At 43.3% G+C, this 65270-nt stretch overlaps 5 protein-coding genes and 1 pseudogene across 7 annotated transcripts; 1 reads left to right on the top strand and 5 right to left on the bottom strand.

Annotated features, from left to right (window-relative positions):
* Window positions 1-18622: 18622 nt before the first annotated feature.
* On the bottom strand, window positions 18623-25979 carry LOC124689707 (tetratricopeptide repeat protein 5-like). Its single transcript, XM_047223192.1, has 13 exons — window positions 25763-25979; window positions 24750-24859; window positions 24548-24658; window positions 24423-24480; window positions 23015-23104; window positions 22378-22472; window positions 22171-22224; window positions 21935-22072; window positions 21270-21327; window positions 21059-21173; window positions 19997-20066; window positions 19175-19246; window positions 18623-18743 (listed from the first exon to the last, which is right to left on the bottom strand). The coding sequence occupies exons 1-13, from the start codon at window positions 25977-25979 to the stop codon at window positions 18627-18629; spliced, it is 1305 nt and encodes a 434-aa protein (XP_047079148.1). The 3' UTR covers window positions 18623-18626.
* A 2431-nt stretch (window positions 25980-28410) lies between these two features.
* On the bottom strand, window positions 28411-30659 carry LOC124691730 (F-box/FBD/LRR-repeat protein At1g13570-like). Its single transcript, XM_047225005.1, has 3 exons — window positions 29574-30659; window positions 29343-29486; window positions 28411-29128 (listed from the first exon to the last, which is right to left on the bottom strand). The coding sequence occupies exons 1-3, from the start codon at window positions 30657-30659 to the stop codon at window positions 28688-28690; spliced, it is 1671 nt and encodes a 556-aa protein (XP_047080961.1). The 3' UTR covers window positions 28411-28687.
* Window positions 30660-31500: 841 nt separating this feature from the next.
* LOC124689706 lies at window positions 31501-32626 on the top strand (annotated as a pseudogene).
* A 1349-nt stretch (window positions 32627-33975) lies between these two features.
* LOC124691729 (cyclin-B1-1-like) lies at window positions 33976-35597 on the bottom strand. Its single transcript, XM_047225004.1, has 4 exons — window positions 35027-35597; window positions 34895-34940; window positions 34590-34738; window positions 33976-34490 (listed from the first exon to the last, which is right to left on the bottom strand). Exons 1-4 carry the CDS (start codon window positions 35084-35086, stop codon window positions 34461-34463), a joined length of 285 nt encoding a protein of 94 aa, XP_047080960.1. The 5' UTR covers window positions 35087-35597; the 3' UTR covers window positions 33976-34460.
* A 344-nt stretch (window positions 35598-35941) lies between these two features.
* On the bottom strand, window positions 35942-37501 carry LOC124691728 (CBL-interacting protein kinase 1-like). 3 transcript variants are annotated; one of them, XM_047225003.1, is made up of 3 exons: window positions 36759-36874; window positions 36445-36661; window positions 35942-36174 (listed from the first exon to the last, which is right to left on the bottom strand). In XM_047225003.1, the coding sequence occupies exons 1-3, from the start codon at window positions 36801-36803 to the stop codon at window positions 36152-36154; spliced, it is 285 nt and encodes a 94-aa protein (XP_047080959.1). In that variant the 5' UTR covers window positions 36804-36874; the 3' UTR covers window positions 35942-36151. The 3 variants fall into 3 exon arrangements, 2 of the variants coding, with proteins under 2 accessions (XP_047080959.1, XP_047080958.1); XM_047225002.1 differs by having other exon boundaries at window positions 36449-36661; XR_006999117.1 differs by lacking the exon at window positions 36759-36874 and adding an exon at window positions 37102-37501 and having other exon boundaries at window positions 35942-36661.
* A 16846-nt stretch (window positions 37502-54347) lies between these two features.
* On the bottom strand, window positions 54348-57372 carry LOC124691727 (putative FBD-associated F-box protein At5g56700). The gene is made up of 3 exons (XM_047225001.1): window positions 56258-57372; window positions 56016-56159; window positions 54348-55478 (listed from the first exon to the last, which is right to left on the bottom strand). Exons 1-3 carry the CDS (start codon window positions 57347-57349, stop codon window positions 54774-54776), a joined length of 1941 nt encoding a protein of 646 aa, XP_047080957.1. The 5' UTR covers window positions 57350-57372; the 3' UTR covers window positions 54348-54773.
* Window positions 57373-65270: the final 7898 nt, after the last annotated feature.

Below are 65270 nucleotides of genomic sequence, written 5' to 3'. Positions count from 1 at the left end.
AGCATATGCATCATGTAAATTATATCTTATAAGTTGCAAGCCTCATGCATAGTGTACCAATAGTGCCCGCACCTTGTCCTAATTAGCTTGGACTACCTGGATTATCACCGCAATACATATGCTTTAACCAAGTTTCACAAAGGGGTACCTCTATGCCGCCTGTACAAAGGTCTAAGGAGAAAGCTCGCATTTGGATTTCTCGCTTTTGATTATTCTCAACTTAGACATCCATACCGGGACAACATAGACAACGAGATAATGGACTCCTCTTTTAATGCTTTAAGCATTTGACAACAATTAATTCTTTTCTCATTAGAGATTTGAGGATGTTTGTCCAAAACTGAAACTTCCACCATGGATCATGGCTTTAGTTAGCGGCCCAATGTTCTTCTCTCACAATATGCATGCTCAAACCATTCAACTCGGTGTAGATCGCCCTTACTTCGGACAAGACGAACATGCATAGCAACTCACATGAAATTCAACAATGAGTTGATGGCGTTCCCCGATGAACATGGTTATCGCACAACAAGCAACTTAATAAGAGATAAAGTGCATAATTACATATTCAATACCACAATAGTTTTTAAGCTATTTGTCCCATGAGCTATATATTGCAAAGGTGAATGATGGAATTTTAAAGGTAGCACTCAAGCAATTTACTTTGGAATGGCGGGAAAATACCATGTAGTATAGGTAGGTATGGTGGACACAAATGGCATAGTGGTTGGCTCAAGTATTTTGGATGCATGAGAAGTATTCCCTCTCGATACAAGGTTTAGGCTAGCAAGGCTTATTTGAAACAAACACAAGGATGAACCGGTGCAGCAAAACTCACATAAAAGACATATTGAAAACATTATAAGACTCTACACCGTCTTCCTTGTTGTTCAAACTCAATACTAGAAATTATCTAGACCTTAGAGAAACCAAATATGCAAACCAAATTTTAGCATGCTCTATGTATTTCTTCATTAATGGGTGCAAAGCATATGATGAAAGAGCTTAAACATGAGCACAACAATTGCCAAGTATCACATTACCCAAGACATTTATAGCAATTACTACATGTATCATTTTCCAATTCCAACCATATAACAATTTAACGAAGGAGAAACTTCGCCATGAATACTATGAGTAGAAACCAAGGACATACTTGTCCATATGCTACAGCGGAGCGTGTATCTCTCCCATAAAGTGAATGCTAGGATCCATTTTATTCAAACAAAACAAAAACAAAAACAAACCGACGCTCCAAGAAAAAGCACATAAGATGTGGCCGAATAAAATTATAGTTTCAGGGGAGGAACCTGATAATGTGTCGATGAAGAAGGGGATGCCTTGGGCATCCCCAAGCTTAGACGCTTGAGTCTTCTTGATATATGCAGGGGTGAACCACCGGGTGCATCCCCAAGCTTAGAGCTTTCACTCTCCTTGATCATGTTGCATCATACTCCTCTCTTGATCCTTGAAAACTTCCTCCACACCAAACTCGAAACAACTCATTAGAGGGTTAGTGCACAATATAAATTGACATATTCAGAGGTGACACAATCATTCTTAACACTTCTGGATATTGCATAATGCTACTGGACATTAGTGGATCAAAGAAATTCATCCAACATAGCGAAAGAGGCAATGCGAAATAAAAGGCAGAATCTGTCAAAACAGAACAGTTCGTATTGACGAATTTTAAAATGGCACCAGACTTGCTCAAATGAAAATGCTCAAATTGAATGAAAGTTGCGTACATATCTGAGGATCACTCACGTAAATTGGCATAATTTTCTGAGTTACCTACAGAGAATTAGACCCAGATTCGTGACAGCAAAGAAATCTGGAACTGCGCGATAATCCAAATCTAGTACTTACTTTTCTATCAACGGCTTAACTTGGCACAACAAAACACAAAACTAAGATAAGGAGAGGTTGCTACAGTAGTGAACAACTTCCAAGACACAAAATAAAAACAAAGTACTGTAGGTAAAAACATGGGTTGTCTCCCATAAGCGCTTTTCTTTAACGCCTTTCGGCTAGGCGCGAGAAAGTGTATCTCAAGTGACATCGAGAGATGAAGCATCAACATCATAATTTGTTCTAATAATAGAATCATAAGGTACCTTTATTCTCTTTCTAGGGAAGTGTTCCATACCTTTCTTGAGAGGAAATTGATATTTTATATTACCTTCCCTCATATCAATAATAGCACCAACGAGTTCGAAGAAAAGGTCTTCCCAATATAATGGGACAAGATGCATTGCATTCAATATCCAAGACAACAAAATCAACGGAAACAAGATTATTGTTAACGGTAATGCGAACATTATCAACTTTACCCAAAGGTTTCTTTGTAGAATGATCAGCAAGATTAACATCCAAATAACAATTTTTCGGCGGTGGCAAGTCAAGCATATTATAAATTTTCTTAGGCATAACAGAAATACTTGCACCAAGATCACATAAAGCATTACAATCAAAATCTTTAACCTTCATCTTAATGATGGGCTCCCAACCATCCTCTAGCTTTTTAGGAATAGAGGCTTCGCGCTCTAGTTTCTCTTCTCTAGCTTTTATGAGAGCATTTGTAATATGATGCGTGAAAGCCAAATTTATAGCACTAGCATTACGACTTTTAGCAAGTTTTTGCAAGAACTTTATAACTTCAGAGATGTGGCAATCATCAAAATTCAAACCATTATAATCTAAAGCAATGGGATCATCATCCCCAATGTTGGAAAAAATTTCAGCGACTTTATCACGAGGCAGTTTTAGTAGTTTTCAGCAGTTTCGAGGCAGTTTTTCGCGCTTTGCATTAGAAGTGGAAACATTGCTAACACCAATTCTTTTATTAGTATGAGTAGGAGGTGCAGCAACATGTGTAGCATTAGCATTACTAGTGGTGGTAATAGTCCAAACTTTAGCTATATTCTTCTCTTTAGCTAGTTTTTCATTTTCTTCTCTATCCCACCTAGCACGCAGCTCAGCCATTAATCTTATATTCTCATTAATTCTAACTTGAATGGCATTTGCTGTAGTAGTAATTTTATTATGATAATTCTCATTAGGCAAAACTTTTGATTTCAAAAGATCAACATCGACGAGCAAGACTATCGACTTTAGAAGCAAGTATATCAATTTTACCAAGCTTTTCTTCAATAGATTTGTTAAAAGCGGTTTGTGTACTAATAAATTCTTTAAGCATGGCTTCAAGTCCAGGGGGTGAATTCCTATTATTGTTGTAAGAATTTCCATAAGAATTACCATAGCCGTTGCCATTATTATAAGGATATGGCCTATAGTTGTTACTAGAATTGTTCGGTAAGCATTGTTGTTGAAATTATTATTTTTAATGAAGTTTACATCAACATGTTCTTCTTGTGCAACCAATGAAGCTAATGGAACATTATTAGGATCAATATTAGTCCTATCATTCACAAGCATAGACATAATAGCATCAACCTTATCATTCAAGGAAGAGGATTCTTCAACAAAATTTACCTTCTTACCTTGTGGAGCTCTTTCCGTGTGCCATTCAGAGTAGTTGATCATCATATTATCAAGAAGCCTTGTTGCTTCACCAAGAGTGATGGACATAAAGGTACCTCCAGCAGCTGAATCCAATAAATTCCGCGAAGAAAAATTTAGTCCTGCATAGAAGGTTTGGATGATCATCCAAGTAGTCGATCCATGGGTTGGGCAATTTTTAACCAGAGATTTCATTCTTTCCCAAGCTTGAGCAACATGTTCAGTATATAATTGTTTAAAATTCATTATGCTACTCCTCAAAGATATAATTTTAGCAGGGGGATAATATCTACCAATAAAAGCATCCTTGCATTTAGTCCATGAATCAATACTATTCTTAGGCGAGAGATAGCAACCAATCTTTAGCTCTTCCTCTTAATGAGAAAGGGAACAATTTTAGTTTAATAATATCACCATCTACATCTTTATATTTTTGCATTTCACATAGTTCAACAAAATTATTAAGATGGGCAGCGAGCATCATCAGAATTAATTCCGGAAAATTGATCTTTCATAACAAGATTCGATAAAGCAGGTTTAATTTCAAAGAATTCTGCTGTAGTAGCAGGTGGAGCAATAGGTGTGCATAAGAAATCATTATTATTTGTGCTAGTGAAGTCACACAACTTAGTATTTTCAGCGTTGGCCATTTTAGCAACAGTAAATAAAGCAAACTAGATAAAATAAATGCAAGTAAACTAATTTTTTTGTGTTTTCGATATAGCAAACAAGATAGCAAATAAAGTAAAGCTAGCAACTAATTTTTTTTGTATTTTGATTTAGTGCAGCAAACAAAGTAGTAAATAAAACTAAGCAAGACAAAAACAAAGTAAAGAGATTGAGAAGTGGAGACTCCCCTTGCAGCGTGTCTTGATCTCCCCGAGCAACGGCGCCGAAAAAGAGCTTGATGGCGTGTATTTCACACGTTCGTTGGGCAACCCCAAGAGGAAGGTATGATGCGCACAGCAGCAAGTTTTCCCTCGAGAAAGAAACCAAGGTTTATCGAACCAGGAGGAGCCAAGAAGCACGTTGAAGGTTGATGGCGGCGGGATGTAGTGCGGCGCAACACCGGAGATTCCGGCGCCAACGTGGAACCTGCACAACACAACCAAAGTACTTTGCCCCAACGAAACAGTGAGGTTGTCAATCTCACCGGCTTGCTGTAACAAAGGATTAACCGTATTGTGTGGAAGATGATTGTTTGCGAGAGAAAACAGTAAAAACAAGTATTGCAGCAGATTTGTATTTCGAGTATTAAAGAATGGACCGGGGTCCACAGTTCACTAGAGGTGTCTCTCCCATAAGATAAAAGCATGTTGGGTGAACAAATTACGGTCGGGCAATTGACAAATAGAGAGGGCATAACAATGCACATACATGACATGATAAGTATAGTGAGATTTAATTGGGCATTACGACAAAGTACATAGACCGCCATCCAACTGCATCTATGCCTAAAAAGTCCACCTTCAGGTTATCGTCCGAACCCCCTCCAGTATTAAGTTGCAAAGCAACAGACAATTGCATTAAGTATGGTGCGTAATGTAATCAATAACTACATCCTTAAACATAGCATCAATGTTTTATCCCTAGTGGCAACAGCACATCCATAACCTTAGGGGTTGCTGTCACTCCCCCAGATTCACGGAGACATGAACCCACTATCGAGCATAAATACTCCCTCTTGGAGTTAAAAGCATCTACTTGGCCAGAGCATCTACTAGTAACGGAGAGCATGCAAGATCATAAACAACACATGTATAATAACTTGATAATTAACATGACATAGTATTCTCTATCCATCGGATCCCGACAAACACAACATATAGAATTACAGATAGATGATCTTGATCATGTTAGGCAGCTCACAAGATCCAACAATGATAGCACAATGAGGAGAAGACAACCATCTAGCTACTGCTATGGACCCATAGTCCAGGGGTAGACTACTCACACATCACACCGGAGGCGACCATGGCGGCGTAGAGTCCTCCGGGAGATGATTCCCCTCTCCGGCGGGGTGCCGGAGGCGATCTCCTGGATCCCCGAGATGGGATCGGCGGCGACGGCGTCTCTGGAAGGTTTTCCGTATCGTGGCTCTCGGTGCTGGGGGTTTCGTCACGGAGGCTATTTGTAGGCGGAAGGGTAGGTCAAGAGGCGGCACGGGGGCCCCGCACCACAGGGCCGCGCGGCCAAGGGGGGCCGCGCCGCCCTAGGGTGTGGCCCCTCGTGGCCCCTCTTCGTCTCTCCTTCGGACTTCCGGAAGCTTCGTGAGAAATAGGCCCCGGGCTTTGATTTCGTCCAATTCCGAGAATATTTCCTTACTAGGATTTACGAAACCAAAAACAGCGAGAAAACGACAAGCTGGCACTTCGGCATCTTGTTAATAGGTTAGTTCCAGAAAATGCACGAATATGACATAAAGTGTGCATAAAACATGTAGATAACATCAATAATGTGGCATGGAACATAAGAAATTATCGATACGTTGGAGACGTATCACGTATCAGCATCCCCAAGCTTAGTTCCTGCTCGTCCCGAGCAGGTAAACGATAAAAAGAATAATTTCTGTAGTGACATGCTACTTACATAACCTTGATCATACTATTACAAAGCATATGAAATGAATGAAGTGACTCAAGGCAATGATCTATAGTTGCTAACAAGTAGATAACATATAGTAAAACTTTTCATGAAGAGTACTTTCAAGACAAGCATCAAAATTCTTGCATAAGAGTTAACTCATAAAGCAATAAATTCAAAGTAAAGGCATCTAAGCAACACAAAGGAAGATATAAGTTTCAGCGGATGCTTTCAACTTTCAACATGTATATCTCATGGATATTGTCAACACAAAGTAATATGATGAATGCAAATATGCAAGTATGTAAGAATCAATGCACAGTTAACACAAGTGTTTTCTTCTAAGGTGGGAGGAAGTAGGTAACTGACTCAACATAAAAGTAAAAGAATGGTCCTTCAAAGAGGAAAGCATCGATTGCTATATTTGTGCTAGAGCTTTGGTTTTAAAAACATAAAGAGAGCATAAAAGTAAAGTTTTGAGAGGTGTTTGTTGTTGTCAACGAATGGTAGTGGGCACTCTAACCCCCTTGCTAGGCAAACCTTCAAGAGCGGCTCCCATGAATTATTTTTATTTTTGGTTGGCACTCCTTCCAACCTTTCTTTCACAAACCATGGCTAACCGAATCCTCGGGTGCCTGCCAACAATCTCATACCATGAAGGAGTGCCTTTTTATTTTAGTTTTATTATGATGACACTCCTCCCAACCTTTGCTTACACAAGCCATGGCTAACCGAATCATTCGGGTGCCGTCCAACAATCACATACCATGGAGGAGTGTCTATTTTTGTTAATTAATTTGGGACTGGGAATCCCATTGCCAGCTCTTTTTGCAAAATTATTGGATAAGCGGATGAAGCCACTAGTCCATTGGTGAAAGTTGCCCAACAAGATTGAAAGATAAACACCACATACTTCCTCATGAGCTATAAAACATTGACACACATCAGAGGTAATAAATTTTGAATTGTTTAAAGGTAGCACTCAAGCAATTTACTTTGGAATGGCAGGAAATACCACATAGTAGGTAGGTATGGTGGACACGAATGGCATAGTGGTTGGCTCAAGGATTTTGGATGCACGAGAAGCATTTCCTCTCAGTACAAGGCTTAGGCTAGCAAGGTTATTTGAAGCAAACACAAGTATGAACCGGTACAGACAAAACTTACATAAGAACATATTGCAAGCATTATAATACTCTACACTGTCTTCCTTGTTGCTCAAACACTTTTACTAGAAAATATCTAGACCTTAAGAGAGATCAATTATGCAAACCAATTTCAACAAGCTCTACAGTAATTCTCCACTAATAGGTTTAAACTACATGAAAAAACTTAATCATGATCTACTTGAGAGCTCAAAACAATTGCCAAGTGTCAAATTATCCAAGACATGATGAGGCATTTTCCTTTTCCAACCAAATATAAATAAGTCCAATAGCTTCCAACTTTTATCATTGAACATTAAAAGTAAAACGAAGAACACGAGTGTTCATATGAAAAAGCAGAGCGTGTATCTCTCCCACACAAGGATTGCTAGGATCCGATCTTATTCAAACATAAACAAAAATAAAACATACAGACGCTCCAAGTAAAACACATATGATGTGACCGAATAAAAATATAGTTTCAGGAGAGGAACTCGATAAGTTGATGAAGAAGGGGATGCCTTGGGCATCCCCAAGCTTAGACGCTTGAGTCTTCTTGAAATATGCAGGGATGAACCACGGGGGCATCCCCAAGCTTTGACTTTTCACTCTTCTTGATCATATATCATCCTCCTCTCTTGACCTTTGAAAACTTCCTTCACACCAAACTTCTCATAAACTTCATTAGAGGGGTTAGTACTCAAAAAATTTGAATCCACCTTGGTCCTGTAGTGGCACATTGCAAGAACTCAATAAAACATTAGCTACAGCCCTCTACGTCTAGAAAACCTCGCTTAAAGTCCACAAGAGACAATGCAAAAACAGAGACAGAATCTGCCAAAACAGAACAGCCGAGTAAAGACGAATTTTAATAAAATACTTCCGTTGCTCAAATCAGAAAACTCAAAACTAATGAAAGTTGCGTACATATCTGAGGATCACTCACGTAAATTGGCATAATTTTCTGAGTTACCTACAGAGAATTAGACCCAGATTCGTGACAGCAAAGAAATCTGTTTCTGCGCAGTAATCCAAATCTAGTATCAACCTTCGATTAGAGGCTTCACTTGGCACAACAAAACACAAAACTAAGATAAGGAGAGGTTGCTACAGTAGTAAACAACTTCCAAGACACAAATATAAAACAAAGTACTGTAGCAAAATAACACATGGGTTATCTCCCAAGAAGTTCTTTCTTTATGGCCATTAAGATGGGCTCAGCAGTTTCGATGATGCATTCGCAAGAAATAGTATTTGAGGCAAAAGAGAGCATCAAGAGGCAAATCCAAAACAAGTTTAAGCCTAACATGCTTCCTATGCAAAGGAATCTTGTACACAAATAAATTCATGAAGAACAAAGTGACAAGCATAAGAAGATAAAACAAGAATAACTTCAAAAATTTCAGCATATAGAGAGGTGTATTAGTACCATGAAAATTTCTACAACCATATTTTCCTCTCTCATAATAATTTTCAGTAGCTTCATGAACAAACTCAACAATATAGCTATCACATGCAGCATACTTTTCGTGATTTCCAAACACATAATTTTTATCAAGTTCAAGAATAGTGGAATTAAAACTTTCAAACTTACTTTTATTAATAATATAACGAGGTAGTTGATCAATCTCAATAGATATGGGACTCATAGAATAAGTCAAGAACTCTCCAATCCCATTTTCATTAGTAGTACAATTAATATTATCAAGTAACATAGGACCATCATCTAGAGCTTTATCATAGACATTTGCCAAACAAAATTCTTTAGTACCATGCATTTCGACATCGGGCACAAACAAAGCATTATCATAAGATTTATCAAAGTAGCATGGATTATCATATATAACAGTAGCATAATTATTCTCACAAGTATTACTCATAGGTACTATTTCAAGAGAATCCACAGGAACATAACATTCAACCTCTTCCGGTAAGCATGGAGGACAATCAAATAGTGTAAGAGATAAAGAGTTACTCTCATTAGAAGGTTGGCATGGGTAGCTAATCCATTCTTCCTCCTTTTGTTCGTCGCTCTCCTCTTCTTTTTCATCCAATGAGCTTCCAGCTTCATCAATTTCCTCCTCTTTTTTATCCAATGAGCTTTCAGGTTCATCAATTTCTTCTTCCACCGGTTCCTGCAAATTGTGAGTGCATTCTTGTGCATTAATGTGTCTCTCTTTATAATCAAGGATATAAGGATTCCTACTCGTAGCATTCTATGCAAGAATTAAGGATAGTAGAGACATAATCTTTAAGGCCCTTACAAACAACACAAGTTTCATAATTCTCAACCATGAAGGATTCTATCTCGGAGGCTCCCATAAATAAGACAAATTGTTCTACCTCTTCGAACCCATAATGAATATAGCAATTCCGATTATAGTTCTTAATTAAAAATTTCTCACTAAAACCACATTGAAATTTAAGATGTTTAGTATCCTGTTGAGAGCAACAGTTTATATCATGGCGTTCAAGCAAGATTTTAGCAATTGTATTCAATTTTTCTATCATAGCACTCATTATTTTACCAGTTCTTGATTCTCTATAACAATTATAACATTCTATAAGCTCCAAGTAGGTTGTTGGTTCTCCCATAACAGCAGTTTTTAATTTTTTGGTTTTTCAAATTTTTATGGATTTTTGGGTATATGAGACAAATAAAACAAGACAAAAATAAACTAAGCAAAAGTAAACTAAGCAAACTAATACTAGACAGAAATAAACTAAGCACAAATAAACTAGACAAAAGTAAACTAAGCAAAACAAAACAAAATAAAACGAGAGAGAGATGTAGAGTGTACTTCCCAGGTGAACTTATGAGTAGAGCTATGCCTCCCCGGCAACGGCGCCGAGAAAATAGTCTTGATGACCCACAAGTATAGGGGATCGCAACGAGTCTTCGAGGGAAGTAAAACCCAAATTTATTGATTCGACACAAGGGGAGGTAAAGAATACTTATAAGCCTTAACAACCGAGTTGTCAATTCAGTCTGCACTCGGAAAAGCACTAGCAACAGGGGTGATGTAAAAGTAGCGATAATATGAGAGCAAGTAGTAACGAGTAACACAGAAGCGAGTAATAGCAATATGAGAGCAATGGCACGAGAAGATAGTTGATACTACTTCCAATGACATGTAGAACAAGTATATTATGATGAGAGATGGACCGGGGTTCCCAGCGATCTACACTAGTGGTAACTCTCCAATAACAAGTAACAAGTGTTGGGTGAACAAATTACAGTTGGGCAATTGACAGGATTGATAAAGCATTAAGAAAGAACATCAATTCATTAATCATGTAGGCATGTTTTCCGTATATAGTCGTACGTGCTCGCAATGAGAAACTTGCACAACATCTTTTGTCCTACCAGCCGGTGGCAGCCGGGCCTCAAGGGAAACTACTGGATATTAAGGTACTCCTTTTAATAGAGTACCGGAGCAAAGCATTAACACTCCGTGAAAACATGTGATCCTCACATCACTACCATCCCCTCCGGTTGTCCCAATTTCTGTCACTTCGGGGCCATTGGTTCCGGACAGTGACATGTGCATACAACTTGTAGATACAATCTAAGCAACAATTATAGAGCTCAAATCTAAGATCATGCCACTCGGGCCCTAGTGACAAGCATTAAGCATAACAAGATTGCAGCAACAATAACTTCACAAACTTTATAGATAGACTAATCATAATGTATCATCCATCGGATCCCAACAAACACAACACCGATTACATCAGATGAATCTCAATCATGTAAGGCAGCTCATGAGACCATTGTATTGAAGTACATGGGGGAGAGTATACCGACATAGCTACTGCTAGAACCCGTAGTCCATGGGGGAACTACTCACGGAGCATGATGGAGGCGATGGCGTTGATGGAGATGGCTTCCGGGGGCACTTCCCCGTCCCGGCAGGGTGCCGGGACAGAGTTCTGTCCCCCGAATTGGAGTTTCGCGACGGTGGCGGCGCCCCTGGAGTCTTTTTTGGAGTTTCGTCAATTGGTACGGTGTTTTTAGGTCGAAAGGGGTTTTATAGGCAAAGAGGCGGCGCAGGGGGGCACCTGGGGGCGCCACACCCTAGGCCGGCGCGGCCTAGGCCTGGCCCGCGCCGCCATGTGGTGTGGTGGCCCCCTGGCCCCTCTCCGACTCTTCTTCGGTGTTCGGAGCCTTCGGAGAAAATAGGAGGTTTGGCGTTGATTTCGTCCAATTCGAGAATATTGCCCGAACAGCCTTTACGGAACCAAAAACAGCGAGAAAACATGAAGCGGCACTGTGGCATCTTGTTAATAGGTTAGTTCCGGAAAACGCATAAAAACATCATAAAGTGCAAGCAAACCATGTAAGTATTGTCATAAAACAAGCATGGAACGACAGAAATTATGGATACGTCGGGGACGTATCATACCCCATTGTGACACTTGGTTAAAACATGTGCATTGCAAAGATCCGGTAGTCCAAGCTAATTAGGACAAGGTGCGGGCACTATTAGTATACTATGCATGAGGCTTGCAACTTGTAAGATATAATTTACATAACTCATATGCTTTATTACTACCGTTGACAAAATTGTTTCATGTTTTCAAAATAAAAGCTCTAGCACAAATATAGCAATCGATGCTTTCCTCTTTGAAGGACCATTCTTTTACCTTTTATGTTGAGTCAGTTCACCTATCTCTCTCCACCTCAAGAAGCAAACACTTGTGTGAACTGTGCATTGATTCCTACATACTTGCATATTGTACTTGTTATATTACTCTATGTTGACAATTATCCATGAGATATACATGTTACAAGTTGAAAGCAACCGCTGAAACTTAATCTTCCTTTGTGTTGCTTCAATGCCTTTACTTTGATTTATTGCTTTATGAGTTAACTCTTATGCAAGACTTATTGATGCTTGTCTTGAAGTACTATTCATTAAAAAGTCTTTGCTTTATGATTCACTTGTTTACTCATGTCATTACCATTGTTTTGATCGCTGCATTCACTACATATGTTTACAAATAGTATGATCAAAGTTATGATGGCATATCACTTCGGAAATTATCTTTGTTATCGTTTTACCTTGCCGGGACGAGCGTAACTAAGCTTGGGGATGCTTGATACGTCTCCGACGTATCGATAATTTCTTATGTTCTATGCCATATTATTGATGATACCTACATGTTTTATGCACACTTTATGTCATATTCGTGCATTTTCCGGAACTAACCTATTAACAAGATGCCGAAGTGCCGGTTCTCGTTTTCTGCTTGTTTTTGGTTTCGTAAATCCTAGTAACGAAATATTCTCGGAATTGGACGAAACGAAGACCCAGGGGCCTATTTTGCCACGAACCTTCCGGAAGACCGAAGAGCATACGAAGTGGGGCCACGAGGTGGCGACACCACATGGCGGCGCGGCCAAGGGGGCCCGCGCCGCCCTATGGTGTGGGCCCCTTGTCGGGCCCCCGACTCGCCCTTCCGCCTACTTAAAGCCTCCGTCGCGAAACCCCGATGCGAAAAACCACGATACGGAAAACCTCACCGAGACGCCGCCGCCGCCGATCCCATCTCGGGGGATTCCGGAGATCTCCTCCGGCACCCTGCCGGAGAGGGATTCATCTCCCGGAGGACTCTACACTGCCATGGTCGCCTCCGGAGTGATGAGTGAGTAGTTCACCCCTGGACTATGGGTCCATAGCGTAGCTAGATGGTTGTCTTCTCCTCATTGTGCTTCATTGTTGGATCTTGTGAGCTGCCTAACATGATCAAGATCATCTATCCGTAATACTCTATGTTGTGTTTGTCGGGATCCGATGGATAGAGAATACCATGTTATGTTAATTATCAAGTTATTTCATATGTGTTGTTTATGATCTTGCATGCTCTCCGTTATTAGTAGAGGCTCTGGCCAAGTTGATGCTAGTAACTCCAAGAGGGAGTATTTATGCTCGATAGTGGGTTCATGCCTGCATTGACACCTGGGGGAGTGACGAAACCCCTAAGGTTGTGTTGTGCTCTGTTGCCACTAGGGATAAAACATTGATGCTATGTCCGAGGATGTAGTTATTGATTACATTACGCACCATACTTAATGCAATTGTCCGTTGCTTTGCAACTTAATACCGGAAGGGGTTCGGACGATAACCTGAAGGTGGACTTTTTAGGCATAGATGCGGTTGGATGGCGGTCTATGTACTTTGTCGTAATGCCCAATTAAATCTCACTATACTTATCATGACATGTATGTGCATTGTTATGCCCTCTCTATTTGTCAATTGCCCGATCGTAATTTGTTCACCCAACATGCTTTTATCTTATGGGAGAGACACCTCTAGTGAACTCGTGGACCCCGGTCCATTCTTTTAATATTGAAATACAAATATGCTGCAATACTTGTTTTATTGTTTTCTCCGCAAACAATCATCTTCCACACAATACGGTTAATCCTTTGTTACAGCAAGCCGGTGAGATTGACAACCTCACTGTTTCGTTGGGGCAAAGTACTTTGGTTGTGTTGTGCGAGTTCCACGTTGGCGCCGGAATCTCCGGTGTTGCGCCGCACTACATCCCGCCGCCATCAACCTTCAACGTGCTTCTTGACTCCTACTGGTTCGATTAAACCTTGGTTTCTTACCGAGGGAAACTTGCCGCTGTGCGCATCACACCTTCCTCTTGGGGTTCCCAACGGACGTGTCAACTACACGCATCAAGCAAATTTCTTGCGCCGTTGCCGGGGAACTGAAGAAAAGTTACACCACGAAGATTTCTAACTCCCACGTCAACTACACGCCAGCACTGCCGTGGTTGGCCCGTGCCGCCGTGCCGCCATGGCACGCCGTGTGCTCCGCTCCAGGTACGCGCGCCTCCATCCTCTTCCTTGCTTCTTCCTTCTCTGTCATGCTCTACCACTTGGGCTTGCTGTGCATGCGTGTGTGCTACTGCTGCGCTTCTGGCTAGCTGCTGCTGTTGCTCTACTGCCATGGCCATAGCTGTGCTGCTGCTGTTCTTGCTACTGGCCCTACTGGCCTTAGCCAGTGTTACCCTGGCCACGCCAGTGCTTGCTGTTTTCACTCATTTCCTCGATCACGTGCCTCTATTCTAGTTGCTATGCTGGCTAGAATTCAAGTGTGTTCATGTGTGATACCCTGGCTTGATTACAGTGTGCAATTTCTTGCAAGTTTGCAAGTGCCAGAGCCATTGTGGCTTATTCTGGTGCTCAGGTTTATGATTGTGCTCAATTGAGCATTACTGTGGGCTTAACAGTGTTATTAAATAGGGATTTGATGTGTGCCTTGCTTGTGCATCTTGATCCAGTGGCTCAACATGCCTTTGATGTGCTCTGGATACAATCATGAGTTATTATGTGATTATCTATGAAGCATCTATTGTTTAATTGGGCTATTTCATTTTTGTAATTCATGAATTGATGCCAGGCTTGTCTCTGACAAGCACTTGCATAATTTGTCAAGCACTGATGATCCAGTGATCATCAGTTGTATGTTGTTTGCTCACTATCTACTCGCCTGTGCCTATCTGGGGCTCATCCCGGTGTCCGTGTGACACACATACTCGTGCTCGGTGTGTTTTGATGCTTGCTCAAGCATCATCCGATGCTTGCGGTGAGCTATTGGGTCACCGACAAGATGTTAGTGCTTTGGGTTACTTATCTCGTTTCATTTATCCGTAATTCCTTGCTTGGCTAAGTAGATAAATGATGTGAACTGTCGGCGTTGTGATCATCTTACGGTTAAATTGATTGAGCTAGAGGGATGCCAACATCTCGTTGGGAACCCTAGCTCCATTTGAACCCATCTCGGTAATGATATCTCGTGCATGGCTTCTCTCGTTGGGTTTGGTAAAGTGGTTGAGGTGGCCCCGACGAGCAATTCCTTGCTCGTTAGGGTAGCTCCCACCTTTGTTGGCTTGTCTGTGATTGGGTGAATATCTCACTCGGAAGAAACCTTGTTGGTTTTCCGAGTTACCTTTGCTCGTTGACAACAAGAATAGACATAATCTGTCTATCCGTCCGATGGCTTGCTTGGCTTTAGGTGCTAGATGATTTTGAATGGCTAGTTAGGGATTTATCCGGGTTGGATTTCTCCGGTATGTCACCATGTTGACATACCACTGTTCCCTTGGTAATTTCCTTCCGATCGTCCTTTAGTTTGCTTGCACCAAAAGGCTTAGTAGCCGGATGATGATACCAACTGGGTACTCACACCCTTTTGCTTGTGTGTGATTGATGCTCATACTTATTTATGAGCAAGACAGATGCTTGCTCATGATTCTTTGTGTATACCTCACTCCAGCCTCCTAGAAATGGGTGTTGGTGTAGAGGTTCAAGTTGCTGATTGAGTTCTTGGCTTGCCCTGCTCCTCCTTGCAAGCTTGATATCTTGGTTTACTTTCTGGTGATTGGGGAATAAGTGGAACAACCCTAGCTGTTCACCTGTTCTTGGTGTTCTTGAGCTGTTCTTGCTAGTTCTTGGTTTCTGGTGGACTTACCCGGTGAATTCCGCCGATGATCCGTGGGTTCGGCGGTGGAAAAGGTTTTATACCATCTTTGCTTTGCTCACATGGTCGACAACTCGAGCCCGGCATACTTGGGTGACTCACTAGTCGTGTGTGTGTGTTGTGCTCCATGCACACAGCCTTGTGAGCAGGCTGTGTGTGTGTAACCTGATACTATGCACTTGGCTTGGAACTTGGTGGTGAGATGGATCAGCTCGGCAGCCTTGTTCATATCCTCTCCTGATTCATTATTTTTGCTAACCTGCCAAGTGGCATTGCCACTTGGCATAATGTTGTGTTGGTTTTGTTTGTGTGCAGGGATCAAGCAATTGATCAAGATGGACCCGAAGATTATCAAGTCCAAGATCAAATGAAGACTACTTTGTAGTAATTAGGATAGAATCTTACCTTGTAATTTTCCTTTATTTTCTTTCTTCTATTCCGCCCATTTATGTAATGAGTTGTAACATTTCATATTACTATTCTGGATATTGTAATTGACAATGTATTATGTGTGATTATCAATAAAGCTCAAGTTTTCCTTAATGAGCTTTATCTAAGTGCTATATTATTTATATTCTTGATTACTATTAATTATTTATTGAATTATCTCAAGTTTGAATTATGTGATATCAATTTGTTGTTTGAATTTGTAATTCAAATTCAAATTTGGTTTGAATTCAATCATGCAACTTAATTTTGAATTCAATCATGCAACTTAAGATTGTGATGTAATATCTCATCTCTCTTCTCAAAAACCCTAATGTAGTTGAGTAGGAACAAGTTTGTCGCACTCCCGAAACCCTAACCCTGTAAGGTGTCGAGAGAGAAACCTGTCCCCCTTCGATGCAGCTTTGTTTTAAAAGCGCGAAATTTCCCCGTAATTTTCAATGCAATGCACATCCCTTTCTAAAATCTACCCTTCGATCGTCTCTAAACCTGGGACATTACAAAAATCAAGGCTCCACTGAGTCCTTGGACTGGATTGCTTCGTGGGCTCCTGCTTCCAAGCTGTCACATGGAGGGAGATCCTCGCTGGATTACCTGAAGGAGCATCCGGAGGAAGAGGCTTCGGTGCATGTGGTGCTGTGAAAACGCCAAGGCATGCAGTGATGTTGGTGTAGGATGTGGTAGTTTCTCCTGGATGTTGCTGTAACTGGGTTCCTGGCTTCTGGAGTAGTAGAGGTAGAGCTTTTGCTGTGATGTTAGAAACGGTGGTTAGCTTTTGTGGCTGTGCTTTTGATCTGCGCTGAGCTGTAAGTTGGTTTGGTTGCTCCTGGAGGGAGGGGGTCTGTGTGTTTCAAACTTGTTTCCTGTTTAGGTGGTAAGCAGTGGCGTTTTGGGTGCGTTTTACTTTCTCTGTAACCTGAACATTGGTTTCATTTATATGAATGGAACCGGGGAGGATGTCTCCCTGAGAATCTAAAAAAATATAGTCATGTTTATATAAGACAACATACTTATTGAAAAGTCACCCTACAAAAGCTACTTCCTCCGTTCCAAATATAAAGAAAGCTATTTCTTCCTAGTCTTTGACACATTTTGACCACCACTATAAACAAAATTATGGATCAGGAATGTATACATGTTATATTTTTGTTGGATTCGTCATGCAAAATTCTTTCATTTCATATATTTTTTTAAAACTATTTTTTTGGACATATTATAAGTAAAAGTCATGGGTAAAGTTGCAGCGAAAAATCAAGGGCGTCTTATATTTTGGGATGGAGGGTGCTAATATTTTTGCTATATTTACCAAAGGGTGGGTGATAGTTGGCAATCACATGTGGCGCCGCTCAATAGGATGCGGAGGGGAGCACCGCAGTATCCACGGCCGTCTTCGCCGCTAGCATGTCAACCTCGACTCTAGATCGGTCAAATAGGTAGCAGAGGAGGGGATAAGGCGGTGTACATGGCGAAGTGGATTGGAACAGAACGAGAGGATAAGACGGGGAGGGAAGATACAAGAGTAAGGGGATGGTGTCCCCTCCCCCACTTTCATGTAGTGAGCACATCAGTCACATGCATAATCCATACACAAACTGATCAGTGTGACAGATGCAACATGCTTCTATTTTTTTCTAAGATCGTCTTAAGGGAGACAGACTATTTAATTACTTCTCCATCTGTCCCAAATTACGTGTCACAGGTTTGTCTAAATAGGCATGTACACACATTTAAGTGTCTAGATACATGCAAATCTAGACAAATATGTAACATCTAATTCAGGGCAGAGGAAGTACTCCCAAAGTGCGTCTCAAACTATATTACGTCCTGCATGAGATACAATACATTTTATGGTTTGAAACAGAGGATGGTGCTAGATAGCAAAGAATTAAGAAGCACGTGTCTTTCTTTTTTTTAATTCGCCAACACCAACCACGGCTAAATGAAAGATTTGGGGATGTTTTCAGCCCAGGGTTAGGTAGCTGAGAGGCACCAATTCAAATAGCGAGAATGAATCCTCCTAGCCGTAGCCCGTAGGTTCTCTATTCGAACGGCTGCCATTGGTTGAATACAGTCCGGTGCACTTGAGCACATGCCGGAAAGCCAAGTCGGACTACCTGCCGATGTGGCTCGCCCCAAATTCTGCCCAACAATTCCAGCTCCGCAGGCCCGCAGCCACAACCAAAATTAGCCAGGTCAACGCACAAGTTCATCACCTTATAGAGCTTTGGATGATTTACAATGCACTACAATGCAAGACGGGACGGGAGCACACTAATATGGTATTTACATGGCATTACAAACAAGTCCCCCACATCAATAGCTACCACACCAAGCAAAAAGTATTCATTCGCTGACACAGCTCCACATGGATGCAAGCACACGTGTCTAATACTACAGAAAAATGGAGAACAAGAATCCTGGCCGACAGTCATGGTTTATTCTGTGCATGGATTGAAGCGCGGATCACATGATGTGGAGCTGGTGCCTTCTCGTTGATAAGAATTTGTTCAGGGAAGTCCACCCGAATCGTTTTGAACCGGTAGTGCTGCTTGACATCAAATAAAAGAAGATGCAAGTTATTGCCAAGCGTGAGAGGTTTAATAGAGCCTGATAATATGACCACAATAAACATTCTACGGTACAAGAAACTAATTGTCCAAAAAAGAAGTGAAGCGAAACCGATAAAGTTTGGTTAGGAAAATATTTAAGAAAAAGATCTGGTTCTGCACCTAATTGACATCCTCTATCTATTTCTCATCTTTTCCAAACAGATGTATTTTTACTTCTAGCCGTGGTAAAAATAGCAAATGTTCAAAAGTAAAAAAAAAAGCATTAAACTCTAAGAAAGGAAAGGAAGAATATTAAACTCTAAAAAAAACATTAAACAGTCTATAGGTTCTTAAAGACGGTTACTTGGAAGGTCTGAAGCAACGAAATGCAAAAAGACGTAGAAGAAGACTGGTATCAAAGGCATACCTGCTCTTTCCATCGTATATTCAGGATTCTGTAGTATGGTTCCAACAGTGCCACCCGGTCACCTTCTTTAATCTGTTGCGCAAAGGTTCATATTAGCAGGTATATCAGACATCGCAGAAGCCATTGCCACATGGAGCATAAGACACCACTGTGCCAAGTGCCACCAGTAACAGACATGGTTTTTTTTCTAATAAACCCAGTAATATCTTAAACCTGAGAAACAAATTGCTTGACTAGTATGGCATTGTAGAGTACTACTTCAAAGATATAATGGAAATTAATGGTGGAATAGGCTGAGCCCAGACAAGCTGAGGAATACAAAATCCTGATGTTGGAGTAACGGTTTAATATACTGAGTTTCCAAAAGAAAAAAAAGGATCAGGTCACTACTATTCCTGCACCGCCAAAACTAGAAGAAAAAAAAAAAGCTGGTGATTTATAATTTGAAGATGTACTAGTTCCATCGTGGTTAGTGGTTACTTCTGGTTATCAGGGAGTGGGATTTGATGTACATCATTTTAAATGTTGATTTGAATAAAACTAGTTGCCTTTTCAACCATGGGGTTTTCCATATCTAGCTGTAATCTTCTGGCCAATGTAACATATATATGTGTATTCAAATATAACCAGTTTCCTTTCAACCAAATAGTACGAAATGAGAGACGGAAACCATATGCCGCACAACGGTCTAGGTTTTCATGGTATTAACCAGAGCCCTCGGTGGTACCAAACCATTTTTCCCAAAGCTAATATAAACAAGCAATAAACACATAATGCAGTATCATCATTTTCAAAAAGTAACCAGGTGCTAAGGGATCTTACTGCTTCATTTCGTAGCCCATAAACTGATAGTATAAAATAAGACTGATCTGAGTCACAAGTTAAATAATACCTGAAAAATCATAAGGTTGTCCCATTGAAGTGGATAATACAAATTGCAAAGCATATGAGGTAACAGGAGAAAAAAAAGATGTGGCAGTGTCTTTTATATTTTAAGTATGCACTCTGTAAAGGAACAAAGCTGTATTCATCTACCTGATTACATTGTGCGTCAAATTACGGTAACCAAGTACATATCTTTTAGCAACACTGTTCTGGAAATATGTTACAAGATCCTCGGTTGCTAATAGGAAAAAATTCTAGCTTTGCAGTTCAGCAAAAAGACAAATGGTTTGTCTACTTACTCTGTTCAGGCATAGTATTCTGGCATATGCTCAGGTGACCATACTCTACGCACTAATACAATAAAATACAATCAGGATCCAAGATTCTGAGTAAAACCACTGGTACGCATAAATCCTGGTTTCTACCAGGCAAGCTAACACCACATTGACCAATATTTTGCAAATTCCTATTAACAAATAACTGACAAATCTATGGTCATCAAACTAACTTGAGAACTTTACAGACGACGCTGTTAACTTAAAAAGTACTTCATGCATCACAGAGCAATTTTTATATTCAAGTTTACATTCAATTTGGCTGAATGTTTCGAAATCAATTCTTGGCAGAAAAAGAGCAAACACAGCTTCCGGCCAGGGGTGAACATTTGCTGGAATTTTTTAATTTATCTGAATTGAGTTAGTTAATAAACCACAGAAAGAAGTCCCAGTTTCTATTTCTTTCACGTCAGTTAAACACACTATTTTCCCAACCAAAAGTAGATGCTTGGAGGATGGACCATAGTAGCATGCATCATATCTTTCAAATTCCGTCTTTCATGATAGTTAATAATTTTTCCAACAGTACATTGTTCCATGATACTTTTTAGAATATATTTGCATATAGTTCAAAGCAGCACAATCAAATGAGAAACGAAAGAAACAAGTCATAATGAAGCATGCAAGAAACACTTATTGAATATGACGGATTGAAGGAACTTACAGTGGAGCAACATCGTCATGTCTTATCAAAAGCACAACTTTTCCCAAAACAGCAACCATCTTGTTTAAACCCTCTGATAGAATGCTTATGGTTGCTTTCTTGTGAGATGATTTTACTATGATGACAAGGAAAGATGAAAGGTATATGTTAGAAAAGAATAATTAAAGAACTCATACAATTTCAACACTTGCATTGTTAATGAGAGTATTACAGTTGACTTCACCCAAAGAAGACACCAATGATGCTAATCGCTTGGATCGTAGTTGTCCCTGAAAAAGAAATCTATTATAAGCAGAAATTAAACAGAGAAAATAAATTTTCAAACCAGTAACCACAGTATGCCATATCCCTGAAGACAACTTATTTTAATCAGAACAATTATTTGAGCAAATGATGACTGAATCATAAAATGATTGAGCATATGTGCCATATCATAAGGAGTTGCACATTAAAGAGGGGGGTGTCTACAGATTGACCATTCTATAAAAGTTTTTACAAAGGTAATAGAAGTATTCATCACATGAGCAAATCAAAATTCTACACTGAACACAAGCACTTCAATGTTGTATACATCAACTGTAGGCATGGGGTTTCCTTTTGATGCTGTTAGAGTTACATATATGATTCTCAGCTTTACAGGGGAAAAAGCTAGTTCTCATATCACTACAGTTGTAGAAATATATTAATGCCTATTCGTCTCATTTCATGTACTAGTTTGCTTAATCTAATGAAATAGATGACTTAGAAGGATCTCCAGTTCTGCACGACCATTAAATATCAAGTTTTATCTGTTTTAGATTAAGTTCAAATAAGGCTCAGTGAAGTTGTTTCTACTAATACATGTTAAAACTCTGCAGTCCAAGATACAAAAGTTACCTTCATTGCATTCACAAGCTTATCAAGGAGACTGGTGATCTTCTGAACTTCTGTATCAGCACCAAGGTCAGGGTCCTTTAAAGCCGCAGCTTCAAAACCACTAAGGGCTCTTTCGTAATTCTCTAAATATTTGTTAGCCTGGAAAAGAATCAATATAATATTTATTATGCAAATGATGAAATTCTTGGTCGAAGTTAACTGATTTTGCTACCAAATTAATTATCTGGGGTACTCACGGTGGCAGAATTATAATAAAGGTCTGGATTCAAGTTTGTAGTTTCATCCTTCTCCTGGAAATAGAGTAAACAAAAGTACACCACAAAATATAACTGGAAGGTGTAAGAAAAGAACGGAAAACTACACAAAAATGATCCATCCCTTAGTCTCCATGATTTCCAAACTAATGCGCTAACATAATTAAATGTAAAAAATGCACAACTTACAGCATTCTGATATGCTTTGACTGAATGATGAAGTTGAGTGTGATCCCAGGCCCCACTCACAAAAAAGCTTGTGAGATATGCATTTCCCAGATTATCTAACAGAAAAGGAAAGTAAACAATTTTGTTGAACTTGAATATCTTGGGTACAAATCTAAAATAAACCTCTGAATATTCAATCTTATGTTCATTCAGAAAAGAATAAGGCACATGCAAGAACAATGTATGTCATGGCTTAGAAATACTAGCCTTGACTTCAGTAGGCCTTAGATCAAAACAGCTGCAGCATATTCATATATTCATACAGCAACAGATCGTGCATTTTATGTTTCTTTTGATACTACTAGTCATTTATTCTAAAAAGATAAAAATAGGTGTAAATTCTGACATCAATAAATCACACTTCCTTCTCTTGTTCAGCTCGTTAGTTATTTACATACAAAAAATAGTAATGCCAGGAGCTGGAACCTGTTAGCTTTATTTCTTAATTTAGGTTAAGACCTGCTTCATTTAGAAAGGTCAAATGAGAACTCCCACCTAGAACAGGAGCTTCTGATCCATGCCTAAATGTTTCAAAAGAAAAGGCAGATGCTGAAGAGAAGGAATATAGGCAACAACAATAGAACAAATGGACTCTTACACCAACAGTTTCCATCTTTTATGTCCAGCATTACAGCTTCTTTTGCATGATTAATGCTCTCTTCCACCAATAACTTTTGATCTTCACTACCTGAAAAGGCGAACGCAAAATAAATGATGCAACAAGCTCGAAAAAATGCAACCAAAAAAATCTGAAGAAAGACATTTTGTCAATTTTACAACAGCAGTTCAGCATTAAAGCATCCACTAGATGGAGGCCCAACATGAAGATATTATGCAAATTACTTGTGAAGCAATTCTAATCAACAATACATAGTAATTTTTTTAGAGTTGAGGGGCGCAAGAGACCTCCCTGAACACCCATGGGAGGAATAAGACATAGCACAAATCAGCTGAAAATCATCTCCATCGGAAATTCAGAAGGCTAGAAACATACATTATAATTTCAAGCTCAAAATAAATTCAATCACAATAAAGGCAACCAGGTCCGAAAACCACAACAGCTTGGTCTATTCAGGAAACAAAGCAAAACCTCAACAACGGGCAAACTACCTAGCTAGACCGAGGTCTAAAGCAATCCAAAGAACAGACAAGGCCGAGCAACACGACACACATAGGAAGTTAGGAACAGACCGACTAACTGTCCGCAACACCAACAATAACATCACCATTGCTAACAACGCGGTTTCAGGATTTGTGCCTTTCACTTCGGGAGATAGCATCACAGTGCTACTCAAGTACATTACATCTATAATAAGAGCACTCAACATGCAGAACTACCTTGCTGCAAGGGGCAACCTTCGCCTCAGAAAGATTGCTTAACCCCACTAAGTAGCCAGGCTTCCTACTACTTATCCCGGCCTCCCTTGCGCTCTCTCGTTTTAGATGATTCCTAGTCAACTGGTTGATTTCATACAGTAACTGTTAAGCGGTCAAACATGACTGCAACTATATTATCAGCAATTAAGCTCATTCAGCCCACAACGGAAACAGTATTAAAGCTTGACCTGGTCAATCATGCCAGCATAGAGTTCAAACAGAGAATAATGTACAAGATAAACCAAGGCCAGGAGTGCTGGTCTTGCTCTAAAGCTAAGCCTATTTCCAGGCTTTGCACATATCACTGTCCTTGAAAATGATGGTGTACTGATACCCAACACTTGATGGTATCCAGAATATTAGCACTAGAACTGATGGTGAATGCTCTGACAAAATCCACGAGTATATTGTTATTATCTTGGTGTTGCACATCCAAGTAAGGATCAAAGATTAACTAAATAAATATTTGATTGAATTGATTGTTTTAATCTCAGATTAGCAGATGTTTGTCCATAAATACAAAAAAAAGTATGCAAGTATGAGACTAGTGATAATAACCCATCTGCAATATGGTGATTTTAAGAAACTATCAACTGAAGAGGTTGCTACATGATAGAGGGCATCCTCACCTTGAGCCATACTTCTTTCAAGCATGGAGAGTTGACACAGTATTTTCTTATCTGCGCCCTGCCAAATGAAATTACGCTGGATAAATCTGGAAACGTACAAAAACTTGTTCAAGGTTGAGACTTACCTTGTCCAGTGCTAATACAAAGCAATTCTTCGCTGAAGCCAGATCCCCCTTCTTCCAGATGCAGTTGCCCAAACATAGCCATGCATCTACAAGAGATGGATTCAGCTTTACCTAATGTGTCCAGTAGCAACAGCAGTTGTTTTAAGTTTCTAGACGAGAGAGAAAACGTATACAAGAAATGGTCTAGTCTTCGGCTACATACTGCTTTCGATAGATGATCTTCGGCCTCCTTGTTGTACTCAGGGAAGACATCCAGTATTTTCCCCCTCAAGAACTCACAAACAGCACGCTGCTGTGGCGATTTCCTTTGCTCTGGAGGTATAACAAACTAAAACTTAGTATTGAAAAGAGCATAACGAACTAAAACTTAGTATTGAAAAGAGCATAACGCGAACTTTGCTAGAAAGGGTGAGGAAGGAGACAAATGATGAGGATAAAAATATATGTACATATAATCACAACTAGGGGTGAAAAGGCTTGGATTGTTTTTTTACGATCCAGAACACTTTCAAATATCGACGCTATCAGCTCATATATTTTCTGGATACTGCATATACATAAGTCTGTCAACTACGAATACAGTCTCAGCTATCCAGATATACATTAGCACTTATATGTTCTAGAGACCATAATTTTCTTGTTTGAAGTTGGATTAGGCAGAAGGGTAGGCCATATTCTCAACAAGGTCTACAGAGTATGCCCGAAAGCAAACATGGTATATAAGACACTATCGCCCGTGTTCAATCCATTTTCACACCTAATCACACAAAAAAAGTGTCTGACTCACAGTTACTATGCACGTGAGTTGTATAGTTGTTTATTTGTTTCTGAGCTTGAGTTATCAGCTCATTTTTCGGGCATGGATACTACAAGAGTACATAGAACGCTTGCAAACAAACAAAAAAGCATGTGTCCCAGGCGTCGACATTGCATATCCAACAGACACTGACACCCAACTTAGTTGCTACTGAATTGGCGAATTGCACAGTAACAGTAACACTGGCTAGACAACGAAACCCTAAACAGTAGAGAAGTGGGACAGACAACTGAGCTAGCCCCCAATATTACTAGCTGATTCTGATTGCTGAAAATCGTCTAATCCGTTTTACCCGTGTACGTACAGCTCACTGTCGTCAGCTACCGATTACCGATGGAGGAATCAATGGCAAACAAAGGAACAGAGGGAGACTGGAGGGTTAGGAGATGGAGGTATACCGGGAGGGAGGGAGTCTAGTACGGCGAGGGCGGCGTCGGCGCGGGCGCGGAGCGCGGCGGGCTTCTCGGCGGGGTCGCGGGGGAAGAACGTGTCGCGGAGGCGGTACAGCTCCTCCACCGCGTCAGCCGTCCTCTCCAGCCCCGCGTCGGCGCCTTCGGCGCCCTCCCCCCGCTGCGAGGCGGAGCTCGCCGCTACTCCGCTGGCGTCGCGGCTCATCGGCGGCGATGGGATCTAGCCGGGGAAGAAACCGCACCAGAATGGAAGTACAGTACTAGGGATGGAGGAAGAAATTGGAGGGTAGTGATGCGGTGGGGCCGTGGATCTTGACGGCTGGGTTTTGGCCACGCTTTGTTCTTGCCAAATTGAACTGTTCAGATTTGAGGCAAAGGTAATCTTTAAAAAAAAAAAATTAGGCAAGCTTAAAAGACGGGTTCATTTTATTTCGTGAACCTACCATGTACTACTTGCGACTATAAGAAAAAAAGTCCTCGTGTTCATTTCCAAGTGATCACCCATGTCAAAAAATAGTCTGTGATTACAGCAGTCCAGCATTGAGGTTGTTTCACTGGGAGGCCAAACCGAAGAGACTGAATTATTTTTATTTTTTTTGACAAATTTCAACCATTGGTAAAACTAATTTCTTATCGACAAAATTATTTTGAAATCTGACCTCTATTTCGGCACCAGCAAAAATGGAACCAAAATAGTGCAAGGCGCCTAAAGTGAACTCCACGCCACAACCGAGAAACCAAAGTGAAACCTTTGACCAATTTTTCTAACCCTTTGACTCATTTTCTGCCGAAACTCCTTAATGCCACCTGTGCAACTTTGGCTTCATCCTCATTGGCACCGAATTTAGGGGTTAGATTCCGAAATAGTTTCGCTGGATGGTCGGATGATACATCAGTGTGGTGCTATAGGATGCTAGCGCACACCTTGGAAGATTCATTGTTCTGTACAAGGAAATCTATCTTAGGGGCTGTTTGGTTCATGGGTATCCTTTAGGGCTCGTTTGGCTGTTGGGACCGAAATTCCCCGGGAAAATATTCCCGGCCGGGAATAGACTGAAACAGGAGCAAAACTCCGGGATTCTATTCCCGACCTCCGGACTAGGGGAAAAATCTCCTCGAGAAAAGGCCGGGAACCCGCCGGGATTCGAGTAACCAAACGAGCCCTTAGGGGATGGGGGCACCCCAGCCACCTGGTTAGCGATAGCCATTTTTCCTGTTTGCCATTTTTTTGTTTGGTCGCAAGATAAAATGTGATTGGGGTGGATATGGCTCGTAATGGTGACCTCTTTGCTTGCATGGTGAGATTGCCACTATAACAATATAAGAAACAAGTCAACAAGAGTAATTTCGAAATAAAATATATTTCTAGCAATTTTAAAGTCCAATATCACAATTCGACAATATACTAAATATTAATTAGCCTAGCTAGAACTATTACATGCCATAGTTCAACAAGTTCATACACCACATAGCTCATTGTTGAGTTGTCATCAAAAGTCACAAGTCCATACAACTTGTAGCCTAATGCTTGGTTGTCATCAAAAGGGCAAGTCAGGTAACACACATGCAAGCAGCCTTCAACCTTCGACTCCTCCATCACTTGGAATAGTTGGAACAAAATCTGAGAAGGTATTTTTCACATACCTAGCAACCCTAATCATCTTATGGTCATTCTCCAACACTTGGAACGCTGTTGCAGTACGAGGATTCTCCACCAAGTAGGCATAGTAATAGGCAAGGAAATCCAAAACCGAAACCTGGGAGTGTTTTCATGTTCTCCCAAAGCTCAAGTGTAGAGTTGTTGTCGGTGCTAGCCGTCTTCTCTATAGCAATGGCAAGTCTTTCACTACAAGCCAAGAGAGTTGCTGTCGGTGCTAGCCGTCTTCTCTATAGTAACGACAAATCTTTCACTACAAGCCAAGAGAGACGGGAAAACAGGATAAGATCGGGGATTTTCTTTTCATTGGGCGGGCAGTGAGAGAGCGAAATCACGCAAAATATTTTTTCCAGGTGAAGCTAGGGCGGGAGCCAGAAGTGATTGGCCTCATCCGCGACATTTTGCTGGATGGCCTCAGCCACCGTTTTGGAGGAATATTCATGGAATCTGGTTACCCTCATCCCCTCTCGCATCTAAACCAGGCAACCACTTTTTTTAGTGACTACCACTAACCACTTGAGGATATCCCCTCAACCAAACAGCCCGTTGCTTGGGCGAATAGGTTTGGATTGCTTGTTTTGTATCATGCGAAGAGGCAATTCAGGATACAGCTACAGAAAAATCACTCAAATTGTTTTGCTTGGGTGAATAGGTCTGAAATGCTTGGTTTGTACTATCTCGCAAAGAGGCATACACGATACAGTGACAGAATAATTGCTCACATCAAATTGTGTTTGCGCTTTGTCACACAGCTGAACAATAACTCTCATACAGCATTACAAAACTTAGACAAAGAGGCAATATAGGATACAGTGACAGAAAAATTGCCAACACCAAATTGTGTTTGTACTTTGCCGTGCAACTGAACAATATTAACCACACGGGGATCACTTCCATACAAGATTCTTCATCCAAACTTAAACACCGAATGATCAGTATGTAACAAACATTGCATTCCAGGAACTAGGTTAAGTTATGAACTAGCAGGAAAAGAACAAAGTGCATCAGGATATCAATGGAGATAGATTGTGCGAGCAATAAGGACTTCTACAAGCCAAAAAGGCCCGAAACAACATGAAGCCAAAGCGAAGGTACATCCAAACGCAGAATCATATTAGTCTCACCGAAAAAATTCAAGAGTGCCACGACTGATAAAACTAGCTTCCAGACGTTCATGGGCTCGGTCCACCTTCTTAGTTCACCGCAAATTGATGAAGAAGTAACAGGTAACTACCATATCCTCATAACCACCATCATCAGAAACACAAACTCTCATCCTCAGTACGACAAGCAATCCAGGTCACGTCATGCCTCGACGCATAGAAGGGATCCTTCACTGACAAGTCTATGGCATGCTGAAAGCTCCAGTAGCGGGAGGCGGGACAAACAGAAATGTCACTGCCACTGCTTCCACCTGATGGAGTGTCGCACTGAAGAATGAAACCTGACGTCGGGCCTACCTCCGGTACCACGTGGCATGCCTCCGCTAAAAAGTCATCAATCTCACTGCGAACAATGCACAGGGTCTTAAGCATCTTACCCTTCTCCAAAATGTAATTGAGGAACAACAGCTCTTGGTTAAGGTTCTGGAATCCATGGAGGACTAAGGTCTTGAGGTGACTTCTGAGGCAGTCACAAGAGCCCAGGGACTCCCAGAACCCAGCAGGAACCACGGTATCAGGTGACCCAGGAATGGACTGAAATTGAGCAAAAAAACAATGGCAATGTTTAGGGTATCAATCCTAAAATTGCACCCAACTACAAGTAATAGTGCTAGAACTGATACCTACACTATCAATCTGGAATACATAGCAATGAACAACAAATGATTGAATAAGTTGATATCCATGTGGTCATCTTGAATTGCAATCGACATATGAAGAAATATCTTATGACACAAAAACTACGTACCATGACGTGAAGTGTCTCAAGAGAAGGAAAGCATCTGAGCAGAGTGGGCAGCATCTTGACCTCCGTCTGATCTAAAAACCGCACCTTGACAGCAAATATCTTCAAACTTGGCAGCATGGCTCTAGCTCTCACATTCATCCCAGCCTGCAATTGAGTCAAGTTATTTGGTTGCACAGTCACGTAATGAATGCTAATTAAGTGCAGAGTACAGAAGTAACAAGACGCAGATACCTTGATGACAATGCCGCCAATCTGGAGCTCGTGGAGCTGGAGGTCCAAGAACCCGAGGACCTCCAGCCTGGGCGCCTGAACAATCTTGACGAGCCTCCGGTCGCCAATACTATCGAAGAGCAGGCGCTCAAGGCAGGGGGCATCATCGACGACGATTTCTTCCAAGCTGCATCTCCACTCAACCACGGCGCTGAGGCTGCGGGACCTGACGCGGAGGCGCGAATCGGAGTTGTACGACATGGCGAAGGAGAGGATCTTGAGCTTGCGGCAGCGCGCGAGCAAGGCGTCAATGTCCCTGTCCGCGATGATGGTGTGGAAGAGGCCGAGCTCCTGGAGGTTGGGGAGGTTGGGCCGGTGCGCGGCGGTGTCCGGGAAGTGCCAGACGCCGAGGTAGAGGCGGGTGAGGGAGGCGCAGCGGAGGATGTCGTCGGGGAGCGGCATGTTGAGCGGCCAGGGGCGGTTGAAGAGGATGAGGTCCTGCACGTTCTTGGCGGCGAGGCCGGCGACCAGGCGCTGGAGCGCGTACTCCTGCATGTGGAAGGAGGTGCGGGTGATGCGCACGCCGCGGACGGGGCCCGGGTGCGCGGCCACGCAGCGCGAGATGGCGCGCACGGCGTGGAAGCCCGGGATCTCGCGGGACTCGCCGGGGTACCTGAGGTGCGCGTCGTCGACGAGGAGCGGGGTCGACGGCCACAGGCCGCGCCAGCGGGCCGAGAGGACCATGGTGCGCGCGGCTTCCTTGGTGGGGAGGCGGGAGATGACGTTGGCGAGCAGGTCGTTGGTCAGGCGGCTGATGTGGTCCTGGCCGTCACCCTGCGCCGCCGGAAAGACAGCGGGCCAGTCGGCATCCCTTTCGTCGTCGTCGGAGGAGGAGGAGGTGAGGGAGAAGTGCTCGTCTTCGGAGTCGGAGGCGTCGGCGGCGTCGGGGGCGGGGACGAAGGGTGGAGGGAGGAGGGAGATGATGTAGGGGACGATGTAATCGATGCGGTCCTGCGCCGACGGGCCCTCCGACGACATGTTGTTGAAGAACTCCTCGACATCGGCGTAGGTTCGGAGTTCTCCTTGGCCGGCGGCGGCGGCATCCATGGCTGGTGAGGCGGCGGAGGGCGGACGAGTAGGGTTTTGGGAAGGGGATTGCGACAGGACGAACCTTGCGGTCTTTTTTTTTGGTGCCGGAAACGAAATGGGGTTCTGTTCCAGAGGAACTGTGGACAGCGGCGCCGTGGATTTCAGCGTTTTTTCGTGGGACTTTTTTTTCTTGCTTCAAGCTAGATCATCTCCAGCAAAGTAACTTTTGTTTAGTTTTTTTTCAATAATGAACGCTTTTTTATTACTTGAACATGAACAAGCAATTATACCCGACCTGATGCCTACAGTAGTTCAAAAGTCCTCTAAATATTCAAGAAATAAAAGAAAAAGCGGAATACACATTGTGACGATAAAATGCAAAACGCCTAAGACGCAGTAGGAGCACCAATCCGCAGATTATGCGGCCACCCATGTAGGCCGTTGACCCTGGCTTAGTCTACGACGTGGATGCAAGAGAGTACAACAAGTTCTTCAACTGCACTCTAGGATTATTTCGCGAATGCGAGCCGTACCAACTTAATCTCAACCTTCCGTCGATCAGCGTGCCGGACCTCAAGGACAATGTCACAGTTATGCGCACTGTCACAAATGTTGGGCCGACGGAAGCGACTTATCAGGCAGTTGTTGAGGCTCCAGCAGGGGTAATCATGTCAGTGGAACCATCTGTGCTCAATTTCACCCAAGTTGGGTTTTGAAATCGCGCAGAGAATCACTTCGTATTGGAAAAGAATAGGGTGAGATCATAGCGACCGGCCATCTGAAACAAGGTGGATACTTACTGTTTTTCTTGTCCGACAACTCATGTATATATCGTGGCCATGCTAGGAATCCAGTGGTGATGGTGTCCCCAACGGTGACCGTCATCGGGAACGGGGTGTTGGCACCGAGGGTCGCCTCTTTCTCATCGAGAGGCCCTAGCGCCGAGTTTCCCTACATACTCAAGGTATAGTATTTTATTCATTCCAAGATATAACACTTACAAATTCCATGTAATTTAAAGTTCAAAAAAATCTCCATATGTCATATTGCATATATTTATATGCACTATCAAAACTCGTAATGGATTTACTCGATAAAATAAAAAAACTTTGACTTAGGTCAAAACTTATATGCATTATGTTTTGAAACGATTGGGGTTTGAGTGTTGAAGACTTACCTCTATGCATGTTTTGGATAGCCCGATGTAGCTGCACCAGGAGTCGGCATCTTGGCGGCTGTGCGCGACTCCTATGTTCTATTGTCCGGGACGTCCATGGCATGTCCTCATGTCTCAGCGGTCACCGCACTGCTCAAGTCGGTCCACCGCGACTGGTCACCTGCCATGATCAAGTCTGCTATGGTCACCACAGGTATGCACAAAACAGTAGCAAAAATTCTTCTAAATAGTTCATCAGAGTAGTATATGATAAACTCCATTATTGCTTGGGATGGTCTGCAGCTTCATTGACCGATCGTTTCAGTATGCCAATCCAAGCCGAGGGGTTCCCAAGGAAACTAGCTGACCCCTTCGACTTTGGTGGTGGCCACATAAACCCGGACAAGGCCGTTGACCCTGGCTTAGTCTACGACGTGGATGCAAGAGAGTACAACAAGTTCTTCAACTGCACTCTAGGATTATTTCGCGAATGCGAGCCGTACCAACTTAATCTCAACCTTCCGTCGATCAGCGTGCCGGACCTCAAGGACAATGTCACAGCTATGCGCACCGTCACAAATGTTGGGCCGACGGAAGCGACTTATCAGGCAGTTGTTGAGGCTCCAGCAGGGGTAATCATGTCAGTGGAACCATCTGTGCTCAATTTCACCCAAGTTGGGGTTACTAGTAGTGCGACATTTAGGGTCACTCTCGCGGCGAAGCAGAGGGTGCAAGGTGGGTATACTTTTGGGAGCCTGACATGGTCCGATGGAGAATTCCGGTTGCAGTACGGACTGTGATACAAGACTATGTTGCATATACATCGTAAATTCATCCGTGGTTCGTGTATTTAGGTATTTTTGTTTAAAAAATTATTGGTGAAATGATGAAAATCTATTTTGCACATAATTATTTGGAAATGTTCGAAATAAATACGATGTACCTTGTTGTCCTGAGATTGTTCCTTTCATTTTCTTTGTCTATTGCTGTGAGGTACAGCAGTACTGTCTACTTATAAGAGATGGAAACTGCATAAAACATCACAGAAAGTTATTTCTAGTGCTGATCAAAATACAGTAATGAGTCACTACACTGAATATATTTACACTAACTGTAGTCAGAAATAGTTAAGTATGTTCAATGTTCAGTTGCTAATCTGAAGTTATGTGTTCCACAGTGTCCAGCATAATTTAGACTAACTATACTTTGTGAATCATGAATGACTCTATGGCAAACACATCCTATATCATTCAAAACGGCACCACGATCTAATTAGATCAGATCTTGAAACTTTAGGCCAAGTGGCTCACACGGAAGGTATGCAGAAACCTTCACGAAGTGGAATCTGTGGAACAGCCCACGTCAATCGTGCTAGTTTCTAGAGTGACATTATAATGACTAGTGGTTGGGGCGCCCCATGGGGCGCCTCCTCACCGGTTATGTGCGATCCAATCGCGGCCCAATCGTGACCCAAGTGCTATGCAAGGTGGGTGTTTCTGGTTTCTTCTCCTTCTCACTCTCACGCCCAATTTCCCATCTCGTGTTGTTGTTCTTTGTGAGATCTACCGATGTGCCTTTTCTTGGCAAGTAAGCTTTGTGGCGCTGGTGAGGATGGCCACAATGGAGGCACCCCTCGAACGATGTCGACGCCATTCACCTCTCGGGTAAGAGGGAGGTAGTTGTGACGGCAACTGGTAGAGAGGTGGCATGATCAACTGTGTCAATTTAAACCCTTACGTTTACACTGTTGTACCCCTCTTGTTCGTGGACCGCAGACGACCGACGTCAACCTCTTACACACGCCCTCACTGCTGGTGCACAGAGTTGATCAATCTATGAATCATAATGGGATATTTGCATGTTTTTTTTAACATGTGCACATTCTGTCTTCTACATGTATGGGCAATGAAGAAGCGACGTTAACTGAGTAAACAATTAAGCTCTTAAACAGGAGCAATAGATGATTTATCATGGCATCTTAGCCGTCCAGTTGCCGCTCAAGCACCTTAATTTTGTTCCTTCAAGTCTGACTGGCCATTTGCGTCTCAATTGCACCAATTACACATGAAGCCACACATTTCACCATTTTCGGTTTGAGCACATGTAACGTATTGCAAATCTATAAGCTTAGATGATACAATCCATGCATGCTACACAGATCAACAAACAAGTTACATAGAACTGCAAAGTAATAAAGATAAATCGCATGTTCTTAGAACGAACTGAGATCATAGAAACCGAGCAGTATCATGCCTTCTTGTATACCTATGTAACTGACAAAACAAATCAAATGCCAGACATGCCTTTAATTGCACTTTAAAGCAAACGCTTCCTAGAAATCCCTATTTATTTGTAATTTGGTAGCAGATGCAAGCATGGACTCTTCCCACTTGTAGCTAGAATACTTCTTATACACCACCGATTTCTCTCAGGGCCAGGGCAGTCAGAGTGTGCGCATCCCTGAAAATTCCCTGGACACTAAATTTAAGCAGAGAGAGGTTTATGTAAATCAGTAGTGCGCATGCTTTATATTAGCTGTGTGATTTAGTGTGCATGAGTACATTAAGTAAAGCCAGTGTGATGCCTGAGGGTGTCAGTCCATATAGGAGTCTTCTTGGGATGAGCATGAGCCTAGCTGCGTAGAGCCGTAGGCATCAGCAACATCAACCATGGATGGCTTTGAAAACGCCAATCTACATTCATTCAATAAGAGAAACTTCTTCAACACACAAACTCATATCTTTACAGTGCAAATACTTTTAAATTATATAGTGTATGTATGTATTATTTACCTCCTTATCATTCTTGGAATCAGAGGAAGTCACTGCGGCTGCAAATTGCAGAAAGAAGACATATGGTGTAGGAATGGTAATGTTCCACTGAAGCATATTCAGAATAGCCTTCTCCATTCTCAGTATCTTCTCCCTAGTGTAGGCATTGTCTAATATCAATATGAAGTTGTTGACCAAAGTGTACAGCTAATCAGAACATGAACTCAATGTACACTTGAAAGTGGGAAGCAAATGAAGGGAGAAGTTCTTTAGTCTAACTCTAAACTGATAGTATAATAAAAGGCCTTCTCATGGTATAGGAGTACCTGGTGATTTTTTCACACAAGAACCTTGGTCCTTCGATAGTTGGACCTGCAAAAGAGCACACCAAGTTTTGACTTGTTTATGTGGTCATTATATCAGTATAGATACAAAAATTAAAGAGACCACGTCTGCACAGCATAAGGATCAGTCCTCAAACCTACTTTCCCTGAATTCACGAAAATCCCTGTTTCCATAGCTAGTTGCAACCCCTGAAAAGTAATGGAGTTAAGTATCAGCTCAAAGAAAATTTAAAGCAGCTCGTGAACACCATGAATCCTTAGCCGAATTGAATATCAGTATCCGCTACTTCTGGTTGTTGTTTCTTTTCATATAATGCAAGGCCTCCATAACTGAACTTCTCAAGGGCGTCAAAATGATGAAAAAGAATTTCGCAATTTGGTAGTGATTCTGGTAATTGCACAAATTATGAGAACTTCACCGGCAAAATACAACCCAGCTGATTTGTACACATGAATTAAGATTGCCATGTGAGCAACATTTAGCACAGAATTTATTCGTATGTAAAAAACTGGAACAAAATCTTTCAGGCTTCAACATGGTATTCCTAAAAGTGCTCTGTCGAGTAAATAATACAAACCAAAGGACTGAAAACATAAACGTTTCGAAGAGAACCCCAACATTTTCAGCTTTCATTGAATCCATCTTTACATTCTGCAAAAGCAATAGCGAGTTAATATAAGCAGAATACTCACCAGATCCCAGACTAAGTCCTTCACGTTCTTAATTTCTGAACCGGTATTCCAAAGATTCACTCATGCACGTTAACCTGAATAGGAAACTACATGTTAAACAGCAATATCCCAGAATAGACATCGGGAAAGGGCAAACAAAATCAGCATTTTGCATCTTCCTATATTCCTGTGAAGCTCAGGTGGTGTGTTCATATTGTTGCAACGTAATTTTGATATTAACGTAATTCTGATATTTTACAATAGCCTCTGAGGTGCTTTTTTCCGGAGTCGCTCTGAGGTGCTCTATGAGGTACCATGCGTCCAGCCACAATATAAAGATGGTTCTTCTGCAAAAAAAATATAAAGATGGTAAGAAATCACAATACTAAGGTGTGTTCTACTGGAATGTTTCCTATAAAATTAAAGAACACAACATCGTGAGAAAACAAATGTAGTGACAGATTAAATTCTGGTTTGATGTGAAATGGCAACTCACTCTTTTACAGCCAACCGGAGCACAGTAAAACAAGATCAAGAATGTCCATGCAATTTACACTAAGATGATGGTCATTTAATTGTAGGATTAACACCTGAAACATCATCAAGTCATACAATGATTTGCTCAGATAAGGAAAAAATAGAAGATGCCGTAATTATGAACAAAATGTCAGATTCACCAAAAAACATACTACATATGGAACTCACTTCATCTCAAGATCAAACAATCTAGTAGATCATATAGAACAACCTATATAGTGCATGCCAGATTTGAAGATGAACCATATGAGCTGCGTATAACAAACGCCAACAAAGAGTGAAGGAAGAAATAAATACAGAGATAGAGATGGGGCGACATGTACTCGCCATAGCTGGTACAATCTCGCCGGAGGAGCAGGAGCAATGTGTCAGCCTAGGACCTATTGGGAAAAGCGATGGAGCCTTGGCCGCTATTGCTTCCGCTGGTTGAGGTACACCTACCTGTGTCCTCTTCATTGGACTTGGTTCAAGAATCTTATCAAGAAGATCTTGTGCAGCTGACGAAAACCATATGGGGATGTGCATATCTCCCTTGAAAATCTACAACAACAACAACACAATACAGCACCATCAGAATGATTTGAACTTTGAAACAAGAGATTGCTCAAAATATGAAATATGATTATCTCGAAGCTACCTTTTGGTAAAGGACAAGATTCCGGTCATCAAAAGGAAGGAGCATTACAAAAATAATTACTGCACAAGGCCAGCCATCATAAAATCTATTCTGCAACCAAATTAGCACCTACAGGAACTAAGGTTACTATCTTCTTTAATTTTTTACCTAGGGGGCAATGTAATTAGGACTGACGTCTGTTGTATGCAGTAATCCCTAATCCGTCATTCTGAAACTTTTAGCGCACCTAATTAGAAATTCGGGCATACATTGGATTTATTTAGCCACCAACAGAGTTGGCGCATACAAGAGAGTGAGAGAGATCAGGAGCAAAGGGGACGAACATGATTGAAAGAAGGCTCACCTTGGCATCATCTCCATGGGACGCGCTCGACGCCCGCATCTCTCCCCAAGCAGCGCCCGGCACGGCCGGTCATGAACGGTAATGGCCACCATGGTTGCGTTGCACTGCCACATGATGTTGATGTATTCTCCTCACCTCTCTCCCTCCACCTAATTCTCCGGCTAATCTGACCGCGCCGCCCTGCATCGAGTGGCCGACGGCGCGTGTTGAAGGAGAGATCCATCGCGCCGACGTGGTCAGCCAGCTGCAAGGACGGCCATCGAAAGATGGGGTGTAGGGCAAAGGTGTCAGGACCCCGGTGGATCATGACTTGGCCATAGCCGGAGAGGAGGAAGAAGGTGGAGCTCCGGCGGCTCAGATCTACAACTAGGTAAAGTAAAGTGCAAAACAGGGATAGAAATTTTAGGTTTTCATTAGCGTGCCTCCTTCCTCCCACTCCTACTCTTTTATAGCACAAGAGTAGGACCACGCAGATTAATTAGTTCCAGCTTATTACATCATAAACACGTTTAGCGCGCGAAAGTACGGTTCAAAAAAGGTGAAGACATCCGGAGCGTCCGTTGCCAAACGAAGGGACTGGATCGACGAAGTTGTACTGATGATGTCGCTGTGTGCTTTGTTCCTGACAGTGCCCCTCCCTGAAGACAAGACTTCAGGGCTTGAATTCCGGGAATGTTGCTTGCATGTATTCCGCGTCTTCCCATGTGGCCTCCTCCTCTGTCATGCCGTCCCAGTGGATCAACCATTGAGGAACGGCCACCTCGTACTCGCCGTTGCTCCTGGGAACTCGTCGACGCCGCAGAGACGCTTAGAGGCAATTGTTTGAGCTTACCAGTTGGTGTTAGCAGAGGCAGGTTGGGGTTTGGCACTGCTGTATCGCCGATGTGCTTCTTGAGGTTGCTGACATGGAAGACATCATGGAGCAGAGTACCAGCCGGTAGTTGCAGCTTGTATGCTCGCCGACCCACCGTCCGGATGATCTTGAAGGGCCCATACCATTTGGAAGCAAGTTTCGGAGGGTTGCCCTTGCCCAGAGGCGGTTTCTCCGTGTGGCCGCATTTTCAGGTACACCATGTCCCCAAGAAGGAAGCTTCTTGGAGTTCTCTTTTGATCGGCATATTTCTTCATGGTGCTTTGTGCTTTTGCCAGATTCTGTTGTAAGACTGTAAGCATGTTCTGTTTGTCTCCCAATGTCTTCTGAGCCTCTGTGGACAGTGTTGTCAGGGTGGGTAACTCTGTCAGCAAAGGGGGAGGGTACTCATAGAGGGCTTCAAAGGGAGACATCTTGATTGCTGTATGGAAGCAAGTGTTGTACCAAAATTCTGCAGTAGGTAGCCATTCACTCCACTTTCTTGGTTCCTGGAAAGCCATGCATCTGAGGTATTGTTCCATACACTGGTTAACCCTCTCAGTTTGTCCATCAGATTCTGGATGGTAGGCAGTGGAGAAGTGCAAGGAAATTTTCATGGCAGAGAATATCTCAGTCCACAGTTTGCTGAGAAAAATCCTGTCTCTGTCTGTGATAATGACAGTAGGAGGTCCATGGAGCTTCGTAATGTTGTCTATGAACAGCTGAGCAACCTTTTGAACAGTATATGGGTGAGCCATAGGAAGGAAATGAGCATATTTGGTCAGTCTGTCAACTACCACTAATATGACATCTTTCCCATGTGATTTGGGTAGGCCCTCCACAAAATCCATGCTGATGGCTCCCCATTTGGTTTCAGGGATTGGTATGGGATCTAACAAGCCTGGGTACTGTACCCTTTCAGTCTTGGATATTTGGCACACAGGGCAGGCAGCTATCCATTGTTCCAATTGTTGCTTCATTTTAGGCCAAAAGAAGAGGTGTTTGAGTTTCTGGTAAGTTACCCTGTTGCCTGAGTGACCACCAATAGCAGATGAATGGAATGTGTCAAACAGTTTCTGTCTGAGATTGGTACCAGATCCAATCACTATTCTCCCTTTGAATCTGAGGATACCAGTTTGTCTACGTGTAATTAGCATGGCTTGTTGGGTTGATAGCCACTTCTTGTAACAACTTGGAACATTCCGTATCTGCTACATAGGAGTCAGTAACTTGTGCTACCCAGGTGGGTGTGGCAATGGTAGTGGCCATAGCTGTATCAGTGGGTTCCTGTTCTGTTGGTTGGAATTTCCTGGACAAGGCATCAGCTACTATATTGTCACATCCTTTTTTGTACTGAATGGAATAGTCAAATTCCAGGAGCTTCAACATTAATTTGTGCTGTATTCCTTCTAGTAGCTTCTGGCTGGCCAAGTACTTGAGGCTGCTTTGATCAGTTTTGATGATCGGCTTGTTGCCCGTAAAATAGTGTCTCCATTTTTTGAGGGCCTCCAAGATAGCCATAGCCTCTTTTTCATAGACTGATTTCTCTGCATTTTTGGGCCCAAGCATTTACCGAAATAGGCCAAAGGTCTTGATTGTTGCATGAGAACTCGCTCCTAGCCCAAGATGGCAAGCATCTCGTTTCCGGGATGAAAGGAAGTGTGAAGTTAGGGAGTGCCGAAGAGGTGGCCGGGACATTACTTGCTTCAGCTTCGGAATGCCATGTTCGGTCGAAGTCCATTGGTAAGCATTCTTCTTCAACGACAAGATGTAGTGGTTGACAGATGTGAGCATATCCAGGAATGAACCTTCTGTAATAACCAGTGAGACCTAAGAATCCTCTCAGTTGCTTGATACACTGTGGTACTGGCCAATTGAGGATGTCTTGTATTTTGGATGGGTCAGTTGCTACTCCTTTTCCAGAAATAATATGCCCCAGGTATTCTATCTGTGACTGCTCAAATTGACATTTTGATATTTTTGCTTTGAGGTCATGAACTCTGAAAATGTTGAGGACAATCTTCAGGTGTTCTATATGTTCTTCCTGGGATTTACTGTATACAAGGATGTCATCAAAAAATACCAAGACAAACTGTCTCAGGTATTTGGAGAATATGCTATTCATTAATTCCTGGAAGGTAGCAGGGGCATTGCACGAGCCAAAAGGCATTACCGGATACTCATAGTGGCCCATGTGAGTGGAGAAGCCGGTCTTGTGTATGTCTGCCTCATTCATTCCGATCCGATGATAGCCGGATTTTAAGTCAAATTTAGAGAAAATGACTGCTCCTTGCAATTCATCCAGAAGATCCTCTATGACAGGGATGGGAAACTTGTTTTTTATGGTCAGGGCATTGAGAGCTCTGAAATCCACACAGAGTCTCCATGACTTGTCCTTTTTTCTAACCAGTATCACAGGGGAAGAAAATGGGCTCTTGCTCAGTCTTATCTCCTTATTCTTCAGCATCTCTTTGATTACCTGCTCTACAGCATTTTTCTGGCTGTGTGACATCCTGTAAGGCCTAATGTTAGGTGGTTTAGCATCATTGAACAATGGGATTTGGTGATCACATTGTCTTGCAGGGGGTAGACCCACTGGAGGCTGGAAGATATCCTGGAATTGGTGTAGTAAGGCACTGACTGGTTCCGATACTGGTGGTTGTATTGCTTCAGTATTGGCATTGTCAGTTTGCACATTGCATAACCAGTACCCTGAAGCTCCCTTGGCAATCAATTTGTTGCATTTCTCTGATGAGATGATGAGTTTCTCTGTGGGAAACAGGTGATCCTTCGGAGTAAGGACCCGGCCATCGATTCCAATCGATGAGTCGTCTTTTGATGAAATCAAAGGTAATCGGGTTATGTTGCTTGAACCAGCTTTACCCCCGTGATAATATCTCGCTCCTTGTAGCTCCGGGATTTTGAAGTTTGTGGAAAATTTATGGCCTTGTATACTGAACTGGCAATTGTAAGCTGTGGCTGTAGAAGTTAGAGTGCCACCACCAGCTACTTTGACTGTCCTCTGTTTGGTTGCAGTTAATGGAATGTTATGAGCTTGAGCAAATTTCATATCCATGAATGTGTCAGTACTACCGCATCGCCTAGTGCCACCGCTCGAAGCCTTGTTCGCTTTGAGTAACAGAGAAATTGTGGAGTCACTTGGACACCCATTGTAAGTCTGCAGATGATATGTTCATGAGTTGTTCCCGCTCACCTGGAATCTCGGGAGCTGCTCTATAGGAGGGGCTTGTTGCATGTCAACCGGCTGGACCGGCAATTCAGCTTGCCGCTCGGGATATCCATGTCCCGGTCATTTCCCCGCATTTCTATGACCTGCAAGGCTCTTATCATTGGTTGACATCCGTGCCCAATTATCCGAGTTCTCCGGGCAATACCAAAGATTTGCGAGGTTCTCTTGCTCTGTCATTAGCTGCTCTTTGTCTGTTCTCTCTTGGTACCATTGGTCTGTTTGGTGGAAGGGGAACTCGAGCTGGTGGAGGGAATTGTGCAGGTCTTCTGGGCACCACATTGGAAGCCTTTTCATATTGTATGGCATACCAGTAGGCTGAGAGCAGGGAGTCAGGTTTTTGGCACTGGACCTGATGCTTGATGTTTTCCTTCAGTCCAGTGACAAAACGATCGACAAAGAAATCCTGGGGTAGATAAGTCCTTTCCCTTTTCATCTGAGTCATCCATGTTTCATAGGCATCAATATAGGAATTTACTGATGTCACTTGCTTCAATAATTGCAGTTGATCCATTGGATCATTGGCGACTGCATCGGGGAAACGATCAATGAGAATTTGGCTGAGTTGTTCCCATGACAGTGTTTGCAAGTTCAGGCCAGCAGTATTGATCCAGGTTTTTGCTTGACCTCTGATATGGGCCAATCCCCACTTGACTCTGTGTTCATCTGGTATATTGACAAGCTCCAGAATATCCTCACACTCGAGTAGCCACGCCCTTGGAGCTTCCCCTAAGAAAATAGGTAACTCGACATGTGGTGTGCGCAAATGCACCTCGTAATTGGTTTGTGGTTGTTGCGGGAAACGTTGAGGTGGGTATGGTTGTGTGTAGGTGGGTTGGGGTAGCTGGGTGTGGTTTGGGTTATGAAACTGGGTAGGTTGTTGTTGTATGTGGGGAGGAGGTAGTAGTTGCTGGGTTGTGCTGAATGGTGGGTGATATTGTTGTGGGTGATATGGGTTTTGGCTGGTGTTGGGGGTGGAGGAGGGGTGGTTTTGGGGAAACGATGATTGCTGGTACATCTGTGGGTGAGTAGTGGGGTTGGAAACTTGGTGGATGTGCTGAATCGGTGGTGGTGTGGTGTGTATGGTGGAGGTAGTGACGAGCGGCGCGGTGTATGTGTAAACTGGTGGTGTGGGAGACACAAAGGTGGTGGCTTTGGGTGGGTAGGCAGGGTGAGGTAAGTTCTCCGGCGTCAAGGCGCCGAATTGGGGCGGTGTAGGCAAGGTGGTGACCGGGGTTGGCGCCGGTGTGGTGACCTCCAAGATCGGAGACAGGGAGACATGGGACAGAGGTGGCGGCGTGGAAAGGAGGTGGCTTTGGGTGTTGGGGAGGTTGAGGTGACCCGTAGATGCGATCCCGGCGGAGCTAGCGTAAGGCATGGACGTAAACAGAGCAGCCATCATCTGAGTCATGCGAGACATCTCACCTTGCATTGCTTGCAGCGCGGCGGATGTGTCGGCGGCAGACTGTTCGTGCTTGTCCAGGCGGCGGCGGATGGCGCGGACCTCGCGCGGAAGTCGAGCCATGCGCTGCTCATCCTCGAGGTCGTCCTCCTCCGTTGTGGCGGCGCGTCCCTCGCCACGGATCCGGCGATCGCGCGACGTGGATCTCGATCTGGCGTCCGACGGCATGGTGGTGTTGTTGGGGTAGGAGGGCGGGTAAGCGCGGCGGCTTGGGGAAGGGTGGGAGGGGAATTACTCGCTCTGATACCACCTTGTCAGGACCCCGGTGGATCATGACTTGGCCATAGCCGGAGAGGAGGAAGAAGGTGGAGCTCCGGCGGCTCAGATCTACAACTAGGTAAAGTAAAGTGCAAAACAGGGATAGAAATTTTAGGTTTTCATTAGCGTGCCTCCCTTCCTCCCACTCCTACTCTTTTATAGCACAAGAGTAGGACCACGCAGATTAATTAGTTCCAGCTTATTACATCATAAACACGCTTAGCGCGCGAAAGTACGGTTCAAAAAAGGTGAAGACATCCGGAGCGTCCGTTGCCAAACGAAGGGACTGGATCGACGAAGTTGTACTGATGATGTCGCTGTGTGCTTTGTTCCTGACAAAAGGGTGTTGAGGCGAGTTGAGAGGGGAAGAGAGGGAGATGAGTTGCGTGTGGGAGAGAGGGCGTGGAGCTCGAGGGGGCGGTGCTATCTGGGGGAGGCTCGAGCAACCAACCCACGCCATGATCAATTTTCTTTTTTTTCTCCCTTACCTGCAAAATCACTGACAACCAAGCAGCGCACAGCAACCTAGACCAACCAGCGAACCAAACCTTCGGACAACAAAATCAAGAAATGCGGCAAACGTGGAGCGCTGTGGGATAGGGCAAGCATACACGCACTTGCTTATTCTCAATGTGCTAAGAGCATCCCCACTCGTTGGCGCTCCCCACGCCTAAATCCGGCGAAATTTTCGTCCGGATTGGAGGAAGATTTTCTGTCACGTTTTTTAAGTTTCCCAGCCGCGTGCCCAGGCGAAGTCGACGATGCGAATTTAAAAAACGGAAACTTGACAAACTACGGCTAAAAACGGGTGAATATAGACTAAATTTAATGATATTTATTATATAACGGGCGGAGTTCATACATAGAGGCTGAATTCGACTATATTTCGAATTCGGCTAGGGGAATTCAAATGCTAATTTTAAAACACGGCGCTCTACATGCCGAAATGGCGGTAGAACACCGTGCGCCGCCGCCGCCGTCGTCGGAGCCGTCGTCGTTGACCTTCGGCTGCGCGGCCCGGGCCGCTGCTGCCCGGCCGGCGTCTCCCCACCCCGGGGATGGCTTGTACCATTCGTCGTCGGAGGACTCGAGGTCGACGACGGGGACAGCCGACGCCGGATGGAGGTGTCGCAGGACGGCGGTAGCGCGCGACATCGTCGTTGGCGGTTGGAGCGGCGCGGGCGGCGAGCTGGCGTGCGGCGGCCGGGTCCGGCGAGCCGCCGCCGCCGCTCCGCCTCCCGGCGCTCCCGGGCCGCGCCCGGCCCGGTCCGGTGCGGCGTCGTCCGCGCGCTTCTCCTCCTCCATGTCCTTCGGCGACCCGGCGATCGCCTCCGCCATCGCGGCGTCCTCCGCGCGCTTCGCCTCCTCCTCGGCGAGCTGGTTTGCGGCGGCCTCTTTCTTCGTCTTCTTCCGGCCGCCCGCGGCGCGGAAGGCTGGTCGCGGATGACGAGGGCGCCGCTGCCGCGCCCTCCGGTCGGCGGCGGAGACGCCGGCTCCTTCTTGACGCGCACCGGCGTCGAAGGCGACGTCGCCTCCTCCCTCTTCACCGGCGCCAAGGATGACCTCGGCGCCGATCCGGAAGACGACGAGCCGGCAGCCATGCGCCGTGGCTGCCAGACGTTTCCCCGGCGGCGGCTCGCCGATGCCCTCGATGGAGGGGGCATCGTGAGCACCGGGAAGTTGCCGCCCTCGATGTGCTCGAGGACGGCCTCGAGTGTCCGGTGATACGTCTCCGACGTATCGATAATTTCTTACGTTCTATGCCATATTATTGATGATACCTACATGTTTTATGCACACTTTATGTCATATTCGTGCATTTTTTTGAACTAACCTATTAACAAGATGCCGAAGTGCCAGTTGCTGTTTTCTGCTGTTTTTGGTTTCAGAAATCCTAGTAACGAAATATTCTCGGAATTGGACGAAACGAAGACCCAGGGGCCTATTTTGCCACGAACCTTCCGGAAGACCGAAGAGCATACGAAGTGGGGCCACGAGGTGGCCAAACCACAAGGCGGCGCGGCCAAAGGGGGCCCACGCCGCCTGTGGTGTGGGCCCTCGTCGGCCCCCGACTCTGCCCTTCCGCCTACTTAAAGCCTCCGTCGCGAAACCCCTGATGGGAAAAAACCACGATACGGAAAACCTTACTGAGACGCCGCCGCCGCCAATCCCATCTCGGGGGATTCTGGAGATCTCCTCCGGCACCCTGCCGGAGAGGGGATTCATCTCCCGGAGGACTCTACACCGCCATGGTCGCCTCCGGAGTGATGAGTGAGTAGTTCACCCCTGGACTATGGGTCCATAGCAGTAGCTAGATGGTTGTCTTCTCCTCATTGTGCTTCATTGTTGGATCTTGTGAGCTGCCTAACATGATCAAGATCATCTATCTGTAATACTCTATGTTGTGTTTGTCGGGATCCGATGGATAGAGAATACCATGTTATGTTAATTATCAAGTTATTACATATGTGTTGTTTATGATCTTGCATGCTCTTCGTTATTAGTAGAGGCTCTGGCCAAGTTTTTGCTCTTAACTCCAAGAGGGAGTATTTATGCTCGATAGTGGGTTCATGCCTGCATTGACACCTGGGACAGTGACAGAAAAGTTTTAAGGTTGTGCTGTGTCTTGTTGCCACTAGGGATAAAACATTGGCGCTATGTCCGAGGATGTAGTTGTTGATTACATTACGCACCATACTTAATGCAATTGTCTCGTTGCTTTGCAACTTAATACTCGGAAGGGGTTCGGATGATAACTCGAAGGTGGACTTTTTAGGCATAGATGCAGCTTGGATGGCGGTCTATGTACTTTGTCGTAATGCCCAATTAAATCTCACTATACTTATCATGACATGTATGTGCATTGTTATGCCCTCTCTATTTGTCAATTGCCCGACCGTAATTTGTTCACCCAACATGCTTTTATCTTATGGGAGAGACACCTCTAGTGAACTGTGGACCCCGGTCCATTCTTTAATACTCGAAATACAAATCTGTCGCAATACTTGTTTTTACCGTTTTCTCTGCAAACAATCATCTTCCACACAATACGGTTAATCCTTTGTTACAGCAAGCCGGTGAGATTGACAACCTCACTCGTTTCGTTGGGGCAAAGTACTTTGGTTGTGTTGTGCAGGTTCCACGTTGGCGCCGGAATCCCTGGTGTTGCGCCGCACTACATCCCGCCGCCATCAACCTTCAACGTGCTTCTTGGCTCCTCCTGGTTCGATAAACCTTGGTGCTGTGCGCATCATACCTTCCTCTTGGGGTTGCCCAACGAACGTGTGAAATACACGCCATCAAGCTCTTTTTCTGGCGCCGTTGCCGGGGACATCAAGACACGCTGCAAGGGGAGTCTCCACTTCCCAATCTCTTTACTTTGTTTTTGTCTTGCTTTATTTTATTTACTACGTTGTTTGCTGCACTTATATCAAAACACAAAAAAATTAGTTGCTAGCTTTACTTTATTTACTGTCTTGTTTGCTATATCAAAAACACAAAAAAATTAGTTTACTTGCATTTACTTTATCTAGTTTGCTTTATTTACTACTGCTAAAATGGCCACCCCTGAAAATACTAAGTTGTGTGACTTCACTAGCACAAATAATAATGATTTCTTATGCACACCTATTGCTCCACCTGCTACTACAGCAGAATTCTTTGAAATTAAACCTCGCTTTACTTGAATCTTGTCATGAGAGAGCAATTTTCTCGGTGTTAGTTCTGATGATGCTGCTGCCCATCTCAATAATTTTGTTGAATTGTGTGAAATGCAAAAATATAAAGATGTAGATGGTGACATTATAAAATTAAAATTGCTTCCTTTCTTATTAAGAGGAAGAGCTAAAGATTGGTTGCTATCTCTGCCTAAGAATAGTATTGATTCATGGACTAAATGCAAGGATGCTTTTATTGGTAGATATTATCCCCCTGCTAAAATTATATCTTTGAGGAGTAGCATAATGAATTTTAAACAATTGGATAATGAACATGTTGCTCAATCTTGGGAAAGAATGAAATCTCTGGTTAAAAATTGCCCAACCCATGGATCGACTACTTGGATGATCATCCAAACCTTCTATGCGGGACTAAATTTTTCTTCGCGGAATCTATTGGATTCAGCTGCTGGAGGTACCTTTATGTCCATCACTCTTGGTGAAGCAATAAAGCTCCTTGATAATATGATGGTTAATTACTCTGAATGGCACACGGAAAGAGTTCCACAAGGTAAGAAGGTAAATTCTGTTGAAGAATCCTCTTCCTTGAATGATAAGGTTGATGCTATTATGTCTATGCTTGCGAATGATAGGACTAATGTTAATCCTAATAATATTCCATTAGCTTCATTGGTTGCCCAAGAAGAACATGTTGATGTAAACTTCATTAAAAATAATAATTTCAACAACAATGCTTATCGGAACAATTCTAGTAATAACTATAGGCCATATCCTTATAATAATGGTAACGGTTATGCTAATTCTTATGGGAATTCTTACAACAATAATAGGAATACACCCCCTGGACTTGAAGCTATGCCTAAAGAATTTATTAGTACACAAACTGCCTTTAATAAATCTGTTGAGGAAAAGCTCAATAAAATTGATATTCTTGTTTCTAGAGTTGATAGTCTTGCCTCTGATGTTGATCTTTTGAAATCGAAAGTTATGCCCAATAGGGATATTGAAAATAAAATTGTTACTACAGCAAATGTCATCCAAGTTAGAATTAATGAGAATATAAGATTAATGGCTGAACTGCGTGCTAGGTGGGATAGAGAAGAAAATGAAAAACTAGCTAAAGAGAAAAATGTAGCTAAAGTTTGGACTATTACCACCACTAGCAATGCTAATGATTCATATGTTGCTGCACCTCCTACTATCAATGGTAAAATAATTGGTGTTGGCAATGCTTCTACTCCTAGTGCAAAGCGCGCAAAATTACACGAAACTCGCTAAAACTGCTGAAACCGCTCTGTGATAAAGCTCGCTGAAATTTTTTCCAACCTTGGGGATGATAATCCCATTGCTTTAGATTGTAATGATTTAGATTTTGATGATTGCCACATCTCTGAAGTTATAAAGTTCTTACAAAAACTTGCTAAGAGTCCCAATGCTAGCGCTATAAACTTGGCTTTCACAAAACATATTACAAATGCTCTCATAAAAGCTAAAGAAGAGAAACTAAAACTTGAAACTTCTATTCCTACAAAGCTAGAGGATGGTTGGGAGCCCATCATTAAAATGAGAGTCAAAGATTTTGATTGTAATGCTCTATGTGATCTTGGTGCAAGTATTTCTGTTATGCCTAAAAAATTCTATGATATGCTTGACTTGCCACCATTGAAGAATTGTTATTTGGATGTTAATCTCGCTGATAATGCTAAAAAGAAACCTTTGGGGAAAGTTGATAATGTTCATATTATGGTTAACAATAACCTTGTCCCCGTTGATTTTGTTGTCTTGGATATTGAATGCAATGCATCTTGCCCCATTATATTGGGAAGACCTTTTCTTCGAACCGTTGGTGCTACTATTGATATGAAGGAAGGTAATATTAAATATCAATTTCCTCTCAAGAAAGGTATGGAACACTTCCCTAGAAAGAGAATGAAGTTACCTTATGATTCTATTATTAGAACAAATTATGATGTTGATGCTTCGTCTCTTGATGTTACTTGATATACACTTTCTGCGCCTAGCTGAAAGGCGTTAAAGAAAAGCGCTTATGGGAGACAACCCATGTTTTTACTACAGTATTTTTGTTTTATATTTGTGTCTTGGAAGTTGTTTACTACTGTAGCAACCTCTCCTTATCTTAGTTTTGAGTTTTGTTGTGCCAAGTAAAGTCTTTGATAGTAAAGTAAGTACTAGATTTGGATTACTGCGCAGGTTCCAGATTTCTTTGCTGTCACGAATCTGGGTCTACCTCCCTGTAGGTAGCTCAGAAAATTAAGCCAATTTACGTGCATGATCCTCGGATATGTACGCAACTTTCATTCAATTTGAGCATTTTCATTTGAGCAAGTCTGGTGGCCTAATAAAATCCATCTTTACGGACTCTTCTGTTTTGACAGATTCTGTCTTTTATTTCGCATTGCCTCTTTTGCTATGTTGGATGAATTTCTTTGATCCATTAATATCCAGTAGCTTTATGCAATGTCCAGAAGTGTTAAGAATGATTGTGTCACCTCTGAACATGTGAATTTTTATTATGCACTAACCCTCTAATGAGTTGTTTCGAGTTTGGTGTGGAGGAAGTTTTCAAGGATCAAGAGAGGAGTATGATGCAATATGATCAAGGAGAGTGAAAGCTCTAAGCTTGGGGATGCCCCGGTGGTTCACCCCTGCATATTCTAAGAAGACTCAAGCGTCTAAGCTTGGGGATGCCCAAGGCATCCCCTTCTTCATCGACAACATTATCGGGTTCCTCCCCTGAAACTATATTTTTATTCCGTCACATCTTATGCACTTTGCTTGGAGCGTCGGTTTGTTTTTGTTTTTGTTTTGTTTGAATAAAATGGATCGTAGCATTCACTTTGTGGGAGAGAGACACGCTCCGCTGTAGCATATGGACAAGTATGTCCTTAGGCTCTACTCATAGTATTCATGGCGAAGTTTCTTCTTCGTTAAATTGTTATATGGTTGGAATTGGAAAATGCTACATGTAGTAATTCTAAAATTTCTTGGATAATTTGATACTTGGCAATTGTTGTGCTCATGTTTAAGCTCTTGCATCATATACTTTGCACCCATTAATGAAGAAACACTTAGAGCTTGCTAATTTGGTTTGCATATTTGGTTTCTCTAGAGTCTAGATAACATCTAGTATTGAGTTTTGAACAACAAGGAAGACGGTGTAGAGTCTTATAATGTTTACAATATGACTTTTATGTGAGTTTTGCTGCACCGTTCATCCTTGTGTTTGTTTCAAATAACCTTGCTAGCCTAAACCTTGTATCGAGAGGGAATACTTCTCATGCATCCAAAATACTTGAGCCAACCACTATGCCATTTGTGTCCACCATACCTACCTACTACATGGTATTTCTCCGCCATTCCAAAGTAAATTGCTTGAGTGCTACCTTTAAAATTCCATCATTCACCTTTGCAATATATAGCTCATGGGACAAATAGCCTAAAAACTATTGTGATATTGAATATGTACTTATGCACTTTATCTCTTATTAAGTTGCTTGTTGTGCGATAACCATGTTTCTGGGGACGCCATCAACTATTCTTTGTTGAATATCATGTGAGTTGCTATGCATGTCTGTCTTGTCTGAAGTAAGAGAGATCTACCACCTTAATGGTTGGAGCATGCATATTATTAGAGAAGAACATTGGGCCGCTAACTAAAGCCATGAATCATGGTGGAAGTTTCAGTTTTGGACACACATCCTCAATCTCATATGAGAATAATAATTGTTGCCACATGCTTATGCATTTAAGAGGAGTCCATTATCTGTTGTCCATGTTGTCCCGGTATGGATGTCTAAGTTGAGAATAATCAAAAGCGAGAAATCCAAAATGCGAGCTTTCTCCTTAGACCTTTGTACAGGCGGCATGGAGGTACCCCATTGTGAAACTTGGTTAAAACATGTGCATTGCAAAGATCCGGTAGTCCAAGCTACTTAGGACAAGGTGCGGGCACTATTAGTATACTATACATGAGGCTTGCAACTTGTAAGATATAACTTTCATAACTCATATGCTTTATTACTACCGTTGACAAAATTGTTTCATGTTTTCAAAATAAAAGCTCTAGCACAAATATAGCAATCGATGCTTTCCTCTTTGAAGGACCAATCTTTTTACTTTTATGTTGAGTCAGTTCACCTATCTCTCTCCACCTCAAGAAGCAAACACTTGTGTGAACTGTGCATTGATTCCTACATACTTGCATATTGTACTTGTTATATTACTCTATGTTGACAATTATTCATGAGATATATATGTTACAAGTTGAAAGCAACCGCTGAAACTTAATCTTCCTTTGTGTTGCTTCAATGCCTTTACTTTGATTTATTGCTTTATGAGTTAACTCTTATGCAAGACTTATTGATACTTGTCTTGAAGTACTATTCATGAAAAGTCTTTGCTTTATGATTCACTTGTTTACTCATGTCATTACCATTGTTTTGATCGTTGCATCCACTACATATGTTTACAAATAGTATGATCAAGGTTATGATGGCATGTCACTTCGAAATTATCTTTGTTATCGTTTTACCTGCTCGGGACGAGCGGAACTAAGCTTAGGGATGCTTGATACGTCTCCGACGTATCGATAATTTCTTACGTTCTATGCCATATTATTGATGATACCTACATGTTTTATGCACACTTTATGTCATATTCGTGCATTTTTTGGAACTAACCTATTAACAAGATGCCGAAGTGCCGATTCTGTTGTTCTCGCTGTTTTTGGTTTCGAAATCCTGGTAACGTAATATTCTCGGAATTGGACGAAACGAAGACCCGGGGGCCTATTTTGCCACGAACCTTCCGGAAGACCGAAGAGCATACGAAGTGGGGCCACGAGGTGGCCAAACCACAGGGCGGCGCGGCCAAGGGGGGCCCGCGCCGCCCTGTGGTGTGGGCCCCTCGTCAGCCCCCCGACTCTGCCCTTCCGCCTACTTAAAGCCTCCGTCGCGAAACCCCTGATGGGAAAAAACCACGATAAAGAAAACCTTACTGAGACGCCGCCGCCGCCAATCCCATCTCGGGGGATTCTGGAGATCTCCTCCGGCACCCTGCCGGAGAGGGGATTCATTTCTCGGAGGACTCTACACCGCCATGGTCGCCTCCGGAGTGATGAGTGAGTAGTTCACCCCTGGACTATGGGTCCATAGCAGTAGCTAGATGGTTGTCTTCTCCTCATTGTGCTTCATTGTTGGATCTTGTGAGCTGCCTAACATGATCAAGATCATCTATCCGTAATACTCTATGTTGTGTTTGTCGGGATCCGATGGATAGAGAATACCATGTTATGTTAATTATCAAGTTATTACATATGTGTTGTTTATGATCTTGCATGCTCTCCGTTATTAGTAGAGGCTCTGGCCAAGTTTTTGCTCTTAACTCCAAGAGGGAGTATTTATGCTCGATAGTGGATTCATGCCTGCATTGACACCTGGGACAGTGACAGAAAGTTCTAAGGTTGTGTTGTGCTGTTGCCACTAGGGATAAAACATTGGCGCTATGTCCGAGGATGTAGTTGTTGATTACATTACGCACCATACTTAATGCAATTGTCCGTTGCTTTGCAACTTAATACTGGAAGGGGTTCGGATGATAACTCGAAGGTGGACTTTTTAGGCATAGATGCAGTTAGATGGCGGTCTATGTACTTTGTCGTAATGCCCAATTAAATCTCACTATACTTATCATGACATGTATGTGCATTGTTATGCCCTCTCTATTTGTCAATTGCCCGACCGTAATTTGTTCACCCAACATGCTTTTATCTTATGGGAGAGACACCTCTAGTGAACTGTGGACCCCGGTCCATTCTTTAATACTTGAAATACAAATCTGCTTGCAATACTTGTTTTTCTTGTTTTCTCTGCAAACAATCATCTTCCACACAATACGGTTAATCCTTTGTTACAGACAAGCCGGTGAGATTGACAACCTCACTCGTTTCGTTGGGGAAAAGTACTTTGGTTGTGTTGTGCAGAGTTCCACGTTGGCGCCGGAATCCCCGGTGTTGCGCCGCACTACATCCCGCCGCCATCAACCTTCAACGTGCTTCTTGGCTCCTCCTGGTTCGATAAACCTTGGTTTCTTTCTGAGGGAAAACTTGCTGCTGTGCGCATCATACCTTCCTCTTGGGGTTGCCCAACGAACGTGTGAAATACACGCCATCATCCGGCCCGGCGCGCTCCACCAACGTCGGCGGCCCGCGGCGTTGTTGCGCGGAGGCGGAGGCGGCGGGCCGTCGTAGGAGGCGAGCTCCCGCTCCCACCGCCACAGGAAGTACGAGTTCCACGCCGTGTAGTTGTCGGGGTGGTGGCGTGGCTCGGCGCGCTCCTCATCCGTCAAGGTCATCCGCGCCTCCTCGATGGCGACGTCGAGGGCGTGGCCATGAGGCGGCGGCGGGATTGGTACGCCGCCGGCACTAAGCCGCCACCCGCCGCCGGGAGGCCTCGTGTCCGGCGGGCGGGGGTACCCCGCCTGGTGGAGGAGGTGCCCCTCCCACGCGTGGAGCGACCGGCGGGGGAAGCCGTTGTTGGCTGCGTCGTCGTCGTCGTAGAACGCCATCGGGAGAGTAGAGGGAGAGTGGAGGGAGAGTGGAGCACGGGGTACGCCTCGCGGCGAGCGGAGCGGCGTATATAGGCGCGGCTGGCGCGGGGATTAATGCCGCGTGGAATGCGACGCGTCCGCGGCGAGCTGACCGGCGGCAGCCTTTAGTGCGCGCGGAAGACGATGCGTGCGCGGAAGACGACGACATTAACTCGCCGCGTGGCCGGCGAATGCAGACCGGCGGCGGGCTTTTACGGCGCGCGGAAGACGATGCGATGAGGACGACGATCGGTTTCTCTCGCCGACAAGTTGGGGCCACCGGACGCGCGGGAAGTTTCCTCGGTATTTCCCGCGCTTTCGTTTCGTCCGGAGTCCCCGAGCGCTCCCCGGGGGGCCGGGGATGGCGTGGGATCGCCGGATGAATTTAGGCCCAAATCCGGACGAAAACGAGGAACCGGGGGCACGACTGGGCCAAACGAGGAACCGGGGGCACGACTGGGCCGAATTACGCCGTCCGGATGGAAAAAAAGGCTCGCCGGGGGCCTCGTCGGGGGACGAGTGGAGATGCTCTAACCGAACAGCAATGTTTTGTTTCTTTGTTTGGATGAAATCTCTGCTCCTTGGGCCACTACACGTGTTTGGTTGATAACCAAGGTTCATCACATTCTTCTTGCGAAGCTGATGTGAAGCGAAGATATGAAATCGATCACTTTTGGTGAAGTTTGGGAGCATTTGAATAATTGAATCCATACCAGACAGCGCATACATAGTGACGACATGGGAGCAAATGAGCCAAACAATACTGAAAGAGTTACCTCAAAATATGCACGCAACAAATTGCTTATACAGCTTCCAGACCTATCGTTCAGAAAATAGTTACAGCTTAAACTTAGTATGCCGTTATCGAGTCGGACCAGATTTAGGGCCATGAGTAAGTGATCTCTGTTAACAGGAGCTCTTACGAATTTACGATAAAGGCTCATCAACTAGAAGCAGACTGATTTTAAAAAATAAAGGTCAAACAAGACAATTTTGCACTTATGATGGCAGCCACTGTTTGCAAAGGAGCCGCAATGGCCTTCCAGGAACAAGGTTAATTAACAACTTAGCAACAAAAGAACAAATTAGGTTGCCACAGAGGGGTACCCGCCATAGAGATATATATATTGTGCGTGTGGTAAGTACTTGAACATACCACAAGGCCCAAAACGGCAATAAGTTACTTCCACAACTCCGAATCCTAACATTCAAATATGTAACTCATAGTGCCATCCAGGAACTAGGTAATTCATCAACTTAGCAGCAAAAGAGAAAATCAAGATATACCATAGAGATAGATGGTGCATGTGGTAAGTACTTCTACCAGCCGAAAGGCCCAAAACAACATGCAAGAAGTTACTTCCGCGACTCAGAATCCTAACAATCTCCCCAATACAAAATTAAGGGTGCCACGTACAAGTCAAACTAGCTTCCAGACCTTCATGAGATTAGACTACCATCTTAGTTCACAGAATTATCAAGAAACATGTAACTACCATATCCTTAGCACTGCAAGGTAAACCTGCTGAGTGAAAATGTCTCCAGCATAAGCACCATCATCAGAAACACAATCTAGCGTGTCGTCTCGCCCCCAACAATATTAATCCGGGCCATGACAGGCCCCAGCACATAGAAGGGATCCTCCACTGACAAGTTAATGGCGTTCTGAAAGCTCCAGCAAGGGAAGGCGGGGTGAGCAAAAACATACTTGCCACTGCTTCCACCTGATGGCGCACTGCCCTCGCCAACGGTGCCTGACATTGGCCGTCTTTCCACTTCCGCGTCATCACTGCCACTGCTTCCACCTGATGGCGCATTGCCCTCACCCACAGAACCTGACGTTGGGCCTTCCTGCACTATCACATCATCACTGGAACTGCTTCCATCTGATCCATCCTCTACCGCATCATCATTGGAACTGCTACCATCTGATCCATCCTCTACCGCATCATCACTGGAACTGCTTCCATCTGATCCATCCTCTACCACATCACTGGAACTGCTCCCATCTGATCCATCATCTACCACATCATCACTTGAACTGCTTCCATCTGATCCATCCTCTGCCACATAATCACTGTGACTATATACGATGCCATAGGACTTGAGCACCTTACCATTCTTAAAAATGTGAGCGGTGAACCGCGCCTCATGTTTCCGGCCCTGAACTCCGTGGATGACGAACGTCTTCAGATGAGAGTCAAGGCAATCGCAGGAGGCCAGGGACTTCCAGAAATCCATATCATCCACAGTGTCAGGTGACCTGGATCGAATGCACTGCAGTTGAGGGGGAAAAAAATAGTCAGCGCATATCATTCCCGAAATTGCACCAAAGTGCAGTCAGATGTGCTAGAACTTTTTTTCCAACTGGGACTTCACTCCCCTTTCCATTACTTTTCATAACGGAAATACAATGTTCAGTCAATAGTAACAGGATGTGAAAGAGCAGATAAAGAAGACCCACAGTTTTTTACACAACGTGACAGGAAAACCCGCTGCTTGCTCATCGGCGTCGAAGAACAAACTACGGGGCAAAAAACCTGTCCTAAACTACGACACTCAACAGGGAGTCCACAAAACAGCTACAGGATACCAGGTTCAAGAAAAACAAAAAGTGAAATCTGACTAGCCACACCACAATCAGACCCCGCCGTAGATGTGCTAGAACTGACATCTACATTATCAGTCCGGATTCTGGAATATGTAGGAATGAAGAACAAGTACTGGAATAAGCTGAAATCCACATTATCTTCTTGAATTGCACTCGACAAACAATTATTCAGATGAAAAGATATCTTATGACACAAGTACTACCATGATATGAAGCGTCTCGAGTTGAGGAAAACATCTGAGCAGAGTGGTCAGCATCTTGGCCTCCATGTCATCCCAAAACCGAACCTTGACAGCAAGTATCTTCACACTTGGCAGCATGGCACAAGCTCTCACATTCATCCCAGCCTGCCATTGAGTCATATTAAACAGCGAGAAAAAAATTGGTTGCGCAATCCAGTAATGAATGCTAAGTGAGGAACACAGAAGTTAGAAGACGCAATTACCCTGATGGCAATGCCGCCAATCTCGAGCGTGTGGAGCTGGAGGTCCAAGAACCCGAGTATCTCCAGCCTAGGCGCATGGACAATCTTGATGGGCCTCCGGTCGCCAGAGCTTTCCAAGAGCAGGCGCTCCAGGCAGGGGGCATCATCGATGATGACTTCATCGAAGCTGCATTTCCATTCCATCACAACACGGAGGCTGCGGGACTTGACGCGGAGGCGTGAAGGGCAGTTGTACGCCATGGCAAAGGAGAAAATCTTCAGCTTGGGGCATTGCGCCAGCAAGGCGTCGACTCCCTTGTCCTCGATGATGGTGTGCAAAAGGCCAAGCTCCTGGAGGTTGGGGAAGGCAGGCGGGTGGGCGGTAGTGTCCAGGAAGGGCCAGCGCCATATGCCGATGTAGAGGCGGGTGAGGTAGGCACAGCTGAGGATGTCGTCGGGGAGCGGCATGTCGAGCGACCAGGGGCGGTTGAAGAGGATGAGGTCCTGCACGTTCTTGGCGGCGAGGGCGGCGACCAGGCGCTGGAGCGCGTACTCCTGCTGGTGGAAGGAGAGGTGGGTGATGCGCACGGCGCGGAGGGGCCCCGGATGAGCGGCCACGCAGCGCGAGACGGCGCGCACGGCGCGGAAGGCGGACATCTCGTGGGACTCGTTGGCGGCCCTGAGGTGAGCGTCGTCGACGAGGAGCGGGGTCGCCGCCCACACGAAGCGCCAGCGCGTCGACAGGACCATGGTGCGCGCGGCTTCATTGGTGGGGAGGCGGGAGACGATGTTGGAGAGCAGGTCGTCCGCGAGGCGGCCGATGTGGTCCTGGCCGTCATCCTGCGCCGCGGGCCAGTCGGCACCGGCGGCGCCGCCGCTGTCGTCGGATTCGGAGGAGGTGAGGGAGAAGTGGTCGTCGTCGGAGTCGGAGGAGCCGTCGTCATCTGTCGCGGGGACGAAGGGTGGGGGGAGGAGGGAGATGAGATCGGGGACGATGATATCGATGCGGTCCTGCGCTGACGGACCCTCCAATCCTAGAGAGTTCAAAATCACCAAGATTTCGGCGGCGTAGTTTACGAATGGTTCTCCACCAGCGGCGCCGGCGGCATCCATGGCGAATGCGGCGGCGGAGGCTGACTAGGGTTTTGCCGGGGGACGGGATCGAGACCGCACTTTTGCAAGCGGCCTGGACGAATGGGAGTTGCTCTCGGTGAACTGGTGGCAGTGGTCTTCCTAGTGTTGTGATGTTTTTTTAAGCGAAAGAAAACGTGGCATAGTTTTTTCTCCGCTCCAAATTTTACACATTAGTTGGTGAAATTTAATTTGGATTCTGTGCATGCTACCTCTACCAAAAAATTATATTTTAAAGTGTTGAAATAAAAATAGGATATATAACAGGAAGTGCCGCACGGTTACGCTCCTCGTGCGATGGTGACTCGCGATTAGTAAAACGTCATCGCGCCTCTATAGGAACCGCGTGTCGTGTAACCCCACTAGCAACCGCCCCACCTCATCATAATCCCGTGAAGAGCTCCAGACCACAGAATCCCCCTTCTCTCCCACCACGGGGAGCTCCACTTCAAGCGGGGACATCGAGGAGTGCCGCTGCCCAACGAGGAGGAGTCACGACGCACTGATTGCTTCGCCACTCCGCAATCCTCGAGCCACCGCCGAGCAAGGAGGAGGTGAGGCACAAGGAGGGGGAGGCGTGATGCAGCGTAGGTCCACCAGGCCGCTGATGGCGAAGGAGGAGGAGCGCACTAATGGCACCGCCAGGTCACCGTCCTCAAGCGGCCGCCGACAACAAGGAGGGAAGCGCCGCTGCCGAGCGAGGAGTCATGGCGCAGGGACAGCTAGCTGTAACATCCCATGTTTAGAGGCTAAAAAAGAGAAACAAGTGTGTGCATTGCATTCATAAATAGAAAATTCAAGAATTTTTGCGCTTTCAAATAAAACTTGCCATAGTGGCTGAAGTTTCACTTTAGTTGATGGAATTGAAGTAGATCATCAAGTCAAGCACTATAAACTTACATGTGACCAATGCCAAAACCTTGTTTTGGGTAGATATGATTTGATCTATGGATTAGATCAAATGAAAGTTGAACTATTACAACAACACATAAGTGCGGATCAAATACTAGATCGCATAAAGTATCATAACATGGTATTTCTTACACCACCACATGGATGTTTATTCAACTACACACCAAAGAACAAGAAATAATTGAGAAACTATTCTACCTTGACTTATCTCTTCTCTATCCTATTATAAATCAATGTTCTTACCATTAGCCTCATGGTATATCTTCAACTCTAATCTTGAACTCATGTCAAAGACATTCACACAAGTTGTTTATTAAACCTTGACCATTCCACCCTTGGCTATCCAAATCTATCTCCAGTAAACCTCAGAGAAGGAATGACTATTCATACATCTAGATGTTCACATCACCATTCCTTGGGTATAACCCTAGGTGAGTATTCAAGTCATTCCCTAGGAAGTGTAGTCATGGATACTAACTTTGGCCATGGTACATTCCAAAAGAGTACTATACCTAATTGATCAAGACAACATTTGATATGGAGGTGAGAACCCTATTTCATTAGAGCTATCCTAGGAAGCCAATACCCTTGATCATCACAACTGGGTAATGAGCATAAGCTTTAATTAAGTAAGAAGCCATTGAGAGTAAGTTGATCATGTCTAATGTGCATGATCATGCTTTGGAGAATAGAAGGATAAGATAAACTCTAATGTGATAAGCAGATATCATCCATCACATGAAATGATAGGGAGACCATTAGTAATCAACCTTAGACCATGTTGAACATCTTAAGTAGAGAGCTAAATGAAGAGCTACAAGACCTTGCCTAGCCAAGTACCTATATTAACCCTAGTGAGATCATGAAGTAATCATTCTATCAATAGTGAGTAAGAGCAAACCCTAGCATATCCTCAACTTCTCTAGTTAATCCCATGTCCAATAAAACCTAGAAACTGTAGACCACCTATCTATTTCACTTATGCTTCAATTAGTGAAACATAATCAAAACCTTGGACAATTCAACATGAGAACAACCACACATAGAATCATATTCCTTATATAAACCCCAACTTGTGTGTACCATGGTGATCACAAGTAAAACCTAAGGCCATATATATGATAGCTCTTGTAGAGGAGTTGTAATCCCTACACCAATGACACCAAAACATATTGATACGTTGGGACTCCAAGTCCAGACTGTTGTGTCAAGAGAGTATTTCCCCACAAGGGTGACTCGAGGGTTATATAGAACTATCGGGGAATTGAGTAAAGAGTTGTTCGTCCTCCTCTTCTTCTAGCAATCCTGCAAAGTAAAAAATTAAGCCTTCTGTCCCCAACTCCACCATGTGGTTGTCAAGCACAAGGTTTCGTATTAGTAATAGTAAATTTACGTAGTAACACAAGTAAATTAAACTATACAAGTAAAGTAAAATATAGGTAGTAACACAAGTATATTGAACTAGACAAGTAAAGTAAACTAAGTAAAAGAAATAACGAGTTGCTTTTTTGGGGTTTTGGGTGCAATAAAGATAACTAAATATTTTTGTATTTTTGGATCAGAATAATCTAGCAAATAGAAAGTATGATAAATGCGATGGAAAGATGTTTCTTATGATTAAAATTGGACGGGGTTCATGGGTTCACTTGACTATTCTGCCTTTTAAGTTGTAGTGGAAAATAACAATTCATCAATGAGATATAAAGAACATAACTTTAACATGTGTAAGATACGCATTCATATGGGCATCATGTCCTAACATAGAGATGATGCAACACATCTCTCTTATACTCCACAAGAAAGGAAAAACATCATGCAATCTTGTATTAAGAATTAACAGAGCATAGCCATAAGTACTTTGACATGATGTTTGAATATTAAATATGCTACCTTGAACAAACAAGGTCATCACTTTTTTCACGTGACGAACATAGCACATGCATTCACTTTATCCCTAGTGAGGTAGCAAACTAAAAGGCAAAGCCATAATAGATCTTGAATTTATTGTCAACATCCAATCACTAAAACCCTGCTACTCCATGTAATACACACATCACCCGACACACGCTCTTGCATACAAGTTGGATCGGAACCAATACTTAAGAACGGGGTACATATAGAATAAAGATCCACCACATAGAAATTACATATATGACCATAATCGTGTTGGGCAGCTAATATGGCACTAAGAACAATGAATAAAATGAGAGAAATAGATCAAGCTACTGCCACAAACCCGTAGTCCAAAGGTGGACTACTTCCCCTTGATCATGGTGTAGATGAGGAAGACGTTGGAGAAGGTAGAGATCCCTCCGGTGGCGGCTTTGCCGGAGTTTCCCCCTCCAATCTTTGCTGGTGCAACCTATGTGTTTCGTGTTTCTGTGTTTCTGCGGCGCTCTCCTCGAGGAAGCCATGGGGGTCACATATATAGTGGTTTTTAGGTCAAACAAAGGCGGCGGGCAAAAGATTCAGGCCAAACGGAGGCCCGAGGAGCAAAAGAGCATGGTTGGCGCGCCCACCGTGTATGGGTGATTAGTGTTAAACCAATATTAAACCTTACCTTTCTATACAAGTGAACCAAATACTCAATTCACACATGAATTTGAACCATAACTATTGTTTCCAAACAAATAAAATCACTATGAGAGGAATAAGATCTTCTTAGATCACTTCAAACCAAGGCTATAGAAAATAATAAGAAATTTGGAAAACTCTAAACCACTTTCCTGGTCCTTAGGAAAATAGAGGACACATAAAACATATCCATGAGGCCATATTTTTTTTAATAAGAAATCAAATAGCAAACTCTACTTTGTAAACAATCCAATTGTAAAGGAATAAAAAATAGATCTTACATATCCCTATTTCAATATATGAGTATTAATAAAATAGTTTGAACTTCAAAGAAGTGCATCAACACAATTTCTATTAGCACCCCTAAATTAAATCTTAATAATATCTTAGTAACAAATATGTCTACTACAACAATTCCCTAATACTCCACAATAGTTCAAGTAATAATTTGGGTGCATACCAGAAGGTTCACAAATGCAAAATACTCCAAAGCAGATTTTAATTCAAATTACAAATCATAGAAAATACAAAAACAGAAAACAGAAAAAAGAAGGTTTACCTGGCCGCAGTAGCCCGACAGAGCAGCCCAGACGCGGCCAAAGGTAGCCCAAGCACCAGCCCACCATACCAATTCGGTATGAGTCAAAACAGAAGACCGTTGTCTTCGTTCTCCTCTGTTAGGCCGACGCCGCGATGATGTGAGTCACTGCCGCCGTCCTTGACTATCCGTGGATGTGACGACCGGACACAAACCACGTGCCGGAGCTTTTCCACCCTCATCCCTATCCTCGACACGCCAAGATTCACGTCGGAGAGCACCCCACCATCTACAACACATCCTGTCCACTGCCACCGGCGGGACGACGCTCCCGACCGCCCCATGCTCTATAACATGATCATGAGCACTACGATGAAACCCTAGTTCATTTCATCCCTCTCAGTCACCCTTAGCCCCCCTCATCCTTCGCAAAACACTGTAGGGTCCCGCCGGAGTTCATCACAATGTTGGAAATTAATTAAAGCAACCCTAGGATCTCTGGTTGGGTCGGGGAGATGCGCCTTGACGAGTAGAGCATCCGGGAGGAAGATCATGTCCATGTGAGGTCACATTTCCCTTCCACAGCTCATCTCTGATATCGGCGAATTGGAGTTCGCCTTTTGTCCACAATCGACGTCGTCAACCATCTAGGAAGCTCTAGGGTGAGGATGCGAAGCTCCAACACTTTCTATTTTTCTTCCTAGCATCGATTGCAGCTATGTTTTGCCTTTTGGCCAGACGGCGCCACCGCAGCACCCTCGCCGGAGGTAGTTCCCATTTCGGAAAGGCGCCACCACTAGTAGGTTCACTATCGCGTTCTAATTCTAATGAACTCACTTGGTCATCCCCCGCACGGTCAAAATCGTTGTCTCCAACGATCACCGGCGCGCAGGAGTTGTTCGCCGGCAAGGTGACATGGCCATTTAGGCCCCCTAATCGGTTTGACTTGGTCCATGCCTACGTGGCAGTGGACGTGGACCCAGGACCCACTTGTCAGCCCCTGTAGCTAGGGTTTGACTCGTACATTTAGCATTTCGATTTAATTCAAATTCCAGAAAATTGCTGAAACTTTGAAAAAGCATATCAAATTCATTTCAATTTAAAAAAATACAAATATTACATAATAATGTTCAAAAAAATATATTCATTAAAAATATAATCTCAATTTTTTTTAAAAATAAATTTTAACAATTTAGCACTCAATATCTAATCCTTTTCTTTTATCCTAAATTCAACTAAAATTCAATAATTAGTAAAATTTGTAAAATGAGTAATAATTATTTGTTACATGGATAAAACACTAAAAGTAATTTTATTTTATGATAATCTCATTAAAATCATTATTGTAGGTATTTAAAATCCAAAGGGTATTTATCTTAATTATTGTTCTTTTAAAAAAGATTAAAAATATTATTCTTAACTTGTATTCAACAATTATTCTTTAAATTCAACTTCACTCAACAAGCTATTGTTCTAAAATTGTACGACAATTTTGGAAACCCTATTCTATTACGAATAAAACTCTAAACCTATTATTTTATGTGAAATCCTTAAATTGCTTTCAACTCTAAAAAAACCTAGGAGCTTATGAAATGCAATCACATGAACTTGATCTTACTTATATACCCCTTATAAGCAAATAATTGGACTCATGTTCTATTAAAATAGTACAAGGCCAAATGCAAATGAAGTTATCACTTCATGTCTTCATAAACCTTATGTAATAAAATAGTACCAAATAAGTAAACCCTAACTGGTTACTTTCATGTTATCACCATTAACCATCATTGATTAGTACCACACGACTTTGATCAACTAAAGTAGCAACCATGTGTAGTTATGTATTCTATGTTCTCATGCTTAACTATATAAATCATGCAAACCCTAGATGATCATGAATTCGTTCTTGGTAAGATCCATCTAATACCTACCTAGGGAACTAAATTGGAAATTATAGTAAACCCTAGAAGCAAATAACTCATATTTGTAATACTTCTTGTTAGTTAATAAATATGTTCTTCAAAAGTTATTCTTTTGTAGTAAATAACGAGTAATCATCAACCATGTCTTATAGGACTTAAAGTTAACCAATGTTCATTACATGTTAAGAATATGACCATTACTATTCCTTGTGTGCTAATATTATTATTATGATGTATTATACTACTTTTATGTGATCTCAAGTTAATCAAAACCCTAATAAGAACCTGTTTGTGAACCATCTCTAAAAGTGCAACACACCCTAAACAAATCATCCAAACTCACTAAACCTAATTCATCAAGGTTAAGTTACGTTTAGAGCGGTTGCATCTCATACTTATGCATTATCGCATCTTTGCCCGTTCTTTAAAAATTGCCCTTACCATACGATGATGGTATTTAAGAATTTGGAGTTATCACGTATCGAAGCCCTGACCTGCATAATCTTGTAGTCAAGAAAAGCAAGTTCACTCTTACTCATGCCATTTGATTATTTTTATGAAATTACTTGCAAAGTACTATACTTATCACTCATGCATTGAAAAGCAAAATATTACTTTTACAATTATGAATATGAATATGTGGTGGGCAATGGAACCATGGTTGGAGATGATGGTGGAGGTTCCATTGCAACTGGAAATGTATTCACACAGGATTAGCAACAAATGTCGTCCAGTGATTCTAGCACCGTATATTAAGTGTTAACCATAAGATCTTAAATTGGACAGAAAAGTGAGTTGTACCTTTTTCCTATCACATATCAACGGGTGCCTATTTGCCATAGTTCTTGGGTGCTGCTAGTCCCACAGTAAGGTGTAGATGCCATTAAGCTCTCCGGTCCAAGTTTGGATGTCTCATGCAATAGGGTCTACGATGGATTGTATCATGGTCATGGGTTGCCGTTGAGTTATTGAAGACCCTATGAATACAAAACGTTGGGTATGCGGGGTCACGGAGAAGGATATTGATTGGCTTGGATCTTATGATGGGCCTCACACCAAGAAAGTGTGGACAGGAATATTGACCCCGGTTGGCAACAAGGATAAGGTCTCTTATGGGTAAAATAACACACCTCTGTAGAGTGTATTAAATTGTGGATTGTCACTCCCTATTTCGGGAAGGACATACGAACGCGGCATGAAAGGAACTCCAAGAAGTTCTGGTCAACCTGTGAAGACTAACAGACTTAGCTTTTTAGAATAAAATAAGCCTTTTGAAGAAATGATTGCGAAAACGTGCATTTGCCTACAACTTTATGGTCAGTGGTTGTAGCTAGTGCATGATACACCTATTTCTATTATTGAACTTGCTGAGTATGCTCGTACTCACCCATTTCCCTGTTGAACCCCCTGCTCAGATTGGGAGCCATCAAAGGAGCAACTACAGTGAAACTCGAAGACGGAGAAGTCAACTACTACAAAGGGGCAGGAATCAGTCAAAGAAGTCAACAAATTCAACTTCTAACCCTATAGGCACAAGATATATGTAAAACAGGTGATATAAAGATATAATAACTTCAAGCTCGATGACTATCACAAGGAAAATAAACTCGGGTATAGAGATAACCAGTTAGGCACACGGAGATGAAGATGTAATCCCCTGCTCCCCACACGAAGTGAGGTACATCACGAAGGTCTCCCGAACGCCACGAAGGCTCACCTTCTTCTCCAACCAATACAAGAAGTACAAATGCCTTTGCCTTATGACTAGCTTTCCCTCCACTCCGGAGATGGCAAGCTCCATAAAAACTTCACAACCTCCACAACGGAGAAGCCTGAACCTCTTCACAATCTTCCACGAAGAGGTCACTGGAGCACCAACCGCCAAGCCAACTAGGAGGTCACACCTCCAAGAGTAAGAAGCTCACGGTCCCGCACTCGAACTAAGCGTATTGGAGAG

The sequence above is a fragment of the Lolium rigidum genome, chromosome 2 (assembly GCF_022539505.1).
Source record: "Lolium rigidum isolate FL_2022 chromosome 2, APGP_CSIRO_Lrig_0.1, whole genome shotgun sequence".
NCBI lineage: Eukaryota > Viridiplantae > Streptophyta > Magnoliopsida > Poales > Poaceae > Lolium > Lolium rigidum.
This window is presented reverse-complemented; position numbering and strand designations above follow the sequence as displayed.

Coding starts and splice junctions, on each gene's coding strand:
- LOC124689707 (XM_047223192.1), bottom strand. CDS start 25,979: ATGAGCCGCGACGCCAGCGGAGTAGCGGCGAGCTCCGCCTCGCAGCGG. Junction 21,174..21,269: donor TTCTTTGGGTGAAGTCAACT/GTAATACTCTCA, acceptor TTGTCATCATAG/TAAAATCATCTCACAAGAAA. Junction 20,067..21,058: donor CATGACGATGTTGCTCCACT/GTAAGTTCCTTC, acceptor ATGATTTTTCAG/GTATTATTTAACTTGTGACT.
- LOC124691729 (XM_047225004.1), bottom strand. CDS start 35,086: ATGGAAACAGGGATTTTCGTGAATTCAGGGAAAGTAGGTTTGAGGACT. Junction 34,739..34,894: donor TTGTGTGAAAAAATCACCAG/GTACTCCTATAC, acceptor TATTGATATTAG/ACAATGCCTACACTAGGGAG. Junction 34,491..34,589: donor ATTCCAAGAATGATAAGGAG/GTAAATAATACA, acceptor GAATGAATGTAG/ATTGGCGTTTTCAAAGCCAT.
- LOC124691728 (XM_047225002.1), bottom strand. CDS start 36,803: ATGCTCCTTCCTTTTGATGACCGGAATCTTGTCCTTTACCAAAAG. Junction 36,662..36,758: donor ATCTTGTCCTTTACCAAAAG/GTAGCTTCGAGA, acceptor TTGTTGTTGTAG/ATTTTCAAGGGAGATATGCA. Junction 36,175..36,448: donor GCGAGATTGTACCAGCTATG/GCGAGTACATGT, acceptor ATGATGTTTCAG/GTGTTAATCCTACAATTAAA.
- LOC124691730 (XM_047225005.1), bottom strand. CDS start 30,659: ATGGATGCCGCCGCCGCCGGCCAAGGAGAACTCCGAACCTACGCCGAT. Junction 29,487..29,573: donor TTGGCGGCATTGTCATCAAG/GTATCTGCGTCT, acceptor ACTCAATTGCAG/GCTGGGATGAATGTGAGAGC. Junction 29,129..29,342: donor TTGAGACACTTCACGTCATG/GTACGTAGTTTT, acceptor GCTCAATTTCAG/TCCATTCCTGGGTCACCTGA.
- LOC124691727 (XM_047225001.1), bottom strand. CDS start 57,349: ATGGATGCCGCCGGCGCCGCTGGTGGAGAACCATTCGTAAACTACGCC. Junction 56,160..56,257: donor TTGGCGGCATTGCCATCAGG/GTAATTGCGTCT, acceptor ACTCAATGGCAG/GCTGGGATGAATGTGAGAGC. Junction 55,479..56,015: donor TCGAGACGCTTCATATCATG/GTAGTACTTGTG, acceptor CCTCAACTGCAG/TGCATTCGATCCAGGTCACC.